The sequence below is a fragment of the Bos indicus genome, chromosome 20 (assembly GCF_029378745.1).
Source record: "Bos indicus isolate NIAB-ARS_2022 breed Sahiwal x Tharparkar chromosome 20, NIAB-ARS_B.indTharparkar_mat_pri_1.0, whole genome shotgun sequence".
In the NCBI taxonomy this organism is placed as follows: domain Eukaryota; kingdom Metazoa; phylum Chordata; class Mammalia; order Artiodactyla; family Bovidae; genus Bos; species Bos indicus.
Genome location: NC_091779.1, coordinates 39,496,649 through 39,568,737, shown reverse-complemented (window position 1 = coordinate 39,568,737; position 72,089 = coordinate 39,496,649). Strand labels below are relative to the sequence as shown.

The window sequence follows — 72,089 nt, the reverse complement described above, 5'->3', positions numbered from 1 at the left end:
CCAGACTCAGGAATCAAATCCAGATCTCCCACATTACAGGAAGATTCTTAAGTGAAGCCCAAGAATACTGGAGTGGGTAGCCTATCCCTTCACCAGGAGTACTTCCTGACCCGGGAATCAAACCAGGGTCTTCTGCCTTGCAGGTGGATTCTCTACCAGCTGAGCTACCATAAAGCCACTGAAATACAGGGATACTTTCTTATAGCCACTAACTGTACATAACTATTATGCCTAAGAGTTTTGTCCTTTTTTTTTTTTTAACAAAGTTCCATTATTTATTGAAACTCATCTGATTTCTCCTTTGTGAGTTTAAAAAATTTTGTTTATTGGGGTATAGCTGATTTACAGTATCTTAAAAGGTTTTTTTTTTTTTTTTTTTTAATATTTATTCATTTACATAATTGGCTGCTCTGGGTCTTAGTTGTGGCTTGTGGGATCTTGAACCTGCAGAGTCTTAGCCACTGGACCACCAGGAAAGTCAGCCTAAGACCTTTTTAAAACACATGATTCTAGGCACCACCAAAGACTACAAGATCAGAATCTTCTGTCACTGTGTCTGATGATGTATAATTGTAAACTGTTATTCTGCCTGAAACGGCAGACTATATAGTCCTTGCCACCCCCCAACCCCCACCATGTTGTCTGCCTGCTTTTTGCCTGTAAAAAAACTTTAATCAAAGAATAAGTTTAATCAGAGAAGTGAGAAATGATGAAACAAAGGAAAACAGTCTAAGGAGACTAAATAATAATAATGTAATCATTAAGCATAGTTGAGGACATTTAGTTCTTTCTCAAGGGCTGTAGATAATATTCTGAGCCATATCCTGTGAACTAAACCCCCAGGTGGAAAAGTTAATGACATGATGACCCAGACTGTACCCAGGACTTGAGCTACCACAATTCCGAGAATTGACGGCAAAGAAATGGGAACAAATGCGCCCCGGAACTGAAGATTAACTGTACCTAAAACAACCAAGATGATGCTAGTCAGACTACTGATGATAATTGGAAGATGAGTGTACTGTTTCTGCATGTAACTCCCCCCACACACACTTTGTCTATAAAAACTCTCACCCCCTGCTTGTCAGGAGGGGAGGGGAGTCGGCCTTTGAACAGATGTACATCACCCTCCTCCCCAGTTGCCGGCATCTGAAATAAAGCAAACTTTCCTTTCCACAACCTGGCCTGTTTACTGGCTTTTGAGAGGCAAACAGCCAGACCTCCCCGCAACGCATACTTTTTGGTAACATGCCTGGTTTGGGAACCAAAGCTTAAATCACCCTAAAGAGATAGATATATGTTTGCATTCACCAAGTAGTAACTACCCAGAGCATAGATATGGTACTTAGAGTTAATCCAAATCTTCAGAATTAACCCTGTATTTTTAACTGCTCTCCATAATAGAAATATCACTGATGGATTTAGTGTAGAGATCAGCATGAAGTGATTTGTGGAGGTATTTGCCATCCCCAGCAGAAGAGTTTTCAGATATAGTGACTGCCTGCCAGCATTGACTGCCATTGAAAACCATGCTTTTGCTAAGCATGTGGCAGACACTGGGCAGATTTGCACAATAACAGACAATTGCTGGAGCTCCTTGACCCGAGAACTCAGGAACTCCCAGCATGAGACGGTCTGACACAGCTTCTCTCACTTGCCTGGATTCACACACTTGCTTTAGTTTTTGTGGTGTTTTCCAGGTGTCAGCAGTAGCTGAGGCATGTACTTGGTAACAGGTATCTTCTTTCAGGGGTCTCCCACACACTTTGGTTTCCAGGCCAGTTGGCAAGGCTTTTGGAATGCAAGCGAGAGCCTAGAAGAGTGAAGGAAAAGGCAGGACCTGGTTTAGAGGTTTCATCTGATGACAAAGGATGATGGTGAATGTTGTTGATGGCCAGCATGCAGCAGGACCATCCCTGGGCTTCTTAAGGAGGTCTAAGTGATCACTGTGATTCTGTGTCTATACTGATGGCAGGAGAGCAGAGCAGCAAAGGGAAAGCATCCCCTTGACAGGTTCCAGGCAACTCCTTCCTGAGATCTTCATCCTTAATAGAAACTGGAGCAATCAAAGGGTCTTCCCTCTGCCTTCAAGCAGGATGCCCACCTAAACAATTCACACTGCTAAACAAAAGGACTCCTGGAAAGCTTATGGGCATGTTCCCACAACAGCCCAGGAAAGCCCAAATTAGCAGTAATTATAGCTGAAGAGCTAACATATGTATAACATATATATTACTTTGCCAACAAAGATTCATATAGTCAAAGCTATGGTTTTCCCAATAGTCATGTATGGATGTGAGAGTTTGACCATAAAGAAGGCTAAGCCCCCAAGAACTGATGCTTTTGAACTGTGGTGTTGGAGAAGACTCTTGAGAGTTCCCTGGACTGCAAGGAGATCAAACCAGTCTATCTTAAAGGAAATCAATCCTGAATATTCATTGGAAGGACTGATGCTGAAACTGAAACTCCAATACTTTGGCTACCTGATGTGAAGAGCCAACTCATTAGAAAATACCCTGATGCTGGGAAAGATTGAGGGAAGAAGGAGAAGGGGATCACAGAGGATGAGATGCTTGGATGGCATCACCGGTTCAATGGACATGAGTTTGAGCAAGCTCTGGGAGATGATGGACAGAGAAGCCTGGTATGCTGCAGTCCATGGGGTCACAAACAGTCAGACACGACTGATCAATGGAACAACAAATAGCTGAAGGGAGAAACATAGCTTGAAAGAATTATGGGTGTGACTTTTGGCAGGTGGCATGGAATAGAATGAAATAGAGAAAACACTGTGCATTCCAAAACCCACAACAAAAACACACAAAGGCTTTTTAGCATATCAGTGAAGTCTTCAGGCTACAGTCCCTAGGCTATGGCCTGGACTAAGAGACTGTGATGATTTGAAAGGTAAGCAGACCTTGGGCCCCTAACATTCTGCAACAAGGAAACAAGTAGTGAAAGCTGCTTAGCCACCCAAAATGACATATTTGGCTTCCTCAGAAATGGGCAAGGGGCATGATGAGGAAGCAACATCTTCCAGACCTAAGAGGGAAAATAGACTTGGGACCTACCCCCTGAACTGGGACCAAAATAAGAAACTTAACCTATTTCCAGAGTAGGGAGATCCAACCACAGTTCCCAGGAGTCTTCAGGGACCAGTAACTGCTATGGGCTCACATCCTTCCCCTGTGTGAATAGGAAAAGCTTTGCTGATTATCCCTCCCTAGTTCAGCTTTAATCTTTGGTGTATATGGAGAAGTTAACTAGGTTGCACCTGTATCCTGCCGTTCAAGGTGGTAGGCAGAATTTTAAAGATGTTTGTCCAAGACTACTGTCTCCTGCTGTTTAATAAAATACTAATCCATTTACCCATCACTTCATGGCAAATAGATGGGGAAACAGTGGAAACAGTGTCAGACTTTATTTTGGGGGACTCCAAAATCACTGCAGATGGTGATTGCAGCCATGAAATTAAAAGACACTTACTCCTTGGAAGGAAAGTTATGACTAACCTAGATAGCATATTTAAAAGCAGAGACATTACTTTGCCAACAAAGGTCCGTCTCGTCAAGGCTATGGTTTTTCCAGTAGTCATGTATGGATGTGAGAGTTGGACTATAAAGAAAGCTGAGCACCGAAGAATTGATGCTTTTGAATTGTGGTATTGGAGAAGACTCTTGAGAGTCCCTTGGACTGCAAGGAGATCCAATTAGTCCATTTTGAAGGAGATCAGTCCTGGGATTTCTTTGGAAGGACTAATGCTAAAGCTGAAACTCCAATACTTTGGCCACCTCATGCAAAGAGTTGACTCATTGGAAAAGACTCTGATGCTGGGAGGGATTGGGGGCAGGAGGAGAAGGGGGTGACAGAGGACGAGATGGCTGGATGGCATCACTGACTCGATGGACATGAGTCTGAGTGAACTCCGGGAGTTGGTGATGGACAGGGAGGCCTGGTGTGCTGCAATTCATGGGATTGCAAAGAGTCGGACACAATTGATCGACTGAACTGAACTGAATCCAGTTACACCTGTCAAGGGTCTATGAAGTGAAAGTGAAAGCGTTAGTCATTTAGTCAAGTCTGACTCTTTGCGACCCCATGGGCACTGTAGCCCACCAGGCTCCTCTGTCCATGGAATTCTCCAGGCAAGAATAGTAGAGTGAATTACCATTCCCTTCTCCAGGGGATTTTCCTGACCCAGGGATTGAACCTGGGTCTCCTGCATTGCAGGCAGATTCTTCACCCTCTGAGCCACGAGGGAAACTGTTTAATAAAATAGCAAACCAGTTACAGCTGTCAAGGGTCTTTACAGATTTAATTAAGACTACAGTTGGTTCTAATATGGGGAGATTATCTTGGATTACGTGGGTGCACTCAACCTAATCACACAAGTCCTTAAAAATTGAGAACTTTGTCCAATGAAAGCAGAGATGAGACAGAAGGGGAGATCACAGAATCAGATGAACTTGACCTGCCATTGCTGGTTTTGAAGATAAAAGAAGCCAAGGAATGCACATAGATTCTAGAAGCTGAGATTAAACTTCAGCCAACAACCAGTGAGGAAATAGAAACCTCGGTCTTAGAACTGTATGGAATTGAATTCTGTCATCAAGTGAAACTGGAAATAAATACATTTCGAGAGCCTCCAGAAAGAATGACATCCTTGCCAAAACCTGATTTCAACCTGGTGAAACTCTCAGCAGAAGATCATGCTGTATCCAGACTCTTAACAGAAAGAACTGTAACTTAATAAATTCATATTGTTGTTTGAAGTGAATACATTTATTTCAGCAGCAATAGAAAATGAATACACACCTTCTCCCATCAACAGCTTTCAAGAAATGACCTCTAGCTCTAGTCGCTTGCCTCTTTCATTTAAGACTTACCAGAATTGCAAGGTTCAGATAAGAAAAATGAATGTAGTTGATGCCTAAGTGCCAATAGAGATTTAAGAAGCAATAAGTCACAAATCTGATCTTGCTCACTGACTTGAACCCATCTACGGTCATCATTTAAGAACTACGAGGTCTTCAAATTTGTTGAGGTGGGATAAAGATAAAATATGTCAGCAAATGGAATTGTGTACAACCCTCAAATCTATGTGTTTATGGGGAACTGAAAAACAATGTTTGAAGCAGGTTGCTCGAATTACAAGTATCCTTGTTGTTCAGTTGCTCAGTTATCTTTGACTCTTTGTGACCCCATGTACTGCAGTACGCCAGGCTTCCCTCTCCTTCACCACCTCCTGGAGCTTGCTCAAACACACGTTCATTGAGTTGGTGGTGCCATCCAACCATCTCATCCTTTGTCCTCCTGCCCTTAATCTTTCCCAGTATCAGGGTCCTTTCTAATGAGTAGGCACTTCACATCAGGTGGTCAAAGTATTGGAGCTTCAGCTTCAGTATCAGTCCTTCCAATGAATATTCATGGTTGATTTCCTTTAGGATTGACTGGTTGGATCTCCTTGCAGTCCAAGGGACTCTCAAGAGTCTTCTCCAGGACCACAGTTCAAAAGCATCAATTTTTCTGCACTCAGCTTTCTTTATGGTCCACCTCTCACACCCATATATGACTACTGGAAAAACCATAGCTTTGACTAGAGGGACCTTTGCCAGCAAAGTAATGTCTCTGCTTTTTAATATGCTATCTAGGTTGGTCATCGCTTTTCTCCTAAGGAGCATTCTGGCATTGTGGAAAAAGCATCACATTATAATCTCTAAACTGCAGTTTTACTTTCTGTAAAGCAGAGATGATATGATCTCCACCACAGATTACATTACTGTGTTGCCCTAATGGTCCGGGAGTGAACGACAGGAATGAATACAGAACACGAAATCTGGGGCAATGGGTCACAGGACCTGCAGCCTCTATTGGACTGAGGTGCAGAGTGTACTCTGAGTCCAGCTTTTATTTCTAATTGCAGACTACAAGACTTTCTCAGATCTTTTCTTTCTTAAGACACATGCTGTGTTAATCACCTACTTCTAAATGTCATGGGTTACACTGAAATCATCCAGATTTCCTTGTGTTTATCCCAGGCCATTCCCTACTGAGCTAGTCTTGGGAACAATTAGCAAGTGATGTAGGTAACGTTCATGCCTGGTGCCGACCCCGTGTTCCAAGGTCCATGCTTTCATGATCCCAGTCATACTCCCTTCTGGGTCTGGCCTTGGGGTTTGTAACAATGAGATAACTCTTAAGAAAAACATGAAAGATAATCATTAACACAGTTTCTTAATATATGCTGTTTTTCCAGGTGTTATTTCTGTGGAATTTCTCAAGGCTATGAAAGTACATTATTAGGAATTCCCACTACTTTACTGTAGAAGTTCAGCCTTATGATACTTACCCACCTTGAATCACCCAGGTACATTTTTTGTAAATTTTACCGTATCTGCATGCTGCTTATTCTACTCTTTACCTAATATTTTCCTTTAATTTATGTACTTTGTACTTTTCACTTTTCAACATGCAATAAAATAATCACACAGCTATTAAAAAGTTTAAACCACTATCCATCTGTGCAAGTCCTAAAATTATTTCATGTGCTGTTTTTTTGAGAAGCCATAAACTGTACAGTCAAAATAAATAAATAGTAGCATATACTATACAAATGTTAAAAAATGAGTTATATATTTTCAAGCATTATTCAGAAATTTTATTTGGGGATAACAATTAAAAACAAAAACTTCCAGGGCCAGATATGTATGTTAATAATGCCCTGATCACATGAAGTTTTGTGCATTTGTTCAACAGATACCTCATGAGCATGTACTATTTGTTAAACACCATGCCAAGCTCTGGGAACAAGGATGAAAAAACAGATGCAATTCACAGTCCAGTGGAATAATGGAAATCCAACATTATACAAATAATGATTTAATTGCAAACGTTACATGTGCTGCAAAGGACTTTCATTTCTAGATATTTGGTAGCCATCTCCCAGTTATAATATAAACTAAGCACTCTGTGGCTATTTAAACTATGTCTGCAAAGATTTTGACCCTCTTCCTTCTGAGTGCTTAAGTTGGCATCCCCTCCCCTTAAATCTGGGTTCTTAATCAATAGAATAGTGCTTCCCTGGTGGCTCAGAGGTTAAAGTGTCTGCGTCCAATGCAGGAGACCCGGGTTTGATCCCTGGGTCGGGAAGATCCCCTGGAGAAGGAAATAGTAACCCACTCCAGTATTCTTGCCTGGAGAATCCCATGGACGGAGAAGCCTGGTAGGCTACAGTCCACAGGGTCGCAAAGAGTTGGACACGACTGAGTGACTTCACTTCAATGCTACCTGAAGTCTGAGGTTCAGTATCAGTCACCTACTGTTCCACAACAAATTACCCCTCAAAATCAGTGACTTAAGATATCCAAGATTTATTATCCACAGTCTCTATGGCTCAGGAATTTGGGAGTGGCTTACCTGGTGACTTTTGTCTCAGGGACTTTTATGAGGTTACAGTTAAGATATCAAACAGGGCTACAGTCATATAAAGACTTGACTAGGGCTGGAGGACACGCTTCCAAGATGGTTTGCTCACATGGCCGCTGGTAGGAGGCCTGTTTCATACCCTGTGGCTCCTTTCATAGGGTTGCTTGAGTATCACGGTAGCTGCCTTCCTCCAATCAAGTGACTCAAGGGGAAGCAAAGAGGAAGGCACAGTGCCTTTATGTCCTAATCTCAAAAATCACATTCTGTCACTTCTATACCATTCTGTTCATTAGAAGTGAATCACTAAATATATTTCATACTCAAGGGAGGGAAGTTAGGTGACCCTTTTTGAAGGAAAGAGTATCAAAATTTTAATACTAACATACCTTTCAGAAAATTGATGCTGTTTCCATGCAGCTTGCTGGTTAGGCTGAAGATGCATAAAACACTTCCTCCATGAGTTGCCATTAAAAAAAAAAAAACATTCACATTGTCTAAGCAGGCCATGCTGTGAGGAAGTCCAGCCCACGTGCAAAGACCAGTTGGTGCACCAGTTGGGAGCCCAGCTTAGGTCCCAGCAAGCAGTCAACATCAATGAAAGAAAGATAAATAGATGTTTCCAGATGATTCCAGCCCTCAATTGTTGAGACACCCTCAGCCATCATCTCTCTTAGCCATTGAATTTTCCCAGCTCCCCAGACATAAGTCGTCCCTAACTCTGAACTCAGCTTCTTCTCAGTACAGAAGGGGAGAGAGTATAGCACAGGGATTATAAGGGGTGGAGCCAGGAAGCCCATCCTGCTCTGCAGCTTCAAACCACATGACCTTAGGCAATCTGCGGTAACTCCCTGTGCCCCAGGCTCTGCATCTCTAAATTAGGAGAACTAGTGCAGTCAGTCCTTTGTACCCTCAGATATGGAACTCTTGGGTATAGAAGACCAACTGCAAGGAACTTGAGCATCCACAAATTTTGTTTTCTACAAGGGTTCACAGATATCGAGGGATGACTGTACATATGTATGTGGGTTTTGAAGACTGAATGGAGTAACAGATTCAAAGTTATCATTATATAATGTATGCCAGATATTGCTATTGGGGCTTCCCAGGTGACGCTAGTGGTAAAAAACCCACCCATCAATGCAGGAGACATAAGACACATGGGTTTGATCCCTGGGTCGGGAAGATCCCCTGGAGGTTGGCATGGCAACCCACTCTAGTATTCTTGTCTAGAGAATCCCATGGGCAGAGGAGCCTGGTGGGCTGCAGTCTATAAGGTTGCAAAGAATCAGACATGACTGAAATGACATAGCATGCACTGACAGTGTTATTATCAGTATTTTCATGATTATTTTAAATTCTCATTAAATCTGTTCCTCTTCTGATATTTCCCATATTGGTTCATGTCACTCCTGGCTCAACATTAAAGAAACAAAAAAAAAAACACTTCAATTCCTCCTTTTATTTCACCAACTGTTTTTTTCTGGCTTTATTGAGATATAGTTGATACATAAAAATTTATATATTGAAATGTACAACTTGATATTTGATATACATGCAGTAACCACAATCAAGTTAATTAGCAGATCCATCACTCCACGTAGTTACCATTTTCCTCCTTGTATGTGTATGTGTGTGTGTGTTGAGAAACTTAAGATCTATCCTCTTAACAAATTTGAAGTACACGACACAGTATCGTTAATATGAGCACACTGCTGTACGTTATTATCTCCAAAACTTATTCATCTTGCATAACAGAAACTTTGTACCTTTTGACCAACATCTCCCCATTTCTTCTTCCCACTACCCCCTGGCAACCACCATTCTACTCTCTGCTTCTGTGACTTTGACTATTTTGATTGATTGCAGCATTATTCACAACAGCCAAAATATGAAAACAACCTACATGTCCATCAACAGATGAAGGGATAAAGAAGATACAGTGCATGTATACAGTGAAATAGTATTTGGCCTTTAAAAAGAAGGAGATTCCACCATTTCAACCACATGGCTGAACCTGGCGGATGTATGCGGAATGAAGTAAGGCAGACAGAAGACAAACACTGTGTGACCTCACTTATGTGGGGAATCTAAAATAGTCACTATTTATAATTGGTTGTCATCTTGTTGATTCTACTTCCATAGTTTCCATTATCTTTACACTCTTAAAGCCAATTAAGGAGAAGGCCAAGTTCTCCATGGACACCAAACAATGAAAAAGGAAAAATAAACACCCTTGGGAATAATGAAGGCACTGTATCTACCCAAAGGATAGTGGCGAGTATAGTTGGAAGGAAGGTTTGGAGAAGTCCATGGTGCAGTCATAAGATAAGCTCTCAACAAAAGATCATGAGGGGAAATGTTTTGAGTAACTTCTCTTTCACCTATTTAAAAGGAATAACTTGCTTGAACTTACTCCCTCTTCTCCAACCTGTGATCTGGAACATGAGTGCCTGAGTCTGACTTTGACCATGGAGAGGAAGAAATGCATATTTAATGGGTGGTGGAATAATCAGATGGAAAGAACCTGGTTCCCCGAATGATGTCATGAGGTCATGTTGCCCACCAGCCCTGACCGCTGCATGAGAAAGAGAGAAATAAACTTCTCTTGGTTTTCAGAGTCTCTGTGTTACACCAGCTTTGCCATCGAGTCCCTATGACCTGCTCCATCCACTGCCAAGGCAGGATGGATAGGGGCAGGGCATGGGGGTGGGGGGAAGACGAACCACTGTCTCAGATATGGTACTGGCTAGTCAAGATCCTGGAGTAGAAAATGTGCACATGTCTAGACAGACAACCTCAGACAGCCTCACAGAGCTCTGTCAGGCTGGCAAGGGGCAGGTGCAGTACAATAACCCCATGTTCCCCAGAGGAGCAAAGGAGTGGCTAAGAGAACTTGACCCACACCACCTGGTCCTATGCCTAGGCCCTGAATTAATTAATGTTCAAAGATAAACACAATTTCAGGGTATTTATTCAGAGGTTCTATTATTTGAAGTTAGTTAGATTGCTGACAAAGGATTGCTACCAAACTTTTTTTTACATCTAATACACATACAGAAAAGTACACAGAAGTGTATGACTCTAAATTATCACAAACTGAACACACCTATATAAACAGCACCCAGTACAAGAAAAAAAACAAACAAACCAGGAGCAGAACCCCAAGGTCCCCGACTGTCACCCTTCTGGTCACTACCCCCGCCCAAAGGCCAATCACTTCCCCTGAGCCCACTGTTTTTTGCTCCATAGAATCAGACGTCAGTTCTTGCAGGTTTTTCCTTTGTGGGTCCAGCTCATGAAACCAGCAATCTCCATTCTTCTTTTTAAACCTATTTCAAAAACAGAAAAGAAACCAAAACTTCGCATGCTCAACTTACCAGCTTTCCTCTGTTGGAGTTTTTTTGATCAATTCGACTTGGCAAACATTTACTCAGCTGTAAGCGGGGCGCTTTGTGTCTATTGAACAATGGGTTAGAAAGGCAAATTAGACAATCGTGTCCCTGTCTCCTAAAGTATCATGGACTATGACTGGGTACCAGTGTGCTTTTAACCCTCTTTGGCAACTGTAAAGAGCAACATTCAATGCAAGAGACATAAGAGATGTAGGTTTGATCCCTGGGTCGGGAAGATTCCCTGGAGGAAGGCATGGCAACCCACTCCAGTATTCTTACCTGGAGGGTTCCATGGACAGAGAAGCCTGGTGGGATCGAAAAGAGTTTGACAGGACTGAAGTGACTTAGCACCCACACACGCGAAGACCTACATACCCGCAAGATGGCCTTATGGATTGTATACGGCTGGCGTGCCAGTGCCCGGTAAACTGTGATTGGCATCTCAAGGTGTCTGGACTGGGTGCTTTTACAAGGATCCCTTAGATCTCCTAAGTGATGTGGAATTGGATAATATGTGCAGATCTATTTGGGGTCACACTATTTGAGGGAAATAATTTCCATAGCTGCTGATGAAAACCCGTTAAATGTCAAATTGTCCTTTGGGTTTTGCAAAGTTCTTGGGTTGTCATGAAGACATCTCAGGGAAGGAGGTGGGCCTAGATGTAGCCACTTCTTGTCTGATAGCCTGTTTTCTGAGTGTATCAATCAGGGTTCCCTGTAATTCTCTAGGCACACCAGTAATAGACAACCCATATGTGTGTGATGTGTGTGTCTGCATAAAAATGTAGACACTACAGACAAACACAATTTTCACTTTAATTTCCACATTTAAGGAGAATCTTTCCCCTGTTTCCAGTTTTCAGAAGTCATGCTTCAGTAGTCATTACTTCTCAGAACCCACATGATATTTCTGTATCTTTGAAAAGCAGTTGACCGGCTTATCTTTGGTTTGTCCACCAAATCCTGCTTCTACCTTCCTGCCTCCTTCTCTGTGCCCCAAGAGAAGACCTCTGGCTCTGCTCCAACAGGCCCCTGGCCCTCTGGCTGCACGATTGTGTTCTGACCACGGGAAACAGTGCCAGATCAGAAGAGGAAGAGAGACGGCTGGGAGCGTATGTTCCTCTGGCTCCCTCCCTGCCATGTCGCCTAGGGCTGGCTGCATCCCTCTTCCATACTCAAGCCCTTTTCCCCTCTCTCTCCATCCCGCTCTCTCCATCTCTCTCTTGATGACTGCTCCCTCTTCTCCTCTCTTCAGGCTGGCAAAGTGACCCATCACAACCACACATGGGTTCTGTTGTCATTTTATAAAACTTTCTTCAAAATATCTAGACTGAATGTGCCAGAAACATCCTTTAACTGATACAGCAGCCAAATCCAGTACTGAAACCTAGGTAGTGGCTCTCAGTGTGGCCCTCCCAGGCTTGTCGATAAAGATACTATCTAGTTTCTTTAAAAAAAAAATTATTTATTTATTTTGGCTTCCTCTGGTCTTAGTTGTATCTCTGGAGCACATGGGCTCAGTAGCTATAGTGCAGGGGCTTAGTTTATGTGGGATTTTAGCTCCCTGACCAGACATTTCCAGAGGTTAGGAGTCCTTGTGCCCAGTGGAGACTCAATAATAAAGTTGATGCCAGAGACATAAATCTACCACGATGACTGGATTTCTAAAATGCTTTTTTTCATTGATGATCTTCCTAGAAATTATTCCAGAGCATCTCTGCCCACCTTCATACTGTTCTAGCATTTTGGGGGAAAAGGTTGAAATGCAAATTCATGTCTGCATTTGATGATTGTTAGGGCTGTATAATGGGGCTTTCCTGGTGGCTCAGATGGTATGGAATCTGCCTGTGATGAAGGAGACACAGGTTCGATCCCTGGGTTGGGAAGATCCCCTGGAGAAAGAAATGGCAACCCACTCCAATATTCTTGCCTGGAGAATTCCATGGACAGAGGAGCCACGGGTTCACAAAGAGTCAGACATGACTGAGCAAGTTTCCCCTTTTCAGGGCTGTATAATATTTAGGCTCCATTCATTCTATAGATTTATTAATACTTAAACATAGTATATACATAACTCATCATACTTTTAGAGAGTTCTCCTCCACTGCTAATTGTCTTTCATTAGGAACCTGATAGCAGGATGTTTATTTTTTATTTTCATGAACTGGTCTGGATGTAGGCAGGAGGATAACATACTTAAAAGAAATACTCAGTAAACAAAATGCCACCCCCAAATAAAACCATTCAAATATCCTGATATGTTATATTCAGATACTTTTCCAAGTAGAGATAAGTTTGTTTCACAAACTATTAACTGTACATACTGCTTGTTTCTAACATTTTCTACCTTATCAGATATTTTAGAAAATTGAAATGCAGTTGATTTACAATATTAGTTTCAGGTGTACAACATACTGATTCAAAATCTTTATAGATTATACTCTATTTAAAGTTATAAAATATTGCCTCTATTTCCTCTGCTGTACAACAGACCCTTGTAGCCTATTCACTTCACCAAACATTTACCTTTTACAACATACTCATAATTAAAATTTTAATCATCTTTTTCAATTCTCTACAGTTAGAGATTCTAAATGTATTCTAATTTTTTCCAATGCAAATAACTTCTTTATGAACACAATATAAAAAGCATTTTTATGGTTTTATTTATGATTATTTCTTTAGGAATCACTCTCCCTCCCCTCCAAGAAAGACCAGGTCCAAGTACTATGGTCTCACAGCTCCTTCTATATCATAATCACATTTTCTATATTTGAATCATTACTAGATGAATGTCTGTCTATTAATGCTCAAAACTGATGACAGTCTGTTAAAGAGAGTCACATAATTTGCTAGAAGGAGTTGACTTTGGTACAATCTTTCAAAACCTTTGATAAACATTTCTTATTTCAATATATGTCACCTCTCTTAACCACTGCCTTGTTTTTGTATCCTTATATTTATTTTGTATCAACTAAACTGTACATTGACTTGTTTTCCCCCATAGCATAAGGACATATACATATCCATTCTTAAGTAAAAATATTAAAGTGAAAGTGAAGTCACCCAGTCTTGTCTGACTCTTTGCAACCCCATGAACCCTAGCCTGCCTGGCTCCTCTATCCATGCGATTTTCCAGGCAAGAATACTGGAGTGGGTTGCCGTTTCCTTCTCCAGGGGATCTTCCCAACCCAGAGACTGAATCCTGGTTTCCCGCATTGCAGGCAAACTCTTTACTGTTTGAGCTACCTGCGAATCCCAAAAATGTTAAAAACCGTATCTTTTTGCCACAAACAACTGCTATTATCAGCATTATTATTTTTGAACTTTGAGTAGTAGAAATTAATTTTTTAAGTAAGTCATGGTTATGCCACTGGTCTCAGCTCTTTAACTGCTCTTCAGTTCAGTTCAGTCGCTCAGTCGTGTCCAACTCTTTGCGACCTCATGAATCACAGCATGCCAGGCCTCCCTGTCCATCACCAACTCCCAGAGTTCACTGAGACTCACGTCCATCCAGTCAGTGATGCCATCCAACCATCTCATCCTCTGCTGCTCCTTCTCCTCCTGCCCCCAATCCCTCCCAGCATCAGGGTCTTTTCCAATGAGTCAACTCTTCGCATGAGGTGGCCAAAGTATTGGAGTTTCAGCTTCAGCATCAGTCCTTCCAATGAACACCCAGGACTGATCTCCTTTAGAATGGACTGGTTGGATCTCCTTGCAGTCCAAGGGACTCTCAAGAGTCTTCTCCAACACCACAGTTCAAAAGCATCAATTCTTTGGCACTCAGCTTTCTTCACAGTCCAACTCCCACATCCATACACGACTACTGGAAAAACCATAGCCTTGACTAGATGGACTTTTGTTGGCAGAGTAATAGCTCTGCTTTTCAATATACTATCCATGTTGGTCATAACTTTCCTTCCAAGGAGTAAGCATCTTTTAATTTCATGGCTGTTCTTACCAAGCTGTGTTTCAAGAGCTTCTCTCTTAAGGAACCCTTGCATCCCATGCCAAGAGTTAGAAATGGATAGAGCAGATCTGGGATAAGGAGGCAGTTTTTCAGGTGAGTGCTTGAGCTCTCTTGAACTAGTGGCATGGAGAAGTGAAGGAAAATCGTATTAGAGAAAAATAAGTGATGACTTTGCATTGCTTTACAAACAGAACTAAGGGGGCGTGCAATAAAAGAGAATGGGAAAACCAATTGAATTGAGGTCATCATTAGCAGAGCATGACGCTGTTGTCCTCAGCAGTGGGTACAGTAGGCTGCAGAATTCCTGGACCCTCCAAGTAAAGCTAATGGAAACCAGTAGGTGGCAGTCACATGTCTAAAATAGCCCAGAACACCGCAGACAGAGTAATGAGTCTTCTGGGTGTTCAGGGTGTGCTTCCTCAGGCCACCTAACATCATGAATTCTCATTTCAGATTCAATTTTGGATGTATTTTACTGTTTCATGACATTTGTCAGTACTCATGATGACTGATGAAAATCATGGCCCAAAGCAGTTACTGTTCTCAAAGTTACCAGTGTGTGGTTTTTCCTTCCATTGTCCAGGAATTTATACTTACACACTGTGTGCTCCTATTTTTCCCCCCACCTTGGGAACTTGACACTACTTCTGCCTTAGAATTGATCATAAATGATATCCCAGGCAAATGTTTTTTTACAAAAAGGATGAGCAGAACAAGAAATTGGCCATTTGGGGTTTTGCTTTGTGTTAGCTGGGTTTTCTTGTTCAGTAGGTTTAAACAAAGCTTTTCGACATTCTCCTTTCCAAGCAAGACCAAAACTAACAAACCAGGTTAGATCACAACAGTGTGAGATGCTAATCTATTTTGATAGATTCTTCTGTTGTAGGTCCTCACTCTATTCACTATGCATTGAAGTCTCTGAGTTTGAGCAGCAAGATATAAGAAATATAGATTGTTGCTGTTGTTTAGTCGCTCAGTTGTGTCCAATTTTTTGTGCCCGGTGGAGTGCAGCACACCAGGCTTCCCTGTCCTTCACCATTTCCTGAAGCTTGCTCAAACTCATGTCCATTGAGTCAGTGATGCCATCCAACCAGCTTGTACTCTGTCATCCTCTTACATAGGGAGCTGGGTGTTTGGAGTTTCATTTTGTGGGAGAAAGAAGTTTCTCTGAGCCTTTCCATATCGTATGATGGAAAAATATGATAAACCACTATTTCATGTAACAGAGCCCAGCAAGGCCAATGGACTGAGTGTTGGTTACAGGTTACTCCTCACCTGAGTTCACAGGAGTACTGCTCTCTGCAAAAATCTCTGACTCTGGCCCCGGGTCGTCAGGGGACTGTGCCCTAAGTTGCCATGTTTGACAACTGTCTGCAAAAATAAACTGTTTTGGCTGCCACATAAGATTGAGAGGTTCTCAGTTTCATTGTATTGACCTCCCCAAATGAAGAATGTCCTCCACACTCTGAAACAAGAAGTCATTCTGATGTTATATATAAGCACAAGTTATTTATGGATACACTGATTACAGAACATGTTATAGCTGAGCCCTAAGTGCTGCTGAATTCACAATAACATCAACTCTGGATTACGTTTCATCAGTGCCTATGGGGCACACTGGGGATAGACCCTCCCCACTCACCAAACACTCGTTTTGTTTCAAACACTCATTCTTGACCAGGAACATTTCATTATGGAGGACAGTTTCACTCTTCATGGTGGTAGAACTTTGCCCTGTGTCCTTTACTGCCCACTCTTTATTCTTCTCCTTTAAAAAAAAAATGTTCATTTATTTGGCTGCACTGGATCTTAGCTGCAGAATGTGGGATCTAGTTCCCCAACCAGGGATCAAAGCCGGGCCCCCTGCAACTGAGAGGGCAGAGTCTTAGCCACTGGACTACCAAGGAAGTCCCCCACTCTTTGTTTTTTTAATCAGGAGTTTATTTGGTACTTTTCACTCTCTTTCTGTACTTAGTCTTCAGTCTTGGTTAATGCCAAAAATGAATCACTTAATTTCAAAATCAATTTCAAGTTCATTTTATATATAGATATGTTTGAGCATATATGCATATGATTATCTTTGCATATATAACTATTCACATATTTATATCACTCATATGTATGCATGTGTATAAAATGATTTGGCCTTTTTTGTTCAAAACTAAGAACATATTATGGACTGGATATGTGTGTACTCTTCAATTTCATATGTCAATGTCTTAGCCTATAATATGATGGTATTAGGATGCTGCGCTGTGGGGAGGTGATTAAGTTTAGATGAAGTCATGAGGGTGGGACCCCAAGAGAAGGAGAAACCAAGCTTCCTCTATACACCATATGAGGACCCAGGGAGAAGGTGGCCATCTGCATGACTGGAAGGGGGTCCCCATCAAAAACCAAATTTACCAGCTCTTTGATCTTGGACTTTCCAGGCTCCAGAACTGTGAGAAACAAATACCTGTTGTTTAAGCCTCTCAGGCTATGGTATTTTGTTTTAGCAGCGCACTCTGGCTACCACATAATGTATTAATATATGTGAAGAGGGCGCAATATGGAAAGCCATGCACCCACCTGTTGCCAGCAGTTACTATCCATTGTGGAATCGCTTTCTTTGCTGATTGCTCTTCCTTTCTTTTTTATCTGTGTTTTCCAAGTTTGCTATCATAATCAAATATTACTTTTATATACAGAAAAAAGCATAATGTAGCAGTTTTGGAAAAAACATAATAATAAAGCATATACGTGCGATTGGTCTTAGAGCCTGTCAGCCAGGCTGATTCTCAAGTCTCTGTTTACTAGGCGCTGACACTGCCAATGTGACTTGAGTGTTTCCTCATTTTAAGCAAAGGTAATAATATGTGGCTGATCCTATTCAGGAATGTTGAGCAATCAGAGGAAAAGGTGATATGAAAGCTCTGTGCGTGTACCTAGACTGCCTATGTGAAAATGTGCTGACTCACTTCAGTTATATTTGCACTTTCCGTGAGCTGGCTGTGTGCCCATTACAGGGAATTCCTGGCAGCTGGGGCCGTGCAGAAGCCTTCCTGTGGAACTCCCCGAAACCCCTGTTCCAGGGCTTGTAAACAGTAACAATAGGGCAGAGGTGCCCACGTCAGGACTGGATTTTGTTCCAACAGTCAAGAGTTAAGATGTGTTTCACAGGATATCCGGACTGCAGAATTCCATAGCAGCTGGGGTTGTCAGCTAAAATACAGGCACTCGGTTAAATTTGAATTTCAGAGAGGGATGCACAAGAAATAATTTTTAGTATGACTATGTCCTGAATATTGCACAGGATATACTTACACTTCTTTTTCTAAATGATTCATTGCTTATCCTGTCTACTAAGAAACAAAAAGTGCACAACCTAAAAGTTGAGAATTGTTTTATTCACTGGACTTTCTGAGGACTTCAAGCCTGGGAGGTGGCCTCTCAGATTGCTCTGAGAGGCTGCTCTGAAGAGGTAAGGCAGGAGTTTTTGTGACAAAGACCAGGTAGCTGGAATATCAAACGATTACGGTTCATTCAAGAAAACCAGACATCTCAAGTTTAAAAATTCAGTGCTTTTCTACATATGAGAAGATGCAAGACTCTGGGTTCACTGAAACCACTCCTTTGATGTGCTTCTTAGCAATCTCTGGCCAGCATCCTGTTCTTTCCTGTCCCAAGTCCCCTCAGGGCTCACTGTGTGGGCCGCTGCAGTGGCTTGACGGCTGTGACATTCTTTGTTTACTGAAATGACAGGCAGCATTTTTCATTCACAATCTGAAATTCAAATTTCACTGGCATTCTGCATTTTTATTTGTTAAATCTGGTAACCATAATGAGGAACATTCACCCACCTCCCTTCCACTTTTGTTTGTTGGTTGGTTTTTATTTATTTATTTATTTATTTTTTGAGTAAATTACATGGTTGCATTTATTTATTTATTTATTTTTTTAACTGTACAATATTGTATTGGTTTTGCCATATATCAACATGAATCTGCCACAGGTATACACATGTTCCCCATCCTGAACCCTCCTCCCTCCTCCCTCCCAATACCAGCCCTCTGGGTCATCCCAGTGCACCAGCCCCAAGCATCCAGTATCGTACATCAAACCCGGACTGGTGACTCGTTTCATATATGATATTATACATGTTTCAATGCCATTCTCCCAGATCATCCCTCCGCTCCCTCTCCCACAGAGTCCAAAAGACTGTTCTATACATCTTTTGCTGTCTCGTATACAGGGTTATTGCTACCATCTTTCTAAATTCCATATATATGCGTTAGTATACTGTATTGGTGTTTTTCTTTCTGTCTTACTTCACTCTGTATAATAGGCTCCAGTTTCATCCACCTCATTAGAACGGATTCAAACGTATTCTTTTTAATGGCTGATTAATACTTATTTTTACTTACTAAACTCATCTACCTCATCTCACACGCTAGTAAAGTAATGCTCAAAATTCTCCAAGCCAGGCTTCAGCAATATGTGAACCGTGAACTTCCTAATGTTCAAGCTGGTTTTAGAAAAGGCAGAGGAACCAGAGATCAAATTGCCAATATCCACTGGATCATCGAAAAAGCAAGAGAGTTCCAGAAAAACATCTATTGACTATGCCAAAGCCTCTGACTGTGTGGATCACAATAAACTGTGGAAAATTCTTCAAGAGATGAGAATACCAGACCACCTGACCTGCCTCTTGAGAAACCTATATGCAGGTCAGGAAGCAAAAGTTAGAACTGGACATGGAACAACAGACTGGTTCCAAATAGGAAAAGGAGTACGTCAAGGCTGTATATTGTCCCCCTGCTTATTTAACTTATATGCAGAGTACATCATGAGAAACGCTGGGCTGGAAGAAGCACAGGCTGGAATCAAGATTGCCAGGAGAAATATCAAGAACCTCAGATACGCAGATGACACCACCCTTATGGCAGAAAGTGAAGAGGAACTCAAAAGCCTCTTGATGAAAGTGAAAGAGGAGAGTGAAAAAGTTGGCTTAAAGCTCAACGTTCAGAAAACGAAGATCATGGCATCCGGTCCCATCACTTCATGGGAAATAGATGGGGAAACAGTGGAAACAGTGTCAGACTTTATTTTGGGGGGCTCCAAAATCACTGCAGATGGTGATTGCAGCCATGAAATTAAAAGATGCTTACTCCTTAGAAGGAAAGTTAAGAGCAACCTAGATAGCATCTTGAAAAGCAGAGATATTACTTTGCCAACAAAGGTCCATCTAGTCAAGGCTATGGTTTTTCCAGTGGTCATATATGGATGTGAGAGTTGGACTGTGAAGAAAGCTGAGCACCAAAGAATTGACGCTTTTGAACTGTGGTGTTGGAGAAGACTCTTGAGAGTCCCTTGGACTGCAAGGAGATCCAACCAGTCCATTCTGAAGGAGATCAGTCCTAGGTGTTCTTTGGAACTGCTGCTGCCGCCGCTGCTAAGTTGCTTCAGTTGTGTCCGACTCTATTTGACCCCATAGACGGCAGCCCACCAGGCTCCGCCATCCCTGGGATTCTCCAGGTAAGAACATTGAAGTGGGTTGCCATTGCCTTCTCCAGTTCTTTGGAAGGACTAATGCTAAAGCTGAAACTCCAATACTTTGTCCACATCATGCAAAGAGTTGACTTATTGGAAAAGACACTGATGCTGGGAGGGATTGCAGGCAGGAGGAGAAGGGGACGACAGAGGATGAGATGGCTGGATGGCATCACTGACTCAATGGACAAGAGTTTGGGTGAACTCTGGGAGTTGGTGATGGACAGGGAGGCCTGGCATGCTGTGATTCATGGGGTCGCAAAGAGTCAAACACAACTGAGCGACTAAACTGAACCTAACAATTTGGGGCTTCCCAAGTGGCGCTAGTGCTAAAGAACCTGCCTCCAATTCAGGAGACATAAGAGGCGTGGGTTTGATCCCTGGGTCGGGAAGATCCCCTGGAGATGGATATGGCAACCCACTCCAATATTCTTGGCTGGAGAATCCCATGAACAGAGGAACCTGGTGGGCTACAGTCAATTCATAGGGTTGTGAAGAGTCGAGCATGACTGAAGTGACTTAGCACGAATGCACACACACACTTAGCAGTTTAGATATTGTAAATGCACACATGTGAGCCTCTCTGGAAGGCACCACTGCAGGTAAAGCTGGTGTGCAGCAGACAATGAGAGGCCACCTCAATAGTGTCAGTGGTGGGGCTGGCTAGGGGCTGGGGAAGCACAAGTTCAGGGTTCCATGGGCCTTCTGTCTGGACATTGTAAACTGTAAAAAGCCTCTTGATAAAAGTGAAAGAGGAGAATGAAAAAGTTGGCTTAAAGCTCAACATTCAGAAAACGAAGATCATGGCATCCTGTCCTATCACTTCATGGCAAATAGATGGGGAAGCAATGGAAACAGTGACAGACTTTATTTTGGGAGGCTCCAAAATCACTGCAGATGGTGACTGCAGCCATGAAATGAAAAGACGCTTACTCCTTGGAAGAAAAGTTATGACCAACCTAGATAGCATATTGAAAAGCAGAGACATTACTTTGCCAACAAAGGTCCATCTAGTCAAGGCTATGGTTTTTCCAGTGGTCATGTATGGATGTGAGAGTTGGACTGTGAAGAAGGCTGAGAGCTGAAGAACTGATGCTTTTGAACTGTGATGTTGGAGAAGACTCTTGAGAGTCCCTTGGACTGCAAGGAGATCAAACCAGTCCATCCTAAAGGAAATCAGCCCTGAATACTCATTGGAAGGACTGATGCTGAAGCTGAAACTCCAATTCTTTGGCCACCTGATGCGAAGAGCTCACTCATTGGAAAGGACTCTGATGCTGGGAAAGATTGAAGGTGGAGGGAGAAAGGGATCACAGAGGATGAGATGGTTGGATGGCATCACCGACTCGATGGATATGAGTATGAATAAGCTCTGGGAGTTGGTGATGGACAGGGAAGCCTGGTGTGTGGCAGTCCACGGGGTCACAAAGAGTCGGACATGACTGAGTGGCTGAACTGAACTGAAAGAGCTCTAAGGGTGCTGGTTAGGGCCACATCTTAGCCTTCATCTGGCCGTGGTACAAAAGAAGCACCTGCAAAATGCAATGAGCTCACCTACCTGTAGACTGAAGCCATTCATTGTTCACCCCAGTGAAACTTGCCAGGGGCGAGGAAGGATTGGGAAACAAGAACGGGCAGCCAGGCGTGAGGTCACGATTGGGCCACAGCCTGCCTTTCCACAAGGACTCTCTTGTCTCTGGATGGTGAGGGTGCTGACGTAAGGGAGTCCGGGATGGAAAGTCAGCTTCCCCTGTTGGTGATGCAAGCCACCAGCCAGGTGGCAGAGCTCAAAGGCTGAGAGGGCGAGGGCCCTGACCTAGTGATTCTCGGCAACCAGCCAAATGCCCCAAAGCCCCACTGTGGGCCTCACACGCACGGGACACCTGAACATTTGAACTGGATGATAGCGTTCTACTATCTAACAAATCATTCAGAGGAATTCCTCTATCTGGCTAATTATTTCCTAATAGACAATAGAAAAGGGGGGTACAGTATAGAGAAGAGCCATAGACCAGGAGTCAGGAGTCCTGGTTGTGTGACTTGAGCTGAATCTCTTCCCCTCTCACCTCTGGGCCCTTATTTATGAATTAAGTGGTAGAACTTGATGACAACAGAGGCACTCCCAAGTCAATAATGCTGATAGATAAACGAGTGAGATGCAGGGTCAGTAAACTTTGGTAAAGGAAAGGATTCTGTGACAAGATCCTTTCTAGACAGGATTCTAGACATCTAAAGCTCAGTTCATGTCTCAAGATTGGCTTTCAAATGGGGCCCTAAGGTGATAGGGGGTGGTCTGAGACCACCAAGGAGTAGCAAGGAACAGGGGGCTAAGGAGGAGCCCAGTCCTCCAAGACCCAGCACCTGAAACTTTTCATTCCACTCCCCTAAGGCCCAGCTCTTCATAATAAGGCCATGTGTACTATATGGGAGACACTGATGCTAAATTCATTAAACATTTACATGTCCTTTTTCCAGGCCAGGCAGGTCTCGGCATCAGAGTTTACACTATAAAAAACTGCTGGTATGGGCTGAATTTCTCTCATTCAGTACTAATTCAACAAATATTTATTGAGCATCTACTCCATGCCACCATCGTTCTAAGCTCTGAAGAGACAGTACTGAAAGCCCCCGTCCCCTCTGTCAGCAGAATGTGAGGAAGTAGTTCACAGAGCATCACTGCTCCTCTGCTTGTTAAGCGAGCAAAAGCTGATTCCATGCTTATTTGGTGCTTCAAGTTTATTCTACCTCATTTCCCACCCTCACTCTACCGAGCTGGTTTCAGCCAGCCCTGGAGAAGCGAGAAGAGTGCTGTAGGTTGAATCAGGTCGCTCCGCCCACCACCCCCCTACCCAGTAGCTCAGAATGTGACCTTATTTGGAAATAGGGTCTTTGCAGATGACCAAGTTCAGATGAGGTCGTGAGGGTGAGTCCTAACCCAACATGATTGTATCCTTATAAAAGGGAACTTTTGGACACGGGGAGAATGTCTTGCGAAGATGGAGGCAGGAATCAGGGTGATGCCTCTACCAGCCGGGGATGCCAAAGATGGCCAGCAAAGCACCAGAAGTGAGGAGACAGGCATGGAACAATTCTCTCTTACAGCCTCAGACAAAACCAGTGCTGCAACTCCTGGATTTCTAGCCTTCAACTAGGAGACAGTAAAACTCTGTTGCTCAAACCAACCAGCTTATGCTCCTTTGTTATGGTAGCCCTAGGAAATTAACACAGAAAGTCTGGAGCAAACGCTGCTGCTCTCTTTGCTGAAGGCTGTCTCCTGTGTCTGAGCACGCAATGGCTCAGTTGTGTCCAACTCTGCAACCCCCATGGACTGTAGCCCAGCAGGCTCCTCTGTCCATGGGATTCTCCAGGCACGCCCTCCTCGAGGGGATCTTCCCAACCCAGGGATGGAACCCAGATCTCCCGCATTGCAGGCAGATTCTTTACCATCTGAGCTATCAGGGAAAATGGGTGTGAGTATTTCCAGTAGCCTTAGAACACCATTACTCCTAATTCTCAGTTCAGAGGCTCAGAGATTTGGGGAGAGTTGTAAAGACTGAGGCCGGGTCTGGGGATCTGCCAAGGGCTGGAGTTTTGGGACCAACTTGTTCATGGATGCTGCCAGCTCTGATGTCATAAGCGCTCCACTGACTCTCTTTACCATCTTCCCTTGCTCCTCGTGGATTTGGGGTCTAACTTCGCCCCTCCGCAGGGACCTCTGATACCCAATCCGGGTCATGGCCACAATCCATCTCTGTTTGAAGACTAAGTTACAGCTTCATTTTGTGTTCTGTAAAAAGTCACTCAGTTGTGTCGAACTATTTGTGACTCCAGGGACTGTAGCCCATCAGGCTCCTCTGTCCATAGGATTCTCTAGGCAAGAATACTGGAGTGGGTAGCCATTCCTGTCTCCAGGGGATCTTCCCAACCCAGGGGTTGAACCTGAGTCTCCCGCTTTGCAGGCAGAGTCTTTACCATCTGAGCCACCAGGGAAGGCCATTTTATGTTCTCTTGACCATGTGTTTCTGACCTTGCCTTGACACTGAGGGCTCACGTATGCTCTGCCCTAATTTAAACTGACGGTAAGACAAGAATGCTGCAAGCTGTTCAGGGATCATGGAGGGGAGTGAGGAACAGGGAAGAGGGCTCAAAATAAGGATGCATTTGACACAGATCATAGGAGAGGTCATAACCACTCACCCTTGGAGCTTTCCTAGCACTTTCGTGTATAGGGACTTGAAGTTACACAACCACCTGAATTTCGAGACAGTTGAGACAGATGTCATGTTTGCCCTTATCCAATCTCTGTGCCGCCAAAGATGAAACTGAGGCTCACCCAGGCTATGAAACTTGACCTAAATCATGCAGTGGATAAGTGAGGTGGCATCTGGCTTTCAGTACAAGTTTTTTCTGCCCCACCAGACTCTCTCCTGATTGCTTGGCACTCAGAAACTGAAGCAGGGTGCAGAATCAGGCTGAGATGCTACAAGCAGAGGCAGACCAAAGCTATCACTGACTCGGCTCTTCCTTCTTGTCAAGTACAAACTGGCCAAATACCACACACTAATAACAAAACACCTTGCATTCAGGCAACACCCTACAATCCACAGTATTCCTACAAGCATGATATCATTTGAGCCTTACAAATAACCCTGTAAGGTAGGCATGGTAAACCTGGTCATCCTTATTTTGCAGATGAAGGTTATCTAAGCAAAAGAGGGTGAAATACCTAACACCTGGTCACAGAGCCAGCAGGTGAAAGAAACAGAACTCATGCCCAATCCTTCTCTGCAAGTCCATCTTCTTTCCTAACACTCAGGAATGGCAGGGCTTACCAGGTGGCACGAGTGGTAAGGAACCCACCTGCCAATGCAGGAGATGCAAGAGACACAGTTTAGACCCCTGGGTTGGGAAGATCCCCTGGAGTAGCAAATGGCAACCCACTCCAGTATTCTTGCCTGGACAACTCCATGGACAGAGGAGTCTGGCGGACTACAGCCTAGGGAATGGCAAAGAGTCAGACAAGACTGAGCATGCATGCACGAGCCAGGAATGGCAAATACCTGGTCCACATGCAGCCCCATTTCCCACCACACCCTGAGCAGACATTATTCATCAATCACAGCACTGTGCCCAGATTTAGCCTCAGGTTCCCCAGGTGGCGCCGGTGGTAAAGAATCCACCTGTCAATGCAGGAGACACAGGACACACACTTGGGTTCGATCCCTGGGTCAGGAAGAGCCCCTGGAGGAGGCCATGGCGAGTCACTCCAGTATTCCTACCCAGAGAATCCCATGGACAGAGGAGCCTAAAGGGCTACAGTTCATAGGGTCACAAAGAGTCAGACACTGAAGTGACCTAGCACACATGCACTTCCTCAAAACAGTCTCCAAGCAGCCATTATCGGTTAAACAGTCCAGGTAGGTGAAAACTGCTTTCCGGCCTGCTCTAAGCAGTGACTATAATTGGCCCAGGGCACAGGGGCCTGATGCAGTGTGCATGCATCTGATTAGAGATCTGGTTCAAGACTCTAAAAGACCCTGATAACATGGCTGTTCCCCTATGGTCAGTCTTACATGTTAATGTGTAACCACTGCAACGATGACAATGATTAGCTTTTTGGAGCACTTCCTGCCTGCTGGGGCACAATATTAGGCACTTCACATGCATTTTCCTAAAAAGTAAGTCGTATTGTTACCGTTTTAGAAATGAAGGGATGGAGGCTTGGAGGATTTCGGAAACTTGCCAGATGCAGGTTGGTCCTGCCAAGGCCTGCAGACTCCCCACCTTATACACAGCCCTGTGTGCTCCTAGACTGCAGACCAGTGGGGAAGCATTTCTTATTTTCCCAAACACTTAAAATCAAAAGAACGGAGTTAACGCCAAGAATAAAGCCGAGCAAAGCAAACTCCCTCAGAGGTGGCTTTGGGGAGGGTAGGGGAGTTTGCAGTGTGAACAGAGCTTGGCCATCTGAGCTGGAGCATCCACACTCACGGGCACAAAGTCATATGGTACAGGATGAGTCCAGGGTTAGAAACTGGGGCCAGGGGCTAACTCTGCCACACTGCCATATTCTGACATGGTCTTCTGAGGCATTCAAGAACCTAAATTTGGCTCTGAACGTCCACACTGCTATGAAGGTATGTTTGTCAAGGGTAGAACACTTCTGCAGCTTGATTCGCAACTTGTAGCAATTAATACACATGGTCAGCGGTCCTACATTTGTTCTTTTGCCCAGCGTTATGCACTTGTTAAAGGTGCAGTGAAAGTGAAACTTGCTCAGTCGAGTCCAACTCTTTGCACCCCCGTGGAATATACAGTTCATGGAATTCTCCAAGCCAGAATACTGGAGAGGGTAGCCTTTCCTTTCTCCAGGGTAACTTCCCAACCCAGGGATCGAACCAAGGTCTCCCGCTTTGTGGGCAGATTCTTTACCAGCTGAGCCACAAGGGAAGCTGGATTTGATAAAAAGAAAATGAGGCTTCCCTGCTCCTACTGTTTTTGCTGCTTCCACAGGCAGACCTCCCCTGCCATCGGGTGTTGGAGGAAACAGAGGCCCCTGCCATCTGTCACTGGCTTCCTCGAGTTGGAGCAGGTGCTTTGCATTCGTTTGATGGTCCCGACTGCAGCAGGACCAGTAGGGACTGGGGATGGAAGTGGTTCCTGATCAGAGCAGCCTCCTGATCTTGGCAATAGCAGGGGATTCTGGAACCAGCTCCCTGATTGAGAAGGCAGCCTCCAAATGTGGAAGAAACCTTGGATCCCTTTGGTGCCCTGGTTCTTTGGTTTCATTTAGGAGTTGTTCCTGAGTCTTAATTCTGAGTCTGCTTCTTCAGCCTTCTCAGTGATTCTCTAAAGCATATAAATCCTAGAAATCCTTTCTGAATGAAATAACTCCAGTGGATCCTGCTCTGTGTAACTGACCTACACAGGGCAGTTCATAGCCTGCTTTCCATGACTAAGACTCTAGTGTCTAAGGAAACGTGCTTTTTGCTACATTGTTTGGCCTCATTGCCCCTCCGACAAAACATCGACGAAATATCTGTCAAGGTTACATGTAGCACAGCTGGGTGAGAGCCCTCTGAGGACGGTCATTGGGACTGTACCCAAAGAGAGTGCACTTGAAGACGGGGTAGGAAGGACTATGGAGATAAGTCTGACCTTATCAACTACTGAGAATCATGCTCACTGAAATCAGTGATTGCAAAAGCAAACAGAAAGTGCTCCTTGCTTTCAAGTTCTTCTCCTACAGTTTCTCTGAGAGTCTTTCAAGGGCTTAGGTGAAACCAAGCAGTTTCGTTTTACTACAAGTCCCTGCAAGAAAGTTTCCAAATTCCAGTGGCCTGGTTTTATCTACTTTTGCCTCTTCAGGTTTGAATGATCCTACACAGACTTACAGCAAGTCCTCTTGAAGCCATTTTTGTCTCGTTGGGTTTCATCTCCCAGCTCATGAGCTCATGGGTTTTGCATGATTTCTATATGAAGTCATCAGCTAGTCCCTAGATTCCCGGACAGGCTTGAAAACCTCAGGATTCTTTGAATAAACCAGAGGTAAACCTCTTGGTTTGCACTGAAACCTGAAACCCAGACCTTCTCCCAGGTGTTCTCATGTATGTATATTTAAGCTTATTATACGGTTCAAATCTTTTTCTTTTACTTTTATTTTCTTATTTTTTACCCTTAGTATTTTTTCCACTGGGGGGTAGTTGCTTTACAATGTGGTGTTAGTTTCTGCTTCTGTACAATGAAGCGAATCAGCTATGTGTTAGTGTTAGTTGTTCAGTCGTGTCCGACTCTTTGCGACCACATGGACTGTAGCCCGCCAGGCTCCTCTCTCCATGGAATTCTCCAGGCAAGAATATTGGAGAGGGTAGCTTTTTCCTTCTCTAGGGGATTTTCCCAACCCAGGGATCAAACTTGGGTCTCCAGTGTGGCAGGCAGATTCTGCATTTATCAGGCTTCCCAACTTGTGCAGTAGTAAAGAATCTGCCTGCCACTGGCAGGAGACGCAAGAAATGCTGGTTGGATCCTTGGGTTAGGAATATCCCCTGGAGAAAGAAATAGCAACTCACTCCAGTATTCTTGTTTGAAGAATCCCATGGATAGAGGGGCAAGGTGGGCTACAGTCCCTGGGGTCGCAAAGAGTCGGACAGAACTGAGCACACATGCGCGCACACACACACATATACATCCCCTCCCTCTGGGATCTCCTTCCCACCCCCTTAGCCCCCATCCCACTCATCTAGGTCATCACAGATCACAGCACTGAGCTGCCTGTGCTATACAGCAGGTTCCCACTAGCCATCTATTTTACACATAGTATATAAGAAATGCAAAAAAGCAAAATGGCTGTCTGGGGAGGCCTTACAAATAGTTGTGAAAAAAAGAGAAGCAAAAAGCAAAGGAGAAAAGGAAAGATATAAACATCAGAATGCAGAATTCCAAAGAATAGCAAGAAGAGATAAGAAAGCCTTATTCAGCAATCAATGCAAAGAAATAGAGGAAAACAACAGAATGGGAAAGACTAGGGATCTCTTCAAGAAAATCAGAGATACCAAAGGAACATTTCATGCAAAGATGAGCTCGATAAAGGACAGAAATGGTATGGACCTAACAGAAGCAGAAGATATTAAGAAGAGATGGCAAGAACACACAGAAGAACTGTACAAAAAAGATCTTCACGACCCAGATAATCACGATGGTGTGATCACTGACCTAGAGCCAGACATCCTGGAGTGTGAAGTCAAGTGGGCCTTGGAGAGCATCACTACGAACAAAGCTAGTGGAGGTGATGGAATTCCAGTTGAGCTATTCCAAATCCTGAAAGATGATGCTGTGAAAGTGCTCCACTCAATATGCCAGCAAATTTGGAAAACTCAGCAGTGGCCACAGGACTGGAAAAGGTCAGTTTTCATTCCAATCCCAAAGAAAGACAATGCCAAAGAATGCTCAAACTACCGCACGATTGCATTCATCTCACATGCTAGCAAAGTAATGCTCAAAATTCTCCAAGCCAGGCTTCAGCAATATGTGAACCGTGAACTTCCTGATGTTCAAGCTGGTTTCAGAAAAGGCAGAGGAACCAGAGATCAAATTGCCAACATCTGCTGGATCATGGAAAAAGCAAGAGAGTTCCAGAAAAACATCTATTTCTGCTTTATTGACTATGCCGAAGCCTTTGACTGTGTGGATCACAATCAACTGTGGAAAATTCTGAAAGAGATGGGAATACCAGTCCACCTGATCTGCCTCTTGAGAAATCTGTATGCAGGTCAGGAAGCAACAGTTAGAACTGGACATGGAACAACAGACTGGTTCCAAATAGGAAAAGGAGTACGTCAAGGCTGTATATTGTCACCCTGCTTATTTAACTTCTATGCAGAGTACATCATGAGAAACGCTGGACTGGAAGAAACACAAGCTGGAATCAAGATTGCCGGGAGAAATATCAAGAACCTCAGATATGCAGATGACACCACCCTTATGGCAGAAAGTGAAGAGGAACTCAAAAGCCTCTTGATGAAAGTGAAAGTGGAGAGTGAAAAAGTTGGCTTAAAGCTCAACATTCAGAAAACGAAGATCATGGCATCTGGTCCCATCACTTCATGGGAAATAGATGGAGAAACAGTGGAAACAGTGTCAGACTTTATTTTTTGGGGCTCCAAAATCACTGCAGATGGTGACTGCAGCCATGAAATTAAAAGACATTTGCTCCTTGGAAGGAAAGTTATGACCAACCTAGATAGCATATTGAAAAGCAGAGACATTACTTTGCCAACAAAGGTCTGTCTAGTCAAGGCTATGGTTTTCCTGTGGTCATGTATGGATGTGAGAGTTGGACTGTGAAGAAGGCTGAGCACCAAAGAATTGATGCTTTTGAACTGTGGTGTTGGAGAAGACTCTTGATAGTCCCTTGGACTGCAAGGAGATCCAACCAGTCCATTCTGAAGGAGATCAGCCCTGGGATTTCTTTGGAAGGAATGATGCTAAAGCTGAAACTCCAGTACTTTGGCCACCTCATGCGAAGAGTTGACTCATTGGAAAAGACTGTGATGCTGGGAGGGATTGGGGGCAGGAGGAGAAGGGGACGACAGAGGATGAGATGGCTGGATGGCATCACTGACTCAATGGACGTGAGTCTGGGTGAACTCCGGGAGTTGGTGATGGACAGGGAGGCCTGGCGTGCTGCGATTCATGGGGTCCCAAAGAGTCGGACATGACTGAGCGACTGATCTTACCTTATCTTATGTATGTCAATCCTACTCTATCAATTCATCCTATCCCCCCTTTCTCTCTTTTTAAACTCTAAAACTTTCCATCTTGCTTTTCTTCTCCTCAGCCTTTGCACCCGCCCAATCAAAGAAGGAGAAGACCCAGAAGGAACTCAGACCTGGAGGAGAAAGGATCAAAGCTCGGGAAATATTGAGCCCTCTGTTTTACAAAGGATCATGTAAGTACACGCTGGGAGCTGAAACAACACTGAGATTCTGGTGGGAAGAGAAAAGAAAATTCCACCCTAAGACAGTTGCATAAAGAGTGGAAAGTGGTATATATTTCAAGTATCCATTAATAGAGTCAACATACTGGAAACAAGCCAGAATGTGTAGGCTAGGAATTCTGGAATGTGTATTGACGGAACATTCCTGATTTCCAAAGTCATAGCCAGTAACAAAAATCCCATTGTGGTCTCAGGGCTTCCATTCTCTTTTGTATACCCATGGGTTCTCTCTGAGCATAGACCATGAAAAAGTTTATAGAAAATAATAAGAAAGTTATAAAGATGGTAACTTTGAGTTTATAGTTTGGATTAAAAAAAAAACACACAACTCTGATCAAATCCACATAACTCCATCGAATTCAATTCAAAGTACTTTTAAATTCTGTCCCTATTACATTCCCAGTGCTGGATTAAGTTGTAGGAAATACAATAGAACTATATGAAATGATGATTTCTTTTCTAGAAGGGTAAAAGAGGCAAATATTAAACTTATTAGATAGAGGACAAAACCAGGGGAGATAACCTGAAGCGTGTTATTGACATGAAATCTGGGAGGCAGTAAACAAAAGAACAGGGTAGACAAACAGATAGGAAAGTATGAGTTGGAGGCAAAGTCCTTGAAATAGTCCTTGGGGTTTGCAAACAGTTTGGGAGGTTTCTGATCTTGCTAGTGTAGGTAAATTTTTTTTCTGAAAGAAAACAAATCTAAATAAAACTTGTCCCTGGGAGAGTCTGGGGAGTGGTCAGGTGAAAAGAAACAAAGCTCAGTACCCATCTCCTGACAAATCTGAGCTCCTCCAAGGACTGGAAAGCCCCCAAGTGAGAAGATTGTAAACCCAGTGTGGAAAAGTGGAAAGGAAGTCAATGTGGGTGATTAGCCATGGCAGAGTGCCAAATCCCACATCTCAGCCACTGTATCTTTGCTTCCCATCTGTCCTTGGAAGAGATATTGTCCAGAATAGTATACGAATCTAGAATGAGGAAGGAGCAAGACCCAGCGGTGAGAGGTGAAAAATGTCTGAGAAGACTGGGTGGATATAAATCCTATGGTAAATTAACTCCCACAATACTCTTAGGTACATAAAAATGAAATGAATAGTCTCTGCTATTTTCTTCCACACCTGGTCATCTTTTTATGTTGCCCATTGTATCTAATGCCACTTTCATGATACCAGCCATTGAGGATGGAAATTTCTTTCTGGCGATGAAGAAGAAAAACTTTTCTTTGATTCTCTTATGTTTAGTGGCTGGGGCCTATGGATTAAACTAACAAAAGACAGATTAACAGGAAAAAAACTTTATTTACATGTGCAACGTGCATAAATGCAAGTACTCGGCGATGAGTAACTTTAAGGGTTATTAGAAATAGTAGATTAGTAGAAAAGGGGAGGAGGGAGAAACACTCCTATGGGAAGAACAAATAGGTTTCCTTAGAAAAGACAAACAGGGTTTTTTTAGAACAAACAGGAGATAAAGTTTGTGGTAATGTTTGTCTCCACAGGTATGAGCAGTCTTTCTGACTTTATCAGGATCAAATTTCCCCCAGAGAAGGGTTTTAAGATAGGTTTTACTCTTGGTCTCTCCTGGGGGCAGACGTGTCCCAAAGAGAGAATTTATGGCACACGTCATTTCTCTGAAGTTTCTGCCTTAAGTCAGATAAGAGAAGCTCTGAGAAGGCTTCTTTCTGTATCTGCTGAATCTCAAATGTCTTCAGTTTAAGAGTCTTTGTAACAACCCTGGGGTTCTGAGTGGTCCCCACACCTGCAGCTCTGCTTTTAGTTCGTGACCTAATCCTCTGATAAGGCTGTGAGTTTCTGAAGGATCTTATTCATCATTTACCCCTAGAGTCTAGGATGTGTGCGTGTGCTAAGTCACTTCAGTCACATCCGACTCTTTGTGACCCTATGGACAGGCTCCTCTGTCCGTGGGATTCTCCAGGCAAAGAATACTGGAGTGGGTTGCCATGCCCTCCTCCAGGCGATCTTCCCTACCCAGGGATCAAACCCGTGTTTCTTATGTCTCCTGCATTTGCAGGTGGGTTCTTTACCACTAACACCACCTTGGAAGCCCTAGAATCTAGCACATGGTTTACATACTCGTTAAGTTTGAATGAATGAGTAAATAAGCTAAAAGAGTATTGTTTTCTTAACATTTGTCAAAGGGCAATAAACAAAAATCATGACACCTTTTAGAGGAAAATTCCCAGAGATGTCTTTAGCCTTGATCTCTCTCCTGCAATATTGTTTAATCACTAGCTCGTGTCTGATCCTTTGCAACCAGCTCATGTCTGATCCTTTGCAACCCCATGGACTGCAGCCCCTCCAGGCTCCACTGTCCATGGGATTCTCCAAGCAAGAACACCATTTTCCTTCTCCAGAGTTGCCATTTCCTTCTCCAGGGGATCTTCCCAACCCAGAGATCTAACTCAAGTCTCCTGCATTGCAGGAAGATTCTTTACCACTCAGCCATCTGGTAAGCCTTATTGTCAACTCTTTGTAGCCTATCTCCACCAGGTTTCATGGGCATCTCAAATTCAGCCTATCCTACTATGAACCCATTATCTTTCCTGAAAACCTGTTCTTCATATGTTTCCAAATTCAGGGAACGGCATGTCACCAGATACACAACCACCCAAGCTTTATAAATGTTATTTCTATTGACTCTTCTCTTTCCCCCTATAGGGAATCATCATACAGTTCTACAGACTCTACCTCCAGAATAAACACTCCCTCTGCCCCTGTTCTGTTCTCATCATCCTTGCCTGGTGTTCCAGCAATCTTTTAACTGGTTCGCTGTTTCCAGTGTTGTTGCTCTCCAATCCAGTTGCTCTCCAATCCATCACCACATTTTTTCAGAACAGGTAACCCAACAGTCTGCTGCTGAAAATAATCTAGTACTCAGTGCTCAGGAGTCATCTTTCCTTAGTTATGAAATGACATTGCTGAGGCCTCACCCTGTATTACTGCCAGACATAGTCTCCCGATCACACTTTTAAGGTCACAGCCCAGCTCCATCTCTGCTTCTTTCCCCACTCTGGCTCCTCAACTCTGCTCCCAGCTCACAGGCAGATCTTGGCTCTCTTTGCCTCTGGTCACCTTAAAGAATTTCAGAGTTACTAGCTGCTTTCTTCATTTTGATTCCATTAAGCAAAAGCAGATTTTTATGGAGAATCTCCAGAAATGATTGAGCATAAATGGCACAGTCAGAATAACCATCAACACAATTGTTTAAAGATACAGTGAGTCCTCTACATTGGAAACCTAAAGTTGCAGACTTTCAAAGATGCCAATGTGTGTTCCATCAATATGAGGGGCACGGGTTCCATCCCTGGGCAGAGAACTAGGATCCCTCATGCTGCATGGTACAGTCAAAAAAAAAAAAAAGTTTTCTTTATTTTTTGAGTTTGTTTTTATGTATTATTTGTGTGAAAAGTATTATAAACCTATACCTGTACAGTACCACCTAGCCAATTGTGTTAGTTGGATACCTAGGCTAACTTTGTTGGACTTACAAACAAATTGGACTTAATAAGCATGCTCTTATAACGAAACTCATTTGTATGTAGGGGACTTGCTGTAATTCTCTGGCATTTTCTGTGTTTCCCTGGCTGTGATCCGCTCAAAGCCATGACCTCACCCTCTGCCATGTTCCCCATTAGAGTAGAACCCCTTCCCATCTTCTCTGCCAAAGTCCTAACAGCTTCCACTCCCAGCTCTTGCCACCCTATGGACTGTAGCCCACCAGGGTCTTCTGTCAGTGGGACTTTCCAGGCAAGAATACTGGAATGGGTTGCCATTTCCTTCTCCAGGGGATCTTCCTGACCCAGAGACTGAACCCGTGTCTCCTGTATTGCAGGCAGATTCTTTACTGCTGGCCCGCCAAGGATTCCTCAGCTCTAGTAGACAATACTGAAATCTTCATGTTTGTTAGACAAGCAATTTGACTCTTCATGTGGAGCCTGCTTCCATCTAGCTATGACCGCCTGAGCTCACCTTTTATAACCAATCAGTTCCATCAAGCTATTTTCCAGGACAAAGGTGCAGTTCCCTCTTCAGGAGGAATTCTACCATCCCCTGAGCCAAACAACTGAAATTATAGTTAGTTTTAACAACAATGTGCTTTGTTTGTGTATTATTAGGGTTAACACAGATCTTTTTTTTTTCCCCAACTAGTTAATATTTGTGATTCACTATTGTCCAGAAAAATAGCGAAGAAAGAGAACCAAAGGTGTTAGGAAGAAGATCCATTGGGATATGCAAAGAAACTATTGCAAGTTCTTTATTTTTCAAATTATTTATTTTTGTTTATGTTTATACATGTTAGTCTATGTACAGTACTGAATATAGTATACTATATTTGTATGTCAAGGCAGGTGGTTAAAAATATTTGCTGACAAAGGCATATAATAAAAAAGTTTAAAGACTATTGCTCCAGAAGGCAGAATCACAGTGATCTTAGTGCATTTTCCAAGCCCTTTCCAAACAGTGCCCAGCAGTATTTGTTAAAAAGATAATTTTTTAAAAAAAGACAAAATCATGACCATCCTGTAGATAAAAAATGAATGCATGTTGAAGATTTTATTTAACTCATTATTAATGAAGGAGGAGAACTGGAGAATACAAAGGGTAGATATTTTTATAGATCAGGAATATTGAAAGAAATGTGCAAATTCAGGCAAGACTGCCTTCTTTCAGAGGCAGAGAAGGAAGTCAGTTGAACTTCCCAGGGTCAAAACTTTATGTCTTTAGGGTCAAGGATGTTTTGCATAGCTATCATTTGTCTATGAGCTGTAAAATTGTTCAAATGACAGGCTCAGAATCTATATAAAGTCAAAATCAGGAAGGGTGTGCTCTAGACCAGGGCACTTAAGGCCTGCAGGCCCAATCCAACCAGCCACCTGTTTTTGTAAATAAAGCTTTATTGGAACATGGCCACATCCATTCATTTAGGCATTGCCTATGGCTACTTTCCAGCTACAAAGGTATTTTTGAGTCGCTCAGAGAGAGAGAAAATACTTCTTATCTAGCTCTTGACAGCAAGTTTGCCAACACGTGCTATAGAAAACCATGCACAGTTTTCCCACGAAGCACAAAGTTTTCTCGGCACATCTTTATCCCAAGAGGGTCTCCCTCCCAGCAGTCCCACCCACCACCGCAGTTTATATTCTCACTGCCCCCCACCCCATAAGGTCCCTGGGCCTCTGTATTAGTGAATCTCAGCACATGAATTGTGAGCCCCCCAGAAGTTCCCTCAACAGGCCTCAGACTGCTTCCAAAGACTATAGCTCTCTCTCTGTTTATTTGGCAGTGGGACCTGTTGGTAGTAAACTAGAGAACCTGTGCTAGAGCCTGGTAAGGACTGAATTGTGTTCCCCAAGAGTCACATGTTCAAGTCCCAACCCCCATTCCAGAAAGAAATAGGACCTACAAAGAGATGATTGAGTTAACATGAGGCCTTCAGGGTGGGGCCCCAATCCAATACAACCGGTGTCCTGAGATGAGGTGGTGACACTAGGGATGCACAGAAGGAGAAAAGGCCACAAGAGAGCTGTGAGGGGACAACCACCCGCAAGCCAAGAAGAGTTCCCAGGAGAAGCAAAACCTGCCCACACCTTGTTCTGAGACTTTCAGCCTCCAGAACTGCAGGAACATAAATATCTATCATTTAAGCCACCCAGTTGGTGGTCTTTGTTATGGTAGCCCTGGCAAACTAAAACAGGGCCATTCATATTACCTTCCCTGAGCACAGCAGCAGGGCTTAGAAAGTGGCCTGCGGAAGTCTGGAGCAGATCACTTTATTCTTTGGGGACTGAAAGCAGTGATCAGCCATAGACTGGTCCAGATAGAGTCAGCCTATTGGGGGTGATTAATGTTAGAGAATATTTTCCCCAGACACTCACAAATTCATTCATTAATCCTTTATAAGATGATGTGACCACAGAGGGATGCATATGTGTCAGCGGTGGTGGTGACAGAGGGGTGCACAGGATGAGTTCTCCTCTGGGGATTCATGGTCTAGGAATGGAGACAGATACAAAAAACACAACCAACTGTTGCAAGTTCTCTGTACACTGGCCTGAGGGTGTTAAAGCACAAACCAAGAAGAAATAACAATACCAGGTAACAAGTCCTGTGAAAGAGGGTATTCTTTTTCAAGTGAGAGCCCAGAGGACAAAGGAGTTGATTTAGTCAGAGAAGAGCAGACAAGAGGGAGAAGGGGGATGGCTATGGAGGGATTCAATGAAAGGAGTCCTACTGAAATGAGACTTAATGTGTGTGGGGACGTACAGAGTTTTAGCTTTCTAGGCTTGAAATGCATGGTAGGCTTAAAACAGATTAGTCAAGGCATAAAACCCTAGTGTCAGGCATGCCATCTTTCTTAGGGGCTAAAACTCAAGTGGGCAAGAGAGAGGTGCAAAAGTGAAATTCTTATGTTCTCCTGGGACTTCCCTGGCTAAGATTCCATGCTACCAATGCAGTAGGGCCAGTTCCAGCCCTGGTCAGGGAACTAGATCCCATATGCCACAACTAAAGAGTGTACATACTGCAACTAAGACCCAGAGCAGCCAAAGAAATTCTGATGTACTTCTGAAATGAGATTGATATTTTATTTATTTTTTTAAAAAGCCCTATTCACATTTTAATTGCCCTTAATAACCCAGTAGGTTTCTAGTCAGTTGAGTTCAGGTCAGTTGCTCAGTCCAGTTCGACTCTTTGAGACCCCATGGACTGCCACACACCAGGCTTCCCTGTCCATCACCAACTCCCAGAGCTTACTCAGACTCATGTCCACTGAGTCCATGATGCCATCCAACCATCTCATCCTCTGTCATCCCCTTTTCTCCTGCCTTCAATCTTTCCCAGCATTAGGGTCTTTTCAAATGAGTCAGTTCTTCGCATCAGGTGGCCTGAGTATTGGAGCTTCAGCTTCAGCATCAGTCCTTCCAACAAATATTCAGGACTATTTCCTTTAGGATGAACTGTTTGATCTCCTTGCAGTCCAAGGGACTCTCAAGAGTCTTCTCCAACATCACAGTTCAAAAGCATCAATTCTTTGGCGCTCAGCTTTCTTCACAGTCCAACTCATATTCGTACTCGACGACTGGAAAAACCATAGCTTTAACTAGATGGACCTTTGTTGGCAAAGTAATGTCTCTGCTTTTTAATATGCTGTCTAGATTGGTCATAACTTTTCTGCCAAGGAACAAGCGTCTTTTAATTTCATGGCTGCAGTCACCATCTGCAGTGATTTTGGAGCCCCAAAAAATAGCCTGTCACTGTTTCCATTGCTTCCCCATCTATTTGCCATGAAGTGATGGGACCAGATGCCATGATCTTAGTTTTCTGAATGTTAAGCTTTAAGCCAACACTTTCACTCTCCTCTTTCACTTTCATCAAGAAGCTCTTTAGTTCTTCTTCGCTTTCTGCCATAAATGTGGTGTCATCTGCATATCTGAAGTTATTGATATTTCTCCCAGCAATCTTGATTCCAGCTTGTGCTTCCTCCAGCCCAGCATTTCTCATGATGTACTCTGCAAATAAGTTAAATATGCAGGGTGACAATATATAGCCTTGATGTACTCGTTTCCTGATTTGGAACCAGTCTGTTGTTCCATGTCCAGTTCTAACTGTTGCTTCTTGATCTGGATATCAATTTCTCAGCAGGCAGGTCAAGTGGTCTGGTATTCCCATCTCTTGAAGAATTTTCCACAGTTTGTTGTGGTTCACACAGTCAAAGGCTTTGGCATAGTCAATAAAGCAGAAATAGATGTTTTTCTGGAACTCTCTTGCTTTTTTGATGATCCAGTGGATGTTAACAATTTGATCTCTGATTCCTCTGCCTCTTCTAAATCCAGCTTGAACATCTGGAAGTTCACAGTTCATGTATTGTTGAAGCCTTGCTTGGAGAATTTTGAGCATTACTTTGCTAGCGTGTGAGATCGGTGCAATTGTGTGGTAGCTTGAGCATTCTTTGGCATTGCCTTTCTTTGGGACTGGAATGAAAACTGACCTTTTCCAGTCCTGTGGCCACTGCTGAGTTTTCCAAATTTGCTGGCATATTGAGTGCAGCACTTTCACAGCATGATATTTTAGGATTTGAAATAGCTCAACTGGGATTCCATCACCTCCACTAGCTTTGTTCATAGTGATGCTTTCTAAGGCCCACTTGACTTCACATTCCAGGATGTCTGGCTCTAGGTGAGTGATCACACCATCATGATTATCTGGGTAATGAAGATCTTTTTGTATAGCTCTTCTGTGTATTCTTGCTACCTCTTCTTAATATCTTCTCTTTCTGTAAGGTCCATGCCATTTCTGTCCTTTATTGTGCCCATCTTTGCGTGAAGTGTTCCCTTGGTATCTCTAATTTTCTTGAAGAGATCTCTAGTCTTTCCCATTCTATTGTTTTTCTCTATTTCTTTGCATTGATCACTGAGAAAGGCTTTCTTAACTCTCCTTGCTGTTCTTTGGAACTCTGCATTCAAATGGGTATATCTTTCCTTTTCTCCTTTGCCTTTAGCTTCTCTTTTTTTCACAGCTATTTGTAAGGCCTCCTCAGACAACCATTTTGCCTTTTTGCACTTCTTTTTCTTAGGGATGGTCTTGATCACAGCTTCCTGTACAATGTCACGAACCTCTGTCCATAGTTCTTCAGGCACTCTGTCTATCAGATCTAATCCCTTGAATCTATTTGTCACTTCTACTGTATCATCATAAGGGATTTGATTTAGGTCATACCTGAACGGTCTAGTGGTTTTCTCTACTTTCTTCAATTAAAGTCTGAATTTGACAATAAGGAGTTCATGATCTGAGCCACAGTCAGTTCCCCGTCTTGTTTTTGCTGACTGTATAGAGCTTCTCCATCTTTGGCTGCAAAGAATATAATCAATCTGATTTTGGTGTTGACCATCTGGTGATGTCCATATGTAGAGTCTTCTCTTGTGTTGTTGGAAGAGGGTGTTTGCTATGACCAGTGCACTCTCTTGGCAAAACTCTATTAGTCTTTGCCCTGCTTCATTCTGTATTCCAAGGCCAAATTTGCCTGTTACTCCAGGTATTTCTTGACTTCCTACTTTTGCATTCCAGTCCCCTGTAATGAAAAGGACATCTTTTCAGGGTGTTAGTTCTAAAAGGTCTTGTAGGTCTTCACAGAACCATTCAACTTCAGCTTCTTCAGAATTACTGGTTGGGGCATAGACTTGGATTACTGTGATATTGAATGGTTTGCCTTGGAAACGAACAGAGATCATTCTGTCATTTTTGAGATTGCATCCAAGCACTGCATTTTGGACTGTTTTGTTGACTACGATGGCTACTCCATTTCTTCTAAGGGATTCCTGCCTACAGTAGTAGACGTAATGGTCATCTGAGTTAAATTCACCCATTCCAGTCCATTTTAGTTTGCTGATTCCTAAAATGTGGAAGTTTGCTCCTGCCATCTCTTGTTTGACCACTTCCAATTTGCCTTGATTCATGGACCTAACATTCCAGGTTCCTATGCAGTATTGCTCTTTACAGCATTGGACTTTACTTCCGTCACCAGTCACATCCACAACTGGGTGTTGTTTTTGTTTTGGCTCCATCCCTTTATTCTTTCTGGAGTTATTTGTCCACTAATCTCCAGTAGCATATTGGCACCTACCGGCCTGGAGAATTCATCTTTCAGGGTCCTATCTTTTTGCCTTTTCATACTGTTCATGGTATTCTCAAGGCAAGAATACTGAAGTGGTTTCTAGTCAATAACCCTTATCAAAATCAAAGTTGGTTATGTCATTTGATGAGTCCAGGGAGCCCTACGAGGTGTGTGCAGCATACTCTCCTGATATAATTATCAGCATCAATATCACTGGGCAGATTTATGCTGACCTCATTGTCCAGATTTCAACTGTGTGTATCACTGCCCCTTTTACTGGCAAAGGAAAGCAACAGTGCTTTCTAATCCTATGACTTCTGTTTCTCCTTGTTTTTGTTTTGGCAGGGTAAAGGCTATTTCTCTTTTTTATATTTTCCACGATGAAAATAACTTATTACTCTAGTTATATAAATGACCTGTGTAAAACACATTCTAATGATGCCACTTCACCTCTACCCCAATGAGATCATCAGAAATCCTCTGAACCAGATAGAACAACAATGTACATTAGCTTTTCCCTTCATACCACTTAAGAAAGCTATCATACACAGTTAGCCACTCTTAGAAGAAAGAGGGAATATAAATTACATTTAAAAGAAAAGTAAATTTGGAGGAGGGATGGGTAGTGTGGGAATTACGTGGTCAATTTTCATGAACTCCAGGGAAGCAGCTGGTGAATTAACCACAGTATTTGATCAAACAAAACAAAACTCTCCAATTACATTGAAGTGTCTGGGCTTTTCTAAGGAAAACAGACTGGGGTTTGGTAATTGCAGTGTTTTGGTTTGTTTTACCAACTTGTAAAATTTTTGAGATTGTATTCTTTAAAAAAAATCAATAAATAACCGTAGATTTTTAGCTCTCATTTCCAGGAAAAAAAATCAGCCTACCCTCAAGTTGAACCTGTATCCATGTGGTCATAATTAAATGCCACAAAAGAACTGAAAATCTTCTGAGAACCTGATCACATTGTCGCATGTTCAGCTACACATAATCAAATGTTGCTAGACAACAGATTGCTGTTTCTAAAATGACATCTATAGACTCTTTGCAACCCCATGGACTGTAACCTGCCAGGCTTCTCTGTCGGGATTTTCCAGACAAGAATACTGGAGATGGGTTGCCATTTCCTCCTTCAGGGGATCTTCCTCACCCAGGAATGGAACCCACCTCTCCTGTGTCTCTGTCATGGAACCCATGGATGATGGGGAGAAAATGATGAATGAGCATCTGGACCAAAGTAAGAAGGAAAGAGATTTTTTTTTTAATCATATATCTGAGTCCAGGTGTTCAAAAGCTGTAAGCTTATCATTGTAATATGAATTCAGTGTGGTCTCCAAAACCTCCTGGGGGCTTATGGATGCTGCTCTTGTCAGATGTAGAGCCATGGAAAGAAAGATACAGCAGAAAGGAGCTGGGGAAGGAAGAGTGTTCTACTGGGGGCATCCCAAGAGGCTCTATACGCAACAGTAGCCTATGGTCAAGGTCATAAAGGATGAGGAGGGTTTGAAGGGGTAGGAAAGTGAAGACAGGACTCAAGATGGTCAGGACATGCCTGTACAGCTGGGAAGAGAGGTGGATTTCAGGAATGTTCCCTAGTCAAGGAGGAAAACAATGTAAGGTTTAGTGTATGAAGGGAAACAATCAGATTTGTATTTTTGGACACAAAATATAGGCAACAGCACAGAAAATGAATTAAAGAGGTGAATCTTTGGAAGTGAGGAAATGGGTTATAAAGTTAATGCAATATAGGCCTTGAATGTGGCAGAGTCAAAGGAGTGGAGATTAAATGTAGGCAGACCCTAAAGTTGAGTGCATGCTCTCAGTCGTGTCCAACTCTTTGCAACCCCATGGCCTGTACCCCGCCAGGCTCCTCTGTCCATGGGATTCTCCAGGCAAGAATACTGGAGTGGGTTGCCATTTCCTTCTCCAGGGGATCTTCCCAACCCAGGGATTGAACCCGGGTCTCCTGCATCTCCTGCATTCCCTGTGGTTCAGATGTTAAAGAATCTGCCTGCAGTGCTGGAGACCCAGTTTCAACTCCTGAGCCAGGAAGATACCCTGGAAGAGGGCACAGGCAACCCACTCCAGTGTTCTCACCAGGAGAATTTCATGGACAGGGAGCAGGCTACAGTCCATGGGGTCACAAAGAGTTGGACACAACTGAGCGACTAACACACACACAGACCCTAAAGTTAGAGCAAGCACTATTTTTTTTTCCCTCAAAACAATTGTTTTCTCTGTCCACTGATGAATCTCAGCCTGGAAACCCCCACTTCACAGATGACATCCTTTCTCTTGTTTCTGGGCTTGTGCCCCACCTCCCTGCCATGGGAGAGAAAGAAGGGAAATTCCTCTTCCCCAACAAAGGCAGGAGGGGATGGAGGGAGGCACCTTCACCCCACATTGCAGGGACAGAAAACAGCATCACTGGCACGCTGGCTTCCTCTCCTGCTCTCTAAAGGACCAGTGGGATAAACAGTGGTTCTGTTCTAGACTCCTAATCATACACTCCTCTGTTGCTTTCTGAATGTAATCATGCTCTCTTTCTAGCTCTCTCAGGTTCGCTTCAACGGCAAGAAAAGGGATGCAGTCCAAATACCTGCCTTCCAACGGCACTTGTATAACCACCTGTTGTCCCATGGTGGTTGACAGCCAGGCTGTCTGGATCCAGATCCTAGTTGTGCCACATCCTCAACTAAGGATGACTTAACCTCTCTGTGCCTGCTTCCCCACGGGCCCACGGGGCACCTGCCTCATAGGATGGTTAGGAGAAATAGACAGCCGTGTCTATTCGCTCGTGTCTAATTGCTCAGTTGTGTCCAGCTCTTTGTGACCCCATGGACTGTAGCCTGCTCCCTGTCCATGAAATTCTCCTGGCAAGAACAGAGGAGTGGGTTGCCCTTGCCCTCTTCCAGTAAAGCACCTCCAAGTAAAACACTTGGACCAGTGCCTGGCATGGAGTAAGTCCTTAATAAGCATTAGAAATTATTATTACCTATCAAAATAGTCATGTCTCTTTTCTAAAATGAGAACAACAGTAGGTGAGAGAATCTTAGCAGGCGGTAGTTCCACCCTGCAGACAGGGTCAGCATCAGAATTCTAGTGGGTGAAGAGTAAAGGGGGTTATGACTGCAGTCGAGTGTTGGGGAGGGTGGCTTTGGGGAAAGGGGTGTCAAGTGGAGACCACTAGCCTGTAACCAACTAGGTTTGGAACTGCAGCTGCCCAGGACTCCAGGATACATGCCAGTTGGTATCTCCACTGGTTGACAAAAGCTGTTACTACTCCAGACACAGGCAGATTCTTATTCACCAGACCATCACAGAAGCCTGAGACTAATTTTAATAGAGACACACGGGATCTTAGAACTGGAAGGAAATCAAGAAATCCTTTAGCTGTTTTCTGGACTCAAACTTTTTTTTTTTTTTTTTAGCAGAGCGCTTTATTCAAACAAAAATTTTCCTGGAATCTGTACCCATAAAACAGATAAGCCCAGAATCACTTTAAGAAAGCAGTGCATACAAAGATGGGAACTGGTGGGATCAGCCTGTCTGAATTATCCACCTAGGGGACAGGTAAGAGGGGAGTGCATTATTTGTAGAGAATTGCAAAAGAACAATAAAACCAATTAATAGCTGGTCTGCTTCAAACCAGTCCATTTTAAATGAAATCAACCTTGAATATTCATTGGAAGGACTGATGCTGAAGCTTCAATACTTTGGCCACCTGATGGGAAAAATTGACTCATTTAGAAAAGACCTTGATGCTGGGAAAGATTGAAGGCAGGATGAGAAGGGGACGACAGAGACAAGAGGGTTGGATGGCATCACTAACTCAGTGGACTTGAGTTTGAGCAAACTCCAGGAGATAAGAAAGACAGGAAAGCCTGGCGTGCTGCAGTCCATGGGGTTGCGAAGAGTCGGACATGACTTAGCAACTGAACAACTGCTTTGTGTTATTGCTGTGCACTGACAATTCTATATAACATCAGCAATTAAGGGCTTCCCTTGTGGCTCAGCTGGTAAAGAATCTGCCTACAATACAGGAGACGTGGGTTCTATCCCTTGGTTGGGAAGATCCCCTGGAGAAGGGAAAGGCTACCCACTCCAGTATTCTGGCCTAGAGAATTCCACGGACTGTTCAATCCATGGGATCGCAAAGAGTCGGACAGCAGTGAGCAACTTTCACTTTCACTTTTTCAGCAATTAAATACTCCCATCTGCCAAGGTGGATGCCCCTCCTCCCACCCCACCCCCACCCCCGCTGGCACATCACTGGGTGAAGTGAGGAGAAGGGGTCCAAAATCTGCCAACATAACTGCCAACCCAAACAAGTCCCAGTGGCTCTGTGGAACGAGATTTTAAAACCATCAATCCAGCCCACTCTGCTTATTTGTCAAACCCAGAAAGGTTAACTCATAAAAGTGACATTCAAATTCAGAGTCAGTGCCCTCTGTCTACTCCCCAAAACCTTCATCTGGGTGAAGAGAAGACAGCATCTTGTTCTTTATTTCCCCTGCTTGATGGTGGTATGGGTTGATTTGTGTCCCCCTGACCCAGAATTCCTATATTAAAGTCCTAATGCCCAATACTTCAGAATGAGACCCTATTTGAAAAGAAAATAGTTGCAGATCCAATTAGTTGGTCATAACATGAGGTCATTAAAGACGAGCCCTAATCCAATATGACCATTGTCCTTATAAAAAGGGGGAAATTTGGATAGAGACACACACACATGTAGAGACAATGCTACATAAGGATGAAAGCAGAGACCAAGGCAATGATGTATAAGCTGCTACTGCTGCTGCTGCTAAGTCGCTTCAGTCATATCCGACTCTGGGCGACCCCATAGACGGCAGCCCACCAGGCTCCCCCGTCCCTGGGATTCTCCAGGCAAGAACACTGGAGTGGGTTGCCATTTCCTTCTCCAATGCAGAAAAGTGAAAAGTAAAAGTGAAGTCGTTCAGTCGTGTCCAACTCTTAGCAACCCCATGGACTGCAGCCTACCAGGCTCCTCCATCCATGGGATTTTCCATGCAAGAGTACTGGAGTGGGGTGCCATTGCCTTCTCCGGTATAAGCTAAGAAACACCAAAAATTGCTGGCAAACCACCAAAAGCTAGGAAGAAAGCCTGGAACAGATTCTCCTACATAGTATCAGAGGGAACCAATTCTAGTGACCTTGATCTTGGACATCTAGCCTCCAGAACTGTGAGACAATAAATTTCTGTTGTTTAAGCCACTCAGTTCGTGATACCTTATTACAACAGCCCTATGAAGTTACTTGTTCAGTTGCTAAGTCATGTCCAATTCTTTGTGACCCTCCATGGACTACAGCATGCCAGGCTTCCCTGTCCTTCACCATTTCCTGCAGTTTGCTCAAACTCATGTCCGTTGAGTTAATGATGCCATCTAACTACTTCATCCTCTGTCACCCCCTTCTTCTCTTGCCCTCAGTCTTTCCCAACATCAGGGTCATTTCCAATGAATCAGCTCTTCACATCATGTGGCCAAAGTATTGGAGTTTCAGCCTTAGCATCAGTCCTTTCTATGAGTGTTCAGGGTTGATTTCCTTTAGGATTGACTGGTTTGATCTCCTTGCTGTCCAAGGGACTCTCAAGAGTCTTCTCCAACACCACATTTCAAAAGCATCAACTCTTTGGTGCTCAGCCTTCTTTATGGTCCAACTCTCACATCTGTTCATGACTACTGGAAAAACCAGAGCTTTGACTACACTGACTCTTTTTGGCAAAGTGATACTTGGAAGCCAGTACACCTAGTAAAAGGCAAATGGGACATCACTGCAGAGCTGTCCTCAAAGTAATGCACACCAGTGAGCTCAAATTCAGGTGGAAAGAGCCACAGAATTCAAAGCCACAGCACCTTTACAAAGATTCAGAAATACAGTCCTTGGAGATGGTTTCCGATTAGTTGCCAGTTGCAAACCCAACTTCACAGAACTCAAAATAAGATCGAGTTATTGTCTCCTGCAAGTGGGAAGGGCAGGAAAGTGTCTCAAGGAGACTGAAGGCTGGGCCCAATTTCCCCATCACTTCTCTGTTGTCAGCATCTTTCTCTTCTACCCAAATGCAAGGAGTGTGGTCCCCTGGCCACCACCAACAGCTTTGGGCACTGAGTGACAAAAATGAGCCTCTTTTCTATCAGCTACAGCAAGGACAATCCCTGGGGAGGGCTCTGCTTGAGCCAGCTATGCAGTCATCAGTGAGAGCAGTGCTAGACTATAAGAGGGGAGGTGTGCTGGGCAAGACAACACCAACCACTCAGATACTCTGAGACCCATCCACTGTCCCCAGCAGAACCTAGGACTTGGGGCCATTGTTCCTTCCCTATGGAAGTGCCTCCATTCAAAGACAAACCACACTTTCCTTGCTTTCTCAGAAACATGCAGGAAGCAATTTAGACTATTTGGACCACCCATGAGAGCCATCTGTGCGTGGGAGGAACGGAAATGTCCATGCAGGTGCTGGTAGCGCTTCCCAGAACCACAGGGCGTGGAATCAGATTGAAAGGACCCCTGAGAGGAAACTGCCTTCTCCTCCCTGCCTTGAGCAAGGGGATGCAGCTTTATCATAATCTGCAGCAAAATCCAGGAAAGTGCTCCCTAAACAGCATGAGATTAAGAGCACATACTCTGAAGCCTGGGCTTCCCAGGCAGCATTAGTGGTCAAAAAAAACAAAACAAAACAAAACAAAACCACCTGCCCATGCAGGAGACACAAGAGAAGCAGGTTCCTTTCCTGGGTTAGTAAGATCCCCTGGAGGAGGGTATGGCAACCCACTCCAGTATTCTTGCCTGGAGAATCCCAGGGGCAGAGGAGCCTGGCGGGCTACAGGATTGCAAGAATCCTACATGACTGAGTCAACTTAGCATGCATGCACTCTGAAGCCTAGATTCAAATTCCAGCTCTGCCCGTTAAGAGCTGTGTGACCTTGAGCAAGCTCCTTAATGTCTCTGTGTTTCAGCTTACTCCTGTGTAAAAAGTGGGATCATATGTCTACTTTCCTCCTATTATGAAAATTATAGGAGCTGATTTGCATAGAATCCTCAGACTATTGCCTGGTTGTACAGCATTTGCTGTTTTATTAATTTTGTTGTCATGATCACTCTGAGGAACATGAGCTTAGAAGTAGGACAGCCAGAGCTCATCCCATAGCTCTGAAAAGTGAAAGTGTCAGTCACTCAGGCATGTCCGACTCTTTGTGACTCCAAGTCACCTGCCAGGTTCCTCTGTCCATGGATTCTCCAGGCAAGAATACAGGATTTGGTTGCCATTCCTTTCTCCAGGGGTTCTTCCCCAACCCAGGAATCGAACCTGGCTCTCCTGCATTGTAGGTGGATTCTTTACCAGCTGAGCCACCGGGGAATCCCCTAGCTCTCACTCTTACTAATGCAAACTTGGGCAAGTTGGTTAAACCAGCTGGTGCCTCAGTTTCCCCTTCTCTAAACAGGAATGGTAGTTGTACCTTCCTCCTCTCTTTGCTATGAGAACCAACTGGTATCAGACATTCCAGGTGCTAATAAGGACGGTGCTTGCCACATGCTAAGCATTCCGCTGTCACTTTGTATTTAAATGCATTCAGCCCTAGCAACATAAGCAGTTATTAAGACCTACTACTACACACTCTGTATGGCTGGGGCTGTGTGCCAGTATCTCAGGGGATACTGGGAAGAGGAGGACTGGAATAGACCTGGAAGAACTTGTCCAACTCTATCACTTGCTGGATTTTAGCTCTGAGCTCCAAGCATCTACATCTCCATCCACAGAAAGAGACAGGACCCATCTGTCAGCTCTCAGGAGAAGGGAAACTGGCGGCAATTCAAAAACTATGAGATTGACTGGAGGATGACTTGTGTTGTACCTCAAAAGTGGCTGGGTTTGCTGGCAGCGAGCAGCTAATTACTTGAAAAATCTGTGGGAAGGCAGAGTGGTTAATGTCTGCAAAGTAGTGAGAGAATGGCCCACTGTGAGAAAATGTCAACTCCATATGGGGTTGGAGATGAGACTGTATTAGGCAAGCTGTTCTCCATCCTAAACAGTCCTGCTGGGTGAGACTTAGTGGGCGTCATAGTGAGCCAAAGAAGGAAGTTTTTGACTTTGCTGCTTTTTTAACTCCAAGTACTGCTGGAGTTAGCATATGGCATCTCAGATGTGAGAATGAACTGTAATTTGTGCTTGGGATATCTGCAGCTTGAAGTGATCTATTTGGCAAAGAAGAAGAAAAAAAAAGAATTACAGAATATGATAGAGACCTGGGTGTCTTTAAAGGGAATAGCCTTCTGGAAAACACGCTCTGACATTCAGGTGCCTTGCCAAAAATTATCCCAAGCCATCCATCTCCACAGTTCCACTTCAGCGCTTGGCAAAGGCGGGAATGAGGCAAGGCAGAGCCTCTACGTCCTCGTGCTTCTGTGGTTCCAATAATGACATCATCTGTTACCGTGCTCTCCTTTTCCAACAATGGAAATCAGACTTGGAAAATCGCTATCACTCAGAATCAGCTTTTTCAAAAGCCTCTCTTCCATCTATAAATTTACATAAACAGTTCCTCAACTTTAAAAATTCTTTTATTTGCAAAGAATGGGCAGTAGCAGAGTGGTATAAGAGGGGACAAGGATCATATGCCTAGAAACATTGATCCATAATGCCTTTTGCTTGCATGTGTAACCCTCTCTGCCTGAATATCCTCCATAAAAGTCTCACGTTTCCATCCAGGTGCCCTAGATGTTCAGACCTATGGTTTCTGTTTTTGTTTTTAAATCTGGAAATTATTGTTTCTCATCTTTTGAGAGAATGTGCTTATAAACCAATGCTCACTTCCTTTGGGGGAATTAAAAAGATGAAGACAGTGTAGTCTGGATAATTTTTTCTATTAAGTTAATTAAACAAGAAGACCATTATTCTAAGAAGACTCCAATGACTTAGCAGCCTATGCAAGCAAACTAGAAGGAAGCCAATAAATGTCTTCAAGTTATGAAATGAAACCCAAGGACAACCAATCACAGTTAAGCAACTAGGCTTTCCCTAATAAGGCACTGCTTAAGCTATAGCCAGTCAAGTCCTTTCTTTGACTTGCTTGCTGAATCTTCTCAATAAATCTTGCCCCTAACTCCCTTGGATGAAGAACTACTAACTGCTTCCTGTTTGGTACTGCCAATTGGAACTGACATTTACTCAGATAAATATTTCCCTGATGGCTCAGATGGTAAAGAATCTTCCTGCAACGTGGGAGACCCAGGTTTGATCCCTGGTCGGGAAGATCCCCTGGGGAAAGTCATGGCAACCCACTCTAGTATTCTTGCTTTGGAGAATCCCATGGACAGAGGAGCCTGGCAAGCTTTGTCCACGGGGTCAAAAAGAACTGGACGCGACTGAACGTCTAACACTTTCACTTTTACTTTCAAACAGATGCTTAAAAATGTCAGTATGTCTCCGTTTATTTTTTAATACTCCCCCTCCCGGAAAAAAAAAAAAAAGATGGGATGGAAGGTGAAGACCAGGAGACTGCTTTGTCTCCAACCTGATGTTCTATATTCCACTCCCAGTGATGGCACCCATAGAAATGAAATGGAATTTAGTGTCAGCATTCTCAATAGTGGATAGCATCCATTTCACCAAGCAGTGTCTAATATTAATTAATTCATTCATTCAAGAAGTGTCTATTGCATATCCACTCTGCCCTGTGCTGTGCTGTGATTAGTCACTCAGTCATATCCGACTCTTTGTGACCCCATGGACTGTAGCCTGCCAGGCTACTCTGTTGCTGGGATTCTCCAGGCAAGAATACTGGAGTGGGTTGCCATGCCCTTTTCCAGGGGATCTTCCCAACCCAGGGATTGAACCCAGGTCTCTCAAATTGCAGGCAGATTCTTTACCATCTGAGCCACCAGGGAAGCCCAAGAAAGAGTACTGGGAGTAGGTAGCCTATCCCTTCCTGACCCAGGAATTGAACCGGGATCTCCTTCATTGCAGATGGATTCTCCACCAGGTGAGCTACCAGGAAAGCCCCCACTCTGCTCTAGGCACTAGATAATGCTGGCAAATTAGACCTGGCTGCTGTTCTGTAATAAATAGAAAGGTATATCAAGATGAAATGAATATTTGTCCTCTGTGGTATTAAAACTTGTTGGTCTACATGTACTTTGAATGAATCTCTTACACACACATAATTTTTTAACATCATATGCTGGTCATTTGGAAAATCTTGATCTCCAAAACGTTTTATTATAATATCAGTATCACGTCTCCTAGAATAGGTCCTGGATTCCCAGGAGCTTGACAAACATTGTTACTGGCTATAATAAGCATTTGTTCCTCTTTTTTGGTAGCTCAGCATCTGAACTGTTCTTCAAGATCAAGGACTGCCCCCTCTTGATAAGTCCTGGTGGAAAGCAGACACCGATCCCCAATGCTGGAGTCAGGATTTCTCAGCCTCCCTTGCAGCTTGACTGACTGAGGACAAGTACAAGGCTCTGACAATCACAGCATCCATGCTGGATTGTGACTTGGGAGGCCAGAGCCTGGCATCCACTCTAGTCCTGCTGGAGGCAGCCTTAATGGTGAACTCTAGGGGTAGTCATGGCAGGAAGATGAAAGGAGTGGAGTCTTCTTGGGACCAGATCTGTTGTGTTGGGAGGCTTACCTGGCCATGTGGCCTAGTTCTCTGATGTCCCTAGAAATTCAGAAAGTGACCCAATATTTTAACACATTTCTTTCTGCTTAAATTAGCCAGGTTTGGTTTCTGTGTACTCGACTTCCCAATACCTATATCTCTTCAAACTTGAATCCATAACACCATCACTGCAAACAGCTCTGAGCACCCAAGTGCTAGAGACCTGAAGTGTGTAGGAAGCTGGCCATCCATAACAGAAAGCTCTGTTTGACCTACTTTGGCCATAATGCAATCATCATTTTCAAGTTACATAATTTTAATTTAATCAAACTGCATTTTGGAATTCCTGTTGATATAGTAATCCCATCTCTAGGAATCTATCCTGTACAAATAAATCATCAATGTTTCTTTAAAGATATTCATCACAGTGTTATTTATTGTTTAAAAACAATAAACCAGAAACAACATAAATGTGCATCATTGAAACATATTAGCACTACTAAAAATAACATTTTCAAAGAGCAATTAAGGCCATGAAAGGTACAAAACTTTATATAAAGTAACATCCCAATTTTCTGTAAAATTCTCATTTTATGTGGATGATACATATCTTTGAAGGTGATAGATCAAAATATTGATATCCTTTATATCTACATTATGAGATTGCAGGTGCTTTCTAATTTTTCTAAGCTATAAAACAACTAGATATTATTTATTTTGCAGATAATTATTTTATTTACCTTGTGTAATTTAAAAATTTTCTGCAATGAATATGCATTAGTCTTACCTTAAGGACAAATAACAAAAATATAAAATATGTAATTAAAACACATAAATATGCTTGGAATCTGATTTTTCACTGATTCAGACTATTACCCCAACAGTATTTTAGGTTAGGGAGGTTCAGTCATATTTGCAAGAGCTCATCAAGACAATGATGCTAGTAAATTAGGATGCTTCACTGTATCCTACCAACAATAAGTATGAAAGTGAAAGTGAAAGTCCCCTAGGCCCAGCCGTGTCCAACTCTTTGCAACCCCATGGACTATATAGTCCATGGAATTCTCCAGGCCAGAATACTGGAGTGGGTAGCTTTTCCCTTCTTCAGGGGATCTTCCCGACCCAGGAATACAAACCAGGGTCTCCTGCATGGCAGGTGGATTATTTACCAACTGAGCTATCAGGGATGTAACAATAGGCATATACACGGATTATCCCTCATACCCTCCCCTAAAGGCAATAAGGCAGATTCTGGCTTGTGAGAAGCCAGACCTATGGTGGACCTATTGTGGATTTTTTTTAATGTATTTTAAAACAGAGAATGACAAAATAAGATAACACCAAGTGACAGAAGAGTAGTACAAGTTTAAAGTCTACAGGAATTCAAAAAAGTTTGCCCACCTCTACTGAATGTTTTGACAGTTTTCTTGAAGGTGGTAGGACTTCTACTCTAAGCCACTGATTCACTTAAGACCTTCTTTATCCTCTTGAGAATGATCGAAGACATGGAAGAATTTTGTTTGTGTGGATTAAATATTTACCCGGCTAGAAACTAAAACATATTTTTTAATTGTTTATCAAATCATTTAAAAATAACAATAATAAACCCAGTTACATGCTAACACAAATAACATATTTTTTGAAAAATAACTATTTTCTAAAAGAAAAGGAGAATTGGTGGGAAATTCTATTTTGCAAAGTTCTTTAATGAGTGGTTTAACAGAAGACAGCTGGGTTCTTATATTTGCTTTTGTATTCAGCCTGTTGACACATGTTGTTTGGGTTGAAGTATATGAATAAAACACGGCCTTGCACAGATAAGAAGTTGGAAAAAGGGAGAATACATAACCTTTTTCAGATAATTATAAATATCTTTTTTCTTTGATGAGACAACAAATCTCAACAAAAAGTAATCTCTTAAAGGTTAGTTTCAAGGTGGAATCTGAAAGCGTATCAATGAACTTTTGTTCTCTGTTACATTAAAACCCATTGGACTGCATGTACTTTCAATGTGTCTTTTACCCACACATGATTTTGTAACCTCATACACTGGTCATTTAGAAATTTTGATCTTTAAAATGTTGACATGTTTTGTTACACAATAATAAAAGAATCACATTTTTTAATATTACCATGGAGCTCATCAAAAAGGCTTCAATTACTGGGAATCTGTCAAGCTCACAGTTGTATACAAGTTTTCCAAAAGTCTAATTTTGCTGGAAAGCCCCAATTTTATCATTTGGCAACAAGGCTTAGTTGTTTTCCTCGAAGTGACAGATTCAGTTTATTTTCGAGAAAAGGTTCGCCAAATATGCAAACTTGAATGAGTACAGTTTGTTTATAAGTTATTCTATCAGATAAACTGATATTCCAGGAAAAAAAAGTAGCAGTTCAACTCACAATTCAGTTGCACAAATACTTGTACTCTAGACAACCATTGACTGTTCACATACAGCAGAAGTGCTTTTCCACTTCATCACACAGAATATTAAAAGGATGTGTGCTCAAAGGGCAATATTTAATAGAATTAATATTTTTTTGTTTCTTTAAGCACAATCGTATGTGAAACTGGTATTTTCCTCCTTGTAACTGGGTGGTGGATTACCACCCAATTATAGGATTACCTATAATGGATTAATGGATTACCAATAAATAGATTACCATTACCCACCAGTGCTTTCGCACATTTGGTACAAATGTTAAAAGTGAAAAAAGAAACCAAACAACATCTTAGCATTATTATGAGCGTTATTATTTCTTGGCAGCATTGCACATCTTGTGGGATCTTAATACCCTGACCAGGGATTGAACCTGGTTCACAACAGTGAAAGTGCTGAGTCCTAACCCTTGGACTGCCAAGGAATTCCCATCTTAGTATTATTATGATGATAATTTTGACCTCAAGACCCTCTGAAAGTGCCTCAGAGACCCGCGCCTTCTCAAGATTCCATAGACATACTCTCATACTCTGAGAATTGTGCTAAACCTCAAAAGCAGGGAAGACTTTGACAGTCATCAGGAAATGAATGCCCCTGGATGTTGGCTGGATAGTGAATGGAAGGGAGCCAAGGCAAACGCTGGAGAGCTAAGTAGGTGCTAAACTATGGAAAGTCTTAAGTACCAGGGAGCAGAGCTTGAATATTATCCCATGGACAAATGGGAAACTTTAAAAACCATAGCTATCATTTATTTAGCATCTACTGTGTGCCTGGCATTTTGCTCATATTATTTAATTAACACTCCATGTTAATCCTGAGCTTCCTAGGTGGCACAGTGGTAAAGAATCCTGCTGCCAATGCAGGAACCGCAGGTTTGATCCCTGGGTCGGGAAGATCCCCTGGAGGAGGAAATGGCAACCCACTGCAGTATTCTTGCCTGGACAGAGGCGCCTGGCGAGCTACAGTCCATGGGGTCGCAAAAACTTGGACATGACTGATCAACTGAGCATGCAAGCACAGCACACACACTTAATCCTATGAGGCAAGTATGATCATCCTCATTTGTTGGAAAAGGAAGCTGGGGCTTAGAGAAGTTAAGGAATTTACCTTAACTCATTCAGCTAGCAAAAGTAATTTACCTTAACTCTCACAGGGAGATGAGACTGCAAAGATCAGGTGGACAAATTCCAACTTCCTGCATCTCAGGATTTCTTCCAGGTCATATTTTTCAGCTGTGCTGGGTAGATCCTGGAACGTGTATGTTTTTAACATGTCTAGTCTGCTGTGAAGCACTCTGGCTGTAAATCTTGCCTATTTACTCTGGGCTCCCTAAGGGCAAGGGTCAAGTCTGTTTATATGCCCAGCACAACGTGATCACTTAATAAATCTTTAACCACAAAGGTAGTGGTTTTTATGGAGCCCAATTCCACCCAGATCCCTTGCAACTTTCCCTGGGTCTAAACTACACATGCCAGAGTAAGAGGATTTTTTTTTTTCCCAAAGAGGAACTTGGAGGCCCATATTTTCTGAATTTGACTATGACCTTCAATGACCACAACAGTTTTATCTGAGCAATTATAGCTGCATATTCATATGGTGAGCAAGGCTTGTCTTTTTCACCTTTCCATTTCTTGAACCATTTGGATCTTACTCTGGATGGAAAATGGGCTTTAGAGCAGGCTGACTTGAATGTGAATCCTGATTCCACCACTGACAAACTGTGTAACCACGAGCAACTAACATAACGCCTTTCAGCCTCCATTTCCCTCCTGAAAGCATGATGACAGTACTGTCTTCTTCAGAAAGTTGTTGAGTGAAGTAAATGAAACAGTATAAGGAAATCACTGCTCCTGGGCCTTTTCTTCCCCCCACACTTCCAGTCTGGGCCCACAGAGCCCCTCCCCAGCTCTCAAGGGTCCCGGGTTTTCCCAGAGTCAGGCAGGCCTGGTAACTTACCAGCTCCTACCTCATCACAAACTACCCCTTCCATCAAATATTCTCTATTTTCATACCTTGGGTTACTGCTCTCAGTGTTCCACTTAAGAGATGATCTAATAAACATACGAAAAATCAAATGCAAAACCTTATGTTTACCACCATAGAAATTTTAAAAGGTATTCCTAATGGAAAAAGGTATGCATAGTTTTGCTGGTAAAATTATTTTTAAAATATTCATTTATTTGGCTGCATCGGATCTTAATTCAGACATGTGAGATCTTCATTGCATCATATGGGATCTTTCATTAGGGTGCAGGGGCTCCAGAGTGTGCAGGCTCAGTAGCTATGGCACTCGGACTTAGTTTCTCTGTGGCATGTGGGAACTTAGTTCCCTGATCAGGGACTGAACTCATGTCTCCTGCATTTCAGGGTGGATTCTCAATCACCAGGAAAGTCCCAACTTGTCAAATAATTTTGAGAAACTGAAGACTAAATCTCTCTCCTTAGTTGGAGCAATATAGCCTGTTAATAGTTCTGAGAATTCCCAAAGAGAAAGAGAGTTCTGTGACTTCATAGCACAGCTAAATAAACTGTGTGCACTGATGGTAATCATCTGTCTCACCCTCAAAGTTTTCCCCAAAACTATTTGAGAAGCACTAACTCACTCTCACGGAGAAGGCAATGGCACCCCACCCCAGTACTCTTGCCTGGAAAATCCCACGGACTGAGGAGCCTGGTGGGCTGCAGTCCATGGGGTCGCTAAGAGTCCGAGACGACTGAGCGACTTCACTTTCACTTTTCACTTTTATGCATTGGAGAAGGAAATGGCAACCCACTCCAGTGTTCTTGCCTGGAGAATCCCAGGGACGGGGGAGCCTGGTGGGCTGCTGTCTATGGGGTCACACAGAGTCGGACACGACTGAAGCGACTTAGCAGCAGCAGCAGCAACTCACTCTCAAAACTATGATTCCTTAAGGACGGCATCTCAGGCACTGGGCATTCTCCATGCAGACTAGGACACGCTGGCCCGTATCTTGAGAAGTCTGTGAGTGCTAGGTAGAAGAACAAAATGCTAAAGGCTGGCACAGGCAGAAAATAACACAGATTTGAGGAGAATTCAAGTCCAATAATGGGCTTCCCCAGTGGCTCATGGGTAAGAATTTGCTTGCCAATGCAGGAGACACAGGTTCTATCGCTGGGAGAATATCTGGAGGAGGAAATGGCAACCCACTCTAGTATTCTTGCCTAGAAACTCCATGGACAGAGGAATTGTAGCTTGGTTGGCTACAATCGATGGGGTTGCAAAGAGTTGGACACGACTGAGTGACTGAACGCACATACACCCACACACAAATCCAATAAATAAACCTCTACAACACTTTTCAGCTTACAAAACATTTAAATACATCTTACCGCTTTCAAATATGCTATCTCAGTTTATTCCTAAAAAAAGTCTTAGAAAGCAGTCAAGATATGGTTCTTTCCCTTTCTAGGTTCTGAGGTTAGGGCTCAGAGAGATGAAATGACTCCCCCACTCCCCAGGCCCTTTAGTCAGGAAATCTCTGAGCTGAATCTAAATCTCTGGCTGGACTTATGGATCAGCAATGCATCTGAGCGACCAGAAAAGAAAAAAAACGAGGGGGTGGGAAGGAAAGCCCAAAGGACAGTTGCAGGGGGCTCTATGGGTTATCCCCTCTACTCATGTGCATCGTGTCCACACGTCTGTCTGCTCTGGCACCTGCTCTTCTTTCAGGAGACCCAGAGTTCCAGGAAAAAAGAGCCAGGACTCAAGAACAGCTTAGTCCCCGCCAAACGTGAGGCCTGGAGGCAGCCTCTAAGGCATTGGAGGGAGCCATGGCCACCTTCCACACCATCCCAGCTGCCAGCCTGACAGCGAGCAGACAATGCACAGCTAGGTCCCAACCATCCCTCTTCCTTCTCTCCCCTGACACATTTCCCCCAGCTTTCCATCAGGCTTGCCTGGTGGATGTCTACCAGAGCCACACGCACCCAAGGCTTCAGATCCAGTGTCTCTGGTTAAAATGATAGGTGTCCTCTTTTGGATCACCTACACTCTTCCTAGAAGCCCAGAGAAGAAGAGAAAGAAGGAAGGAAGGGGAAAATGAATGTGAGAGGTAGTGATGACTTGTGCATTGGATTCATTTTTCTCTGGAGCTCAAGGCCATTTTCAGGATTTTGTAAACTCTTCATGCTAACAGCTCACTGATGTCATCTTCTAGTCCAAATGCTTTATGTGAGCTAGTTGTCATAAATCTGAAATTGCCCCCCCTCTCCTTAGCAGTCTCTGAGGTGCTCTCACCTGTTGGAATGAACTGTAATGAATGTAATGAAGACAAAGAATGTATCACAAACATGGAAATTCTGACCTGTAATATCTCTGAAAATAAACCAACACTGGTCACGGGCACTGCTGTGCTTGGATGCCTGCCCAGAAACTTCCCATTCCTGGGAGGAGAGATTTCTCAATTAACTTCATCTTCCTTCTTGTGTTAAAAACAGCATGCTTTTACTTTCTGGTTCTTTTGACAAGAAACTTTTGGGTTTCTTTCCGAAGTTTTGGGTTTCTTTCCAAAGTAGTCAGGCTTGAGACAGTTAGAAAAGATTTTGGAACATTATCCGCACGGCTGAAGCTCATGTTTTCAGAGGAAGTAGAGAGTGACTATTTCTTTGTTTGGGATGAGGAGGTAGTTTCCTGCACAGTAGTTAATTAAACAGTATTTTTACTAGAGAAGCAAGTCAGCTTGGCCTACAATAATCAAAAAATATCTAGAGTTAGGGATGCTGAAAAATTACTAGTTGTTAATTCCCAGCCTAAATGAAAGTTAAAAAAAAAAAAAGAGGTATTCACTGTACCAAATTTATGTTCCTTTTTTGTATCCTAATATACCTAATTCACATATAGAAGAAATTTGCTTTGAAATCAAAGAAATATATCATTTTAATTTTATTTGTTAACTCCATGGGTAGGACTAATGATGTAAGATGGAAAGAGGTGAAGTTTTTATCTTTGTTTTTTTTTTTCTTTTTTCTTGTTTTCCCCTCAATTTGTTTTTTTTTAAAAATTATTTTTCTTTTTTGATTTCACCTTGTGGCATGTGGGATTTTAGCTCCCTGACCAAGGATTGAACCCATGCTCTCTGCATTGGAAGCCAAGAGTCTTAACCCTTGAACCATAAAGCAAGTCCCTCAATTAATTTTTTATAAAAAATTATATTATTTTGCTAGAGCTGCCATATGAAGTGCTGCAGGCTGAGTGGCTTAAACACCAGAAATTCATTTTCTCACAGTTCTGGAAGCTAGAAGTTCAGGCTCATGGTGTTTAGCAGGGTTGATTTCATCTGAGGCCTCTCTCTTTGACTCATAGATGGCCCTCTTCTCCCTGTATCTTCACGTGGTCTTCCTTCTGTGTGCATCTGTGTCCAAGTTTCCTCTTATGAGGGCATCAGTCATATTGAATTAGGGCACATTGTAATAACCTTATTTTACCTTAACTACCTCTTTAAAGACTGCCTCCAAATACAGTCATATGCTGAGGTACTAGGGCTGGAACTTCAACATAAGAATTTGGGGGGAACACAATTTAGTTCATAACAGGACTCGTTGGTCATCAGAGGTCTGTGGGTGACAGTACAATGGAATGAGAAATTAAATGAGGATTGGCAGAAACAATAGATGAGGAATTGAAAGAACTGGCTTCCAGCCCCAGCCTGACTATGTACTGGTTATAGTACCCTGAGCAACTTTCTTACCCTCTCTGGCTATCTCATCTTCCAAAGTCAAATGGAAAAAAGAGAAAATGCCCTTGATGATTTCCGGGAGACATCAAATCCAAGGAGAGGCAGAAGCAATAACACCCTGCACTGACTCCTTGGTGGCTGGAGGGAGAAGCTTGCATCTCAACCGTGGAACACGGTTTCTTTCAAATGGGAACCAGAGGAAAGTTAGCTCAATGCTTTACATGAACACTCAAGTGAAATTAGCAGAGTCTTCAACAGAGGGCATGAAATCCAATTTTGCACACCTTGAGGTATGAAAATGACAAAGGGCATGGAACACTTTTAAGACTGAAAGAAAAATGGATTTTTATTCACCTTTAAGTTAAAAATAGGTATGTATGGGGTGGTGAAAGCAAATAAACTGTGATAGGAAACAGCAGCTTCTAGGGAAACACTGTGAAGGCTTGAATCTTATACATATTTTCATTTAAAAAATTTAAACCCTTAAATGGCTTGAAGCATCACTTGAAAGTGTAAGAACTGTGGAGTGAGTGAGTACAGCTCTCAGGAGGCCCTCCCTCCTCGAGGAAGTGTTGCCCCTGTGCATTGCTCACATCTTGAGAGCCCTGAGTGCTGAGACCTCCAGGAAAAGCTTTCATCAGCCTGTTCCGATTGACCTTCATGCCAGTGCCCCAAAGCAGGGCTTCACACCATCATGCAGATGGCAAAAGCCATGCCCTGTGTCCACTACACAGTCCCTGCCCTGCAGGATTCAATCCCAGTGCAGGAACAGAGGGTGTGAGTCAAAATCTTGACATTCTGTGAAAAGGAAAGGGAGATTTAAAACAAAAAAGTTTTATTGTGGTAATAGGCTCCAAAATCACTGCAGATGGTGATTGCAGCCATGAAATTAAAAGACGCTTACTCCTTGGAAGGAAAGCTATGACCAACCTAGACAGCATATTAAAAAGCAGAGACATTACTTTGTCAACAAAGGTCCATCTAGTCAAGGCTAGTGGTTTTTCCAGTGGTCATGTATGGATGTGAGAGTTGGACTATAAAGAAAGCTGAGTGCCGAAGGATTGATGCTTTCGAACTGTGGTGTTGTAGAAGACTCTTGAGAGTCCCTTGGACTGCAAGCAGATCCAACCAGTCCATCCTAAAGGAGATCAGTCCTGGGTGTTCATTGGAAGGACTGATGCTAAAGCTGAAACTCCAATACTTTGGCCACCTGATGCAAAGAGCTAATTCATTGGAAAAGATGCAAAGAGCTAATTCATTGGAAAAGACCCTGATGCTGGCAAAGATTGAGGGCAGGAGGAGAAGGGGACGACAGAGGATAAGATGGTTGGATGGCATCACCGACTCAATGGACATGGGTTTGGGTGGATTCTGGAAGTTGGTGATGGACAGGGAGGCCTGGCGTGCTGTGATTCATGGGGTCGCAGAGTCGGACACGACTGAGCAACTGAACTGAACTGAATTGAATAGTCAAATAGAAAACATACTATTTAAACCATCGCTAACTGTATAGTTCACCGGCCTTAAGTACATTCACACTGTTGTGCAACTCTCACCATCATTCATCTCCCAAACTGAAACTGTGTTCCCATTAAACACTAACTCCCCATACCCACTTCCCACTCCTCCCAACCCCACCCCCCAACCCCTAAACCAACTCCACTCCCGACCCCCTCCACTTCCCCACCCCCAGACCCTGACATCTACCGCTGTACTTTCTGACTCTATGAATTTGACTATTTGGGTATCTCATATAAGTGGAATCAAAGAGTATTCATCTGCACCTAATGAATTCAGTTTTTTATTTTGTATCAGGGTATAGTCAATTAACAACGTGGTGATAGTTTCAGGAGAACAGCAAAAGGACTCAACCATGCACATACATGTATCTATTCTCCCACAAACTCCTCTCTCATTCAGGCTGCCACATATCACTGAGCAGAGTTTCATATGCTATATAGTAGGCCCTTGTTGGTTATCTATTTTAAATATAGCAGTGTGTGCATGTCCATCCCAAACTCCCTAAATATCCCTTTCCCCCATCCTCGACCCTCCTCCCCATAGTTATAAATTCCTTCTCTAAGTCTGTGAAGGGACTTCCCTGGTGGCTCAGCTGGTTAAGAATCCGCCTGCAATGTGGGAGACCTGGGTTCCATCCCTGGGTTGGAAAGATCCCCTGGAGAAGAAAACAGCTACCCGCTCCAGTATTCTAGCCTGGAGAATTTCACGGACTATACAGTTCATGGGGTCGCAAAGAATCGGACAAGACTGGATTGTTTCTGTTTTGTAATTTCATTTGTATCATTTCTTTTTAGATGGAATGCCTTTTTAAGGTTTAGTTCAGTTCAGTTCAGTTCAGTTACTCAGTCATGTCCAACTCTCTGTGACCACATCCTACAAATAGATTGTACCTTCTTTTATTTTCCCCAGTGCTATACAGTAGATTCTGGAGAAGGCAATGGCACCCCACTCCAGTACTCTTGCCTGGAAAATCCATGGACAGAGGAGCCTGGTGGGCTACAGTCCATGGGGTCGAGAAGAGTCGGACACGACTGAGCGACTTCACTTTCATTTTTCACTTTCATGCATTGGAGAAGGAAATGGCAACCCACTCCAGTGTTCTTGCCTGGAGAATCCCAGGGACGGGGAAGCCTGGTGGGCTGCCGTCTGTGGGGTCGTACAGAGTCGGACATGACTGAAACGACTTAGCAGCAGCATACAATAGATTCACCTTTTGTTGTTGTTCAGTTGCTAAGTTGTGTCCAATTCTTTGTGACCCCAAGGACTGCAGCACACTAGGCTTCCTGTATCCCAGAGGTTGCTCAAACTCATGTCCATTAAGTCAGTGATGCCATCCAACCAACTCATCCTCTGTCGTTCCCCTCTCCTCCTGCCCTCAATCTTACACAGCATCAGTGTCTTTTCCAGTGATTGAGCTCTTTGTATTAAGTGGCCAAAGTATTGGAACTTCAGCATCAATAGTTATCTATTTAATACATGGTGGTGTGTGTATGTCAATTCCAATCTCCCAATTCATCCCACCACCCCTTAAGGAAAGGGTACTTTTGTGCTTGCAACCATCTTGGTTTTCCCAAGTCCTCTCCCAACTGCCCAGAGTTGGGACTCCCTAATCAGGCTGTCTTTCTGGCAATGCTCCAGGCTCCAGACCTGGCCCACTTCTCTGCCCCCACCCCTTTTTTTTAACCAATGTTTGCTGAATACTTGGAGAAGGAAATGGCAACCCATTCCAGTGTTTTTGCCTGGAGAATCCCAGGGATGGGGTAGCCTGGTGGGCTGCCGTCTATGGGGTCGCACAGAGTCGGACACGACTGAAGCAACTTAGCAGCAGCAGCAGCTGAATACTTAAAACATGCTGGGTTCTGTGCAGGCACTGTGGATAGAAATAAAAACAAATCCAGATACAGTTGTTCCAAGAGCTCACGGTGGTGGGAGAGACAAACCAACAATTCAAATCTCTGTTCAGGCCTGTGAATATCACCTGGATTGGGTCCTGAGAGCCATGGAAGCCCAGAGAAGGTAGAGGGGTGTACGGGGACCAGAGTCTGGGGGGGGGGGGGGCGTGGCAGGGATGAAAGCATCCAGCAGGAGGTGGTCCTTAAGCTGAGACTTGCTGAGACTTGAAGGCCCACTGAAGCAGGTTAACAAGGGGCATGGATGAGTCAGGTCACATGGAGGAAACATCTGGTCATGTGGAATGGCTTAGGATTGATCTACGTGTAGAAGCCTGAAGACTGTGAGTCACAAGGCTAAAGATAGAGTCCCAGCTATACACTAAGGAATTTAAACTTAACTATGAAGGTTGTGGAGTCAAATCAGACTGCCCTGGTCTGCTTGTTCTAGTGGCATGACCTTAGATGAACTGATTGACTGCACCAGGCATCAACTTTCTCACTGTGAAATGAGAATTATAATATTCCTACCTCACAGGGCAGTTGTATAGATTAAATAACATCATCAGTGCAAAATCCATAGCACAGGAGGTCTTAAGCAATGCCATTCATTCCCATTATTGTTATTATTATTATCACCATCCTCATTAGTAAAGGAATAACATGAAAAGCTGTTTATGCTTTAAAAAATCTACTAAGGGACTTGCCTGATGGTGTAGTAGCTAAGATTCCTTGCTTCCAATGCAGGGGGCCCAGGTTTGATCCCTGGTCAGGGAACTATACCCCATGTTCTGCACCCAAGACGTAGCACAGCCAAATAAATAAATATTTTAAATAAAATAAAATACTACTGATTATTCTCTGCTTTCACCACCAGATCCATTTTCTTCCTTTCCCTGCCCTGCTGTGTACTGGAAGGCTAACCCCCAAAATTGCAAGTCCAGGCTCCCTTGTTTGCTGCTTTCTTGCTGGTAGAGCTAAGAGGAGGCAATAGCAGGAGTCTGTAGAAAAGATAGAGGGTGGGTTGTCATTGTTATTCAGTCACTAAGTCGTGTCTGACTCTTTGCAACCCCATGGACTCCTCAAACTCATGTCCACTGAGTCTGTGATGCTATCCAACCATATCATCCTCTGTCATCCCCTTTTCCTCCTGCCCTCAATCTTTCCCAGCATCAGAGTCTTTTTCAGTGAGTCGGCTCTTTGCATCAGGTGGCCAAAGTGTTGGAGCTTCAACTTCAGCATCAGTCCTTCCAGTGAGTATTCAGGATTGATTTCCTTTAGGACTGACTGGTTTGATCTCCTTACTGTCCAACGGACTCTCAAGAGTCTTTTCCAGCAACACAATTCAAAAGCATCAATTCTTCAGCGCTCAGCCTTCTTTATGGTCTAACTTTCACATCCATATACAACTGTATACAAAACAACTGTATACAACAACCGTATACGAAAACCATAGCTTTGACTATATGGAACTTTGTCAGCAAAGTGATGTCTCTGCTTTTTAATACACTGTCTAGGTTTGTCATAGCTTTTCTTTCAAGGAGCAAAAGTGTCTTTTAATTTCAGAGTTTGGGTATTTCTTCCTGAAGTGCTCCGTGATTAAGGATAGCTCTTCCGGTTGTGACTGTGACCCTCCACATCTTGGATGGGCTCTCGTGCAAGCAGAGCCTGAGGCAAGGACTTGGGTTCCGGAAATTTTTTGGAAGAAGATTCCAGGACTGAAGGAGCAGGGAAGGTCAGACTGGGGAGAGAGATAAACAAACGGAGAGTGTAATTGAAATCACTGCTGGGAGTAACCCCAATGCTTCTGTGGAGACCTCTGAGAAGATACAGAATGCCTCTGGGATTTCTGCCAGAGGGTGGAGGCTCTCGTGCCTCACCCAGATTGCTGGGTGTCCCCAGGGCATCAGCACCCCGACTTCTCCAGCTGTACTTCCCAGCAAGCCAAGCAGGTGCAGCTTCAAGACAGCCCTTAGAAATAAATCAGAAGGACACTTGCCTCCCTCCGGGTGCAAAGCTGTCAGGACGAGACCGCAGCTGCTGCTGAAGCCACAGGGAAGCTGAGGGGATGTGACAGGGACACAAAAGCATTTGCTGGGCATGCCAAACTTGGTTTCTGCAGGGCCACTCTCTTCTCTATAGCTTCGGGGCCTCCCTTCTTTATTTTTTCTCCCTTTAAGCCTAGAGGAGTTCCACTTCCCATGCTAATCTCCGTGTCCTCAACTCTGGTGTGCCCAGATCTCTGAGTCCACTTCGGTAAATACTTCCTTCATTAAAGTGCTTCTGTTTGGAGAAGAAAATGGCAATCCACTCCAGTATTCTTGCCTGGAGAATCCCATGGACAGAGGAGCCTGACAGGCTTCAGTTCACGGTGTCTCAAAGAGTCAGACATGACTTTGAGACTAAAGATCAGCAACAACAAACGTCTGAGTCTTTCTAGTTTCTAAAATAGAAAGGGAAAGATTGAGAACATGTCAATGAGAAAAAAAACATCCAGAAGGTTGCCATATTTTCAGAAGTCCATAGAAGGAGACTTTTGTCAGCAAGGTAATGAAATCAGCACTGATTGTGGAAAATATGTTATTTGCACATTTCAATATTTCTACACACTTGTCCGTGTACAATCCTTTTTGGATTCCTTAGGCAATACAACTCAACTTTCCTCTGAAAAAAAAAAGAAATAAGTCCTGTTGAACCAACAGGATGGGACTCTACTTCCTGTTGTGACCCTGAAAAATACAGATTACTCTAGCTGTAGAACTAAGCTTGCCAGGGTGTGAGATGGCAATCACGAGTGTCAGTTGGGTCATGTATTCAGTCATTCCAGCTGAAGATGCTGAAACTGTGAAACTTGACCGAGGCATAGGGAAAGGAGTTGGACTGGAGTTGACATTTAAATGAGCCCCACCCCTCCTCCTGGAGATGGTGAAGGATGGGGAAGCCTGGCGTGCTACAGTCCATGGGATCGCAAAGAGTTAGACACTACTTAGTGACTGAACAATAACAACCCCTACCCCAGGAGCTTCTGGTGGCTCAGCTAACCTAGGAAACAAGAGCTGCCATGCTGATCAGGCCTTAACAAGGGTCCTCTCCCTGGGATATGGCAAGGGTGACAAAAGCTTTCATGTCAGAGCAAACAGTTTAACTGGATATTCAGAAATGAAGAAATCAGGAGCAGAAAAGCCTTGGACGAGGTTATGTTGTCAAGTTCCTCTTTGTATCCTTTTTTCTCAAATCCCCACTGCCAGCCTCCCTCCCTCTGCACCCTCTACAAAAAACAGATGATTTCTGAATAAACCTCCATTTCTAGTGCTGCTGTCCTTCTCACATTTGTTAACAGCTATCTTATGGTAGGGGCTTCCCTGATGGCTCAGTTGGTAATGAATCCGCCTGCAATGCAGGAGACCCTGGTTCGATTCCTGGGTTGGGAAGATCCTCTGGAGAACGGAACAGCTACCCACTCCCGTATTCTGGCCTGGAGAATTCATGGATTATACAATTCATGGGGTTGAAAAGAGTCAGACACAACTGAGTGACTTTAACTTTCAATTTTTCATCTTATAAAATAGGGCTTCCCAGGTGGCACCAGTGGTAAAGAACCTGACTACCAGTGCAGGAGACATGAGAAATGGGTTCGAACCTTGGGTCAGAAAGATCCCCTGACTAAAGGAGACCATGGCAACGCCTGGCAGGCTACAGTTCGTGGGGTCGCAAAGAGTTAAACACGACTGAAGGGACTTAGCACACACTCACACACACACACATCTTATTAGTTCAGTTCGGTTCAGTTGTTCAGCCATGTCCTACTCTTTGCAACCCCATGGACTGCAACACGCCAGGCTTCCCTGTCCATCACCAATTCCCGAAGCTTGCTCAAACTCATGTCCATTGAGTCAGTGATGCCATCCAACCGTCTCATCCTCTGTCGTCCCCTTCTCCTCCTGCCTTCAATCTTTCCCAGCATCAGGGTTTCTTCCAATGAGTCAGTAGATTATTGTTATGGACTAAATGTCTGAGTTCCCTCCCAGACTCAAATGTTGACACCTTAACCCCCAATATAATGATATTTGGAGGTGGGGCCTTCAGGAGGTAACTAGGTTCAGATGAGGTCAGGAAATTGGGGCCCCTTGATGGGATTAGTGCCTTTTAAAGGAAGAGAAACCAGCGTGCTCCCTCTCTCTCTGCTATGTGAGGTGCAGGGAGAAGGTGGTTGTCTGTAAATCAGAAAGAGAGCCTATCCTGGAGTAGACCTGCTGGTACCTTGGTCTGGGACTCATAATCTCCAGAACTGTGAGAAAATACACCAGGCGAAAGAGGGCATTCTAAACTAAGTGAAATTGAGAGTTTAGCTATTGCAATAGATTTCACTTTTTATAATCTAAAACGTTTTGGACAAGCAATGAGTACTGCAGGAGACTCCTTCCAGGGTAGGGAACACACAATGAGTTTCCCAAGGAGGGTAAAAAAGAATTAAGTTGTTTTGTCTTATTCCCTTTCAAATTGCGTTGCTTTCATAAACTGGTTTCACTAAGGAGTTGGTCCTTGGGCACCTTCCTCCCACTGCCCTTGCTGCCTCTATGCCGGTAGTTCCACCAACAGCCCAGGAACTAACCGGGTGCTCCATCAGGCCACGTGACAGAAGTCCTGACGCCCAGTGCAGGACTGTGGCTTTGAGCACAGGACGGGGGCCATGTGCCAACCCCAGCTTTACCCCCTCACCAGCGGCATAACCTAAAATTCTCTGTGCCTCACTTTGTGTGCTAAGTCACTTCAGTCATGTCTGACTCCTTACAACCCTACTGACTGGAGCCTGCCAGGCTCCTCTGTCCCTGGGATTCTGCAGGCAAGAATTCTGGAGTGGGTTGCCATGCCCTCCTCCAGGGGATCTTCCCGACCCAGGGATTCAACCCACATCTCTTGTGTCTACTGCATTGGGGAGCAGGTTCTTTAACACTAGTGCCACCTGGGAAGACCATGCCTCATTTTACTCACCTGTAATAGAAAATATAATCATCCCTACCTCATGGGGTTGTGTGATTCACAGGACAGGAAGGTGGATTTACGCAGCCCAGAGAGTCACGCTGGTCCTTAGTTCTGCCCCAGTCCCCAAGGACTGGCCAACAGGACATGCTGACGAAGCCCAGCCTCTCCCACCACAAACAAGCCACGGGCCCCTCCATTCCTCTACTTCTAGGAGCTCCTTCTCAGAAGAGAGGTGGGGAATTTCTTGCTTATCTTCCCATCACTCTGGTGGCTCAGAGGTTAAAGAGTCTGCCTGGAATGTGGGAGACTTGGGTTCGATCCCTGGGTTGGGAAGATCCCCTGGAGAAGGAAATGGCAACCCACTCCAGTACTCTTGCCTGGAGAATCCCATGGAGGGAGGAGCCTGGTAGGCTATAGTCCATGGGGTCGCAAAGAGTCGGACACAACTGAGCAACTTCACTTTCTTTCCCATCACTCTACTGAGAGAAAACAGTATCTGTTTCCTTCCAACTCGTAATAGCTGCCCTGTGTGGGAGGGAGGGAGGGGACATGGAAATAGAAAGTCTGCTAATGGAGTCTGAAATCAGTCTCTAAAGAGTGTTAGGTGCCCCTCAGGTAACATGGAGTTTACAGATGAGAAGGACACGATCCCAGTCATTCGGTTCAAGGACAATCCAATGCCGTGTGCAATTCAGGGCTAAACTGTGTCAGGCTGAGTGCAGTGGGCTGAGAGAGAGGCTCCACGAGGCCTGAAGCAGCCTAGAGGCCACATCTTGGCCAGGACTGTCTCTCCCACATAGTCAAGGACGCCTGAGCGTCCTGATTCTGGGTGTTACTCTCCCAGAGCATGCAGATCCTGGGCGTGTCCTGTCATCAGGTCTGACGCACATCTTTTGCCTGGGGAATCACCAGATTTTCAAAACCCATGACTCAGACCTTGACCAACTTTGATACCACAGGAGTGTTTCCTTCTGACAGTATCCGCTTCTCACGGCTGCTGCCACCCACCCGGGGCACCTCTGAAGTCCCAGGGTGGACAGCTTGGATGAAGCATTTGGCAGGGACATGCTTGAGCACCGGCAGAGCTGCTCAGGGCTACTCAGTCATGCCAGATGCTTCTCTTGTTCCCTCTTCCTTGTAAGAGGGATCTCTGCTCTAGATATCTCTGCTCTAGAGATCTCTGTAGGACCAGCTGAGGCCTTTGTCACAGCTCGACTTCTCCCTTTGCCCAATCTGACTCCCCTCACCACCCCCAACTGAAGCATTCTTCAATCGACCCTGAGTGCATTGTTCAGAGGCTCAGGGTATGTTCCTTGGAGATTCCAACCTGCCCCAGTGTGGCTGTCAGGAATCTCTCTGAACTCCTCAGCAACTAGGCTGGACTCAGGTGAGGACGAGGTAGTCCCAGGCATGGAACCAGAAGGATGTGTTCCTACTTCTGGGTCCACAAGACCTTGGTAGGGCTGATGCAGGGTACAAGACCTCCTCCCCTGAGCCCAGTGCAATGTTCAGTCCAGGTTCCTTCTGAGCGATCAACGCCAGTGTACCATCTTTTGATGTCACTTCTGCTTCAGCATCTTACTTTAGGATGGCCTGAAGCCTTTCAGGGCAGCTTCCTGAATTTACATCAAAAGTCTACGAAGCTCAGGAGTCCAGCTACCTCTGGTGTCTGAAAAAAAGTGCAAAATCCTGCAACATCTAAACTCCAAAGTCCCCACAGCGCTCAAGGAGCCAGCCCGGCATCCTCTAAGTTTTGCAGCATCATTCTAGTCCTGCCCTCTACCTACCTTCTAGTCCCATCTCGGCATCTCACTGGCTACGAGAACTGGGCATCTCATCTCTCCTCACTAATCCTTAGTTTCCTCATTTGTAGAATAGTGGTAATAAGGAGCACTCCATTTCTAAACACTTTCCAGAAACATCTAGTCTAACACCTACTGAAGGCAGGAATTCCCCTTGAACAACACTGTGGCCAGTTTCTGTTTGACTACCCTCTGGCATCCCACCATTTCATGAGGCCTTTCAACTTATTGCCCGATGTTCTAGTTCTTAAAAATTTTTCTTTATTACAAACTGGAGTTTCCACCCTGACTTTCTACCACTTGATCTACCTAGATCTGCCTTGCTGCTGCTGCTACTGCTGCTAAGTCACTTCAGTCGTGTCCGACTCTGTGCGACCCCATAGGTGGCAGCCCACCAGGCTCCCCCGTCCCTGGGATTCTCCAGGCAAGAACACTGGAGTGAGTTGCCATTTCCTTCTCCAATGCATGAAAGTGAAAAGTGAAAGTGAAGTCGCTCAGCCGTGTCCGACTCTTAGCGACCCCATGGACTGCAGCCTACTAGGCTCCTCTGTCCATGGGATTTTCCAGGCAAGAGTACTGGAGTGGGGTGCAATTGCCTTCTTCAAGATCTGCCTTAGGGGCCATAACAAATATGTTTAAGCTTTGCTCTACATGAAAAAATATTTAAACATCACTCCCTTCTCCCCACCAACTACCAGGTTTCTTTTTTCAGGCTACCCTTTCCTAGTCCCCTTTTCACATATGTTCCAGATTCCCCATCATTCTGGTTGTTTTCCTCCAGGAATCCTCTAAGCTTCATTTTTAAATATAAGACTTTAGAATGGAACCCAATATTCAAGATGCTGTCTGAATAATAATTTCATTTGTGCATTCAAAATAATATTCAACTTGATAGATGTAAAGAAGTTGATACTTCTTTACATCTATCTGTTCAGCAAGATGTTTGTATATAAAAATATATTATTCTACTGCAAACTTAGAGATTTTCTTAGACTTGCAGGGTTTGAGTGGGTTAGCATGCATCTGGCTGCAGTGATAAAATACCCAACTAACAGTGGCTTAAAAAATAAAGATATTTAATTGTCTTGCAAGATGCAACGTGTAATCAGAGATTGGTCATTCAGATTTGATTAGAGGCTCAACATTGTCCATCACAGACACTGGTCTGAGACAGCTGTTGCACTTCTGTGTGCCACATTCTTATAAATATGTTCTTGTGCATGAGTGCTAAATCACTCAGTCGTGTCCAACTCTTTGTGGCCCCGTGGACAGCAGCATGCCAGGCTTCCCTGTCCTTTGCCATCTCTCAGAGCTTGCTCAAACTCATGTCCATTGAGTTGCCGATGCCATCCAACCATCTCATCTTCTGTCGTCCCTTCTATTTTTCTATTAATATAGCCCACGATCACATTAGACATCACATTTTGTAAGTTCCCCTCATCACAATTTCCTAATTCAGTTTATTACTACTGAAAATGTATAGTCAGTACATTGACTACACAAGTATTTATGTGTACTGCAATTCAACCAAATATCCTCCTTCTTGTAGAATTTATTCAGCTGGCTCTGTGGGCCAAGTATAGGACCTTTAATTTATGCCTAACATTTCATCTTCTTGGATTTGACCCATCACTTTAACAAAAAGGTCTTTGGATACTGATTCGGTCATCCAACAAAGTCCATATCTCCCTCTTAACTCTAGGAACTGCTGTGGAGAATGTTCTGTAAATGTCAGACAGTAATATGTGACTCATGTCTGCTGCCAGGAATTTCAGACAATTTCACACTACATTTGAAGCTAAGCTTTGCAAATTTAGGACAAAAGAGGGCTGCTTGTTTTGTATCTTCTCCATTTTGCATAAGTATGCCTTGTGAAACTGGCAAGGAATTTAAAGAAAACAGCTCTTCTAGGAATTCAGAAAAGGTAGGATGACCACAACTGCAGATGCATGGGAGACTAGCCTGTACAATGTTGCCTACCTGAGCCCTCATGCACAGTCCTTTATGAAGGTTTTGTTTCCAGCGGCTTCTCCTCAACCTAGATACCAAGTCCAAGTGCCCTTCTCCATCTCTTTCCCTGGCTTTCACTTTCCTCTTCCCCCAGCTTCAAAAGGCCCTGTAACAGGTTTAATAAAGGCCTCCAAAGATTTGCTGTTGTTGCTGTTTAGTCGCTAAGTCGTATCCGACTCTTTGTGACCACATGGACTGCAGCACACCAGGCTTCCCTCTCCTTCACCATCTCTTAGAGGTTGCTCAAACTCATGTCCATTGAGTCAGTGATGCCATCCAACAATCTTATCCTCTGTTGCCCCCTTCTCCTCCTGCCCTTAATCTTTCCTGGCATCAGAGTCTTTTTCAATGAGTCAGCTCTTCATATCAGGTGGCCAAATTATGGGAACTTCAGCTTCAGCATCAGTCCTTCTTTTGAATATTCAGAGTTGATTTCCTTTAGGATTAACTGGTTTGAACTTGCAGTCCAAGAGACTCTCAAGAGTCTTCTCCAGCACCACAGTTCAAAAGCATCAATTCTTCAGTGCTCAGTCTTCTTTATTGTTCAACTCTCACATCTGTACATGACTACTGGAAAAACCATAGCTTTGACTATGGATCTTTGTCAGCAAAGTGATGTCTCTGCTTTTTAATACACTGTCTAGGTTTGTCATAGCTCTTCTTCCAAGGAAC

The 72,089-nt window shown here is 43.7% G+C and overlaps 1 long non-coding RNA gene across 1 annotated transcript; it reads right to left on the bottom strand.

The window, feature by feature from the left end:
* Window positions 1-18,158: 18,158 nt before the first annotated feature.
* Window positions 18,159-54,801, bottom strand: LOC139178018 (uncharacterized). Its single transcript, XR_011562450.1, has 2 exons — window positions 54,656-54,801; window positions 18,159-18,519 (listed from the first exon to the last, which is right to left on the bottom strand). It is a non-coding gene; the product is annotated as an uncharacterized lncRNA (long non-coding RNA).
* Between the last annotated feature and the right edge of the window lie 17,288 nt (window positions 54,802-72,089).